Raw genomic sequence first — 72,089 nt, forward strand, 5'->3', positions numbered from 1 at the left:
ACGCCACCCCCTCTACGGTTTACACGATCATTGTTGAAGAATCTGTAGCCATCTATGTTGTATTCGGAACTTAAATCAATATTAGTGGTGTCGATAAATGTTTCGGTTATAGCAATTACGTCAAAGTTTTCTGTCAGAGCAAGACATCGCAGTTCATCAAATTTGTTTCTTAGGCTACGCGCATTGAAACTAAGGACTCTTAGGTTATCTTGAAGCTTGGTAATAGAGGTACTGGAGGGTTCAATGTTACGAGTCTGTTGCGGTGTGAGGTGTCTATTTACACGGGCGGGATGGAAGGACGTGGCTGAGAGTCGTTTTTTGTTGTTCGGGCGTTACGTACGGCGTTGTTGAGGAGCCTTCCGAATCTGGCTGCCCCGATGGGGGACAGGTGTATGCCGTCCCTTTGGAAAAGTTTACTCTGGCCGTAGAAATGGTTCCAGGCGTTAAAGAACTCGACGTCAAGCTCTCCGCAGAGAGTCTGTAGGCGGTTGTTGAGGCTGAAGGCCTTACTGTAGAGTCAGAGCTTTTTCGTTGCTTTCCTTATTGGTGGTTATGTTCATCTATAAATGTAGGTTGGGTTGTTTAAAGCACATGAGACAGAGCACAAAAAGGCATTTTCCAATGAGTTCTTGTCTGTTTTTATTTTTTATTCAAAATTTTCACCCAAACTTTGGTCCAACCATTTCAAATAGTCTGTTTGGACGGCGGATTTCTTGGGTCCTTTCCTCCCCTCTGCTCTGCCGCTCACTCCCAACACCTGTTTTTCCCTCTCATGTGTTAGCTACAGGTAACATAGGAGAGGGAAAAACAGGTGTTGGGGCTGTGTGGCAGAGCAGAGGGGAGGAGAAGACCCAGGAATCTACCGCCCAAACGGACCATTTGAAATGGTTGGACATTTTTCAGCCTCTTAATATCACTAGAGCCAGGGCCCCACTGTAGACCCTGAGTCCCCTCCATGGAGTATGAACACTAGGAGACAGTAAAGTAAGGGGAGGGCAGGGACAGAACAATGCCTGATGAGCTAACAAGAGGTGTGTGTTGCTTCTTGCCTTCAACTCACCAATGTCAGCAGGAGAAACAGTCTACACTACAAGTACCCTCAGCCCCTACCATCACGGCTGACATGCCCAATAAGCCCCACAGCCTCCCTCACCCTCCAGGCCAACATCAGCATCAGCTCCAATTTCTAACACTTGCTGGGTAGCCGTTGTTGGCGAGAAGCTGGGAAACTCTCTTCAGCTCGGTGTTCGCGGCTGCCCATGTTGAGGTGTGTGTGAGGGCCCTCTTGACAAAGGCGCTGATTATGCTGTGCCTATATCTTTCGGGGCATTCGCTAGCACCGTTGAGACAGAACCCGAGGTTAGTGGCTTTCACGTACACTTCTGTTGAAAAAGATGTGTCCTCACGGTGCACCATGGTGTCCAGAAATGGGAGCTTCTTATTTTGTTCTATTTCATGCGTGAAGTTTAAGCAGGAGTCGTTCTTGAATTCGGTGATTAACTCGTTGATGTGGCTCATGGTGTCAACGCTGATGAAGATGTCATCGACGTACCTCGCGTAGATTTGTGGTTTGAGTTGAGGGTGGCGTGCAAATAGCCTTTCTTCGATGGACCCCATGTAGAAGTTGGCGAAGAGGACGCCGAGGGGTGATCCCATGGCCACACTGTCTCACTGCATGTACACCTTGCCGTCGGGTCCGTAAAATGGTACTTCTTTAATACATGCTTGTAGAAGGAGGTGTAGCGAGGCTTCGGGAATGTTGAGTGGCCCTTCGTCTTCTAAGTGGTAGATGCGTTGACAGATGAGATCTATGGATACGTCGACCGGTACATTGGTGAAGAGTGATTCAACGTCCATGGATGCCATGATGTTAGAGGGACGGGTAGTCTTCAGGAGATCGAGGAACTCTGTTGTGGACTTCAAACTGAAGGAGGCTGGTGTGATGAGTTTGTTGAGGCGCTTGGCGAGTTTGTAAGTAACTGATGGTGTCTGGCTGATGATGGGACGTAGGGGGTGGTCTTCCTTGTGGGTCTTGACGTTGCCATAAGCGTAACCCAGTTTGTGGTCTGTTGTTGTTGTTAGTCTGGCGGATGATACGGTTCAACTTCGTCTTGATATCGTTCGTTGGGTTTCTTGTGATTCTGCTGAATTTTGTGGTGTCGGTCAGGATGGTTGCCATCTTATTCAAGTAGACATCTTTGTCAAGAATGACAAAGATAGATGACTTATCGGCCCTGCGGATGACAATGCGATCGTTGCTCTTCAGTTCTTGGGCAACAGTTCGAAATTCAGGTGTGAGGAGGGAGCTGCGCTGGTGTCCTCTTGTTATCTTTGCTTCTCGGATGATTTCGGCTTGTAGGTCAGGTGATGTTGTTACCCTCTTGTCGTTCTCGAGCTTTTGAATGTCTTCGAGCAGCATTTCCAGTTCTATGCGCTTGGTGAGCGTTTTTCCTGAGGAGGAAACACATGGAGGACAACACCATAATATTGACAAGAGAAAACAACAACAAGAGACTCAAAATGATCGAGGCAGTGCTAATTTACACCCATAAACCTACAATAAACATACAGCATCAACCCGACACGTCACTCCCGACAAAGAGGCAGCAAGCGCCAAGCTAAGCTATGATTGGCTGAGTGCCGCGCACACTAACGTGCAGGCTCAGCGAGGCAATATATAGCCCCGCCTACCAAAATCCCTCGAAGAAGAAGAAGCAGCTCACTCACTCCTTCTCCTACACCTGCAAAGAGAACATCTGAAGATGGCCGAATAGGCCGAAAGACGTCTTGAGACATATATCTCCATTACCTACAACCAAAAGACCGCGCCACAGTGCGTGAAATAGAAAAAACAACTTTTAAAGAGAATAATGCAAAATCTGCTGTTGATTTTGATAAAGCATATATATATATATATATATATATATATATATATAGATATATATATATATATATATATATATATATATATATATATATATATATATATATATATATATATATATATATATATATATATATATATATATATATATATATATATATATATATATATATATATATATATATATATATATATATATATATATATATATATATATATATATATATATATATATATATATATATATATATATATATATATATATATATATATATATATATATATATATATATATATATATATATATATATATATATATATATATATATATAGATATATATATATTTATATATATTTATATTTAGATATAGAGAGAGAGAGAGAGAGAGAGAGAGAGAGAGAGAGAGAGAGAGAGAGAGAGAGAGAGAGAGAGAGAGAGAGAGAGCTGGTAGGCATCTTCCCGGTGGGGCCTGATGGTCGGCCCAAGGCATCTTCCAGGTGGGGCCTGATGGTCGGCCCAGCCCGTTCTGGCGCAGGCGAGTGTTTATAGTGGCGCCATCCTGCATTGGCTCATGCTGCCCCCCCGGAACTCGTTCTTGATTCGCTTGGACGGCTTTCTCTATAGTCCGGGTTGATGGGTGGTCTTCAGGACAGCATGTGGGTAGTTTTAAGCCACTCGGCGGTGACTGAAAAATCCGAGTGGTAGCGTGGGGATTCGAACCCGCGTCGTCCATCACGCGGTGAATGTGGGCCCAGTACGCTACCAGTTCGGCCACCGCCTATATCTATCTATCTATCTATCTATCTATCTATCTATCTATCTATCTATCTATCTATCTATCTATCTATCTATCTATATATATATATATATATATATATATATATATATATATTGAGAGAGAGAGAGAGAGAGAGAGAGAGAGAGAGAGAGAGAGAGAGAGAGAGAGAGAGATGTATATATGTAGATAGATAGATAGATAGATAAATAAATAGATAAGAAGATAGATAGATAGATAGATAGACAGATATAGATAGATATAGATAGAGATAGGTAGATAGATCTATAGATATTCAATACATTTACATCTCACAACTTCCCTGAATATATAAAAATCCTATAAACAATGAATGGCAGTGGACCCAACACGGATCCCCGCGGAGCGTCATTCATTAGGCTGTCCCGGTCCGATTGCCTTCCGCTGACTGACTGATGACATTATGATATCATTAGCTCTCTGTAATTATAAGGTAACATGCTCTTTCGGCCACCTCTTCCGATTCTTTACAGGAGCAGCGAGTAGCGGGCTTTTTTATTGTTTCCTGTTGTTGTGGCCTTGTGCTGTCTCCTTTGCTGTAAAAGAAAAATAATAAAATAAATCACTAACCAGCTGTCATACAACCCTAAATAAATACACGGGCAAGTAATTATTATACACGAAATACACTTCCCAACCAGTGAATGACGGAGAAGCCAACCAAGACAAGACCTTCGACTCTCTCCTCCACCACCACCCATCAATCCCCACCACCAGCACCACCACCCATCAACCCCCCACCATCACACCACTGCCCACCACCATTCCGACCCCCCCCCCCCCCCCGCACCACCACCCCTCTCAGAAGCATCACCTCACCGCAGAACAATCCAGGGCGTGGCATTCGCTGATGAAACGAAAATATCACAACCTTTAATGGCAATGGTGCTGCTGCGTGTGTGTGTGTGTGTGTGTGTGTGTGTGTGTGTGTGTGTGTTCCCTAACCTAACCTAACCCCTGATGCCCCCTAACGAAATCCAGGAACTGGCGTGTTCGTGGATGGTTTATAAGAATCTAGCAAGGGTTTACTAGGCACGTCGATCTGAAGCTTGAGAATCAATTGTTACCTTTTCATTAGAACAGTCTTGCACTTGTTTGATCTTCCCGTGAGTTTGATAATATAGATACACACTTCTTAACTTATTATTAGAACAGTCTTATTCTTGTTTACTCTTCCCTGGGGTTTAAAAATAGAGAACCACTTGTTAACTAATCTTTATGACTTTCTTACTCTTGTTTACTCTTCCCGTGGCTTTGAAACTAGAGAACCACTTGTTAAACCTAATGTGGTGTGTGTGTGTGTGTGTGTGTGTGTGTGTGTGTGTGTGTGTGTGTGTGTGTGTGTGTAAATATTTCACGACGCGCACTTTGAAAACAGGATCAGCTTTTAACGAATAATCTGCCTAGCAAGAGCTTACGCATTTTTACGTAATTCACTCCCTCCATTATCACATCACCTGTTGTTGCTGTTTTTTGTGTCCTGCTTTTTCTCGTCTCTACAAGTAAGAGGGTGTTGCCTCGGTACAGAATTCGTGCAAGTTTCTCAACGTTATTTACTTTTTTATTTTACTTTTTAAATCTAAGAAAATAAAAGTATCGGTGATGAGTCCGTAGATTTATAATGGACACAAGGCCTTGAGGATGTCAGCTGGTGTGCATTTTCGTGGTGAGCGAGACAAAAGATGAGAAGTTAATTTGAAGTGATTTATATATTTACACGTAGTAGCGGTATTGGAAAAAAATAATCTTCAGCTCATATTAATTATGGAAAACGAAGGGAGTTAACATATAATACGGAGTTTTCGATTACTGTTTTATTTTATTTTATTTTATTTATGTTTTTGCTTTAGTTGTTGTTAGGTATTATTTTTCTTCTTACTCTCCTCGTTGATTTTGTTGTCATTATTATTATTTTCCTCATACTTCTTCTTCTTTGTCTTTTCTTCTTTGTCTTTTCTTCTTCTTCTTCTTCTTCCAGGACGCTAGCGTTCTTCAGGATGAGCTAGACAGACTATATGATTGGGCGGGGAAGTGGCAGATGGAATCCAATGTCGGGAAGTGCAGTATTCTGAGTGTAGGTAGGAATAACCTCACACAATTATATACTCCTTAAATGACACTCCGCTGAGTAGGTCTGGGTGTGAGAGGGATTTAGGAGTCTTAGTGAGCACTGACCTCCGTCCTGGAGCTCAGTGCATTCAAGCTAAGAATCGTGCAAATAGGGTACTGGGTTTCATCTCGAGGAGCGTAAGCAATAGGAGCGCTGAAGTCATCCTCAAACTCTACATAGCATTAATTAGACGTCATTTCGATTATGCGGCTCAGTTCTGGTCATCTTACTGTAGAGTGGATATCAAGTAGTTAGAATCTGTACAGAGGTTGATGACAAAAATGATTGAAGGGGTGAGAAACTTGCCTTATGAAAATAAACTGAAGCATTTAAGTTTATACGCTCTTCGAAGGCGAAGGTTACGAGGTGACTTGATCGAGGTTTATAAATGGGTGAAGGACTTTAATAAAGGGGATGTAAATAGGGTTTTGGTTGTAAAAGAGCAAGGTAGAACACGTAGCAACGGTTTTAAGCTAGTTAAATTCAGATTCAACAAAGACATAGGCAAGAATTGGTTTGCCAGTAAAGTGGTGGATGAGTGGAGCAGGCTTGGGAGTCATGTTGTGGGTGCCAATACCATAGATGCATTGAAGAAGAGTTTGGATAAATTCATGGATAGTGAGGTTAGGTGCGGTTAGACTTACAGGAACTGCCTTGTATAGGCCAACCGGCCTCTTGCAGACTCCTTACGTTCTTATGTTCTTTTGTTGTTGTTGTTGTTGTTGTTTCTGTTCTTGTTCTTGTTCTTCTTCTTTTTCTTCGTCTTTTTCATAATTTCTTCTTATAATTAATGATCGCTTTGTCCTTCCATTTAGTTATCGATATGTTTCTCTGTCTCTATCTTGCACTTCCTTTAGACAATTAGTCTCCTTTCCTTCCTCTTACCTCCTCACTCTCTCTTTATGCCTCCTTTTATTTTTTTCCCATTCCGTTCTTTCTATCAATGGTCTAATGTCGGCTGCAATTAGTTTAACGTCGGTGGCAGTAAAAACATTCGAGTCTATTATAGATGAAAATATCCGTGACCACCTAGACTCCTAGAGAAACAGCCTGATCAATGGTCCCCACCTTGGGTTCATTGATCAAGGCTAGATCTTGTCTGACTTTATTGTTTTTTCTTTTTACAAAAAGTGTCAAATACGTAAGGACGACAGTTATGATATTGCATATCTTAATTTTAGTAAAGCATTCGACAAAGAACCTCACCAATAACTTTGACAACAATTAAAGCCCACGGGTTTGAAGGTAGATGGATCATGGTGTGGTTCAGTGACAGGAAGCAGAGTTCTGGGTTGAGGTAGTACATGGGGATAATGGGATTGGGTTCGAGGTACTAAGTCTGATGCAAATATCACGATACTTTGGGTGGAGCAGGTGCAGAATTCCCTACCCGGCAGCATTGTCGCTTCAACCACAACAAGGCATACCATTTTATATGTGGGTTGTTTAGTGTTTGACATAGTCTTTAAATTTTTGTATATGGTAAAACAAGTCTATATTATGTTGTGAATGTATCGAATTTTAGGATAGTAACGATGATTTATGTATGGAAATGAATTCAACCGTGTGCTACCCAGCGACGTTGTCATGTCTATGGTCAAGGTCGGGTGACCCTGTGGACCTGGGGTTGCCCCGGGCCATTATTCCCTGGTAGAGAGGAAGCGGGTGAGAGAGGGGGAGGGAAGGTAGCGGTAGCCAAGGTCCAGCCCATGAGACAGATGCAAGGATTTCTTGACAACATTTTATCAGTGTCTTTTTACCGATACCCTCGCTACACTTGACCCGATAAAAACAGTTCTATTTTGTGAGCTTTGTTCTCCGTTCATTTTGCAATTGGCAAGGAAGCTATAATATGGCCCCTCGGGCCAAATTTGTGGCTTTACCGTGTAGCAGCGACGGGCCAAATTTGTGCCCTGATATAAACCCCCAAAAATAGATGATGCATAAACCGATCACAAAACGCTTTGATATATATTATGAAATGATTTGTGTGAGTGATGATTTTTTTTCTCATTTTTCTCGCTTAGAAGGACCATTAAGAAACATGATCCCTGCGGCTACAGGGTTAATAGTCCCTCATATCCTTGTGTATCCGTGTTATTTCCTTCACCTCGTTCTCCACTGCTCTACCTCTCTCTGTCCCGTTCCCGGTCTCCTCAATCCTCTCTCTCACCTCCCAACCTCCCTCCCTCCCAGCCACTCACTCCCTTAATCCCATAATCGTCACTCCCTTAATCCCCATAATCCTGTGATCGCGATATTATTGACAATGAGTCCCGTTCTAATGCGTTTACAAACCCAACTCATTAATCGATTCCTACTTTACTCTCTCTCTCTCTCTCTCTCTCTCTCTCTCTCTCTCTCTCTCTCTCTCTCTCTCTCTCTCTCTCTCTCTCTCTCTCTCTCTCTCTCTCAAGATTAAGTAATATGTATAGTGTTTTGATGTGTTTCTGTTAATATTTTTGAAACTATGAGGTTTGTGGAGAAACGAGAGAGAGGAGGAGGTGGAAGTGGAGGTGGAGAAGGAGGAGGAGGTGGAAGTGGAGGTGGAGAAGGAGAAGGAGGAGGAGGTGAAGGTGGAAGTGGAGGTGGAGAAGGAGAAGGAGGAGGAGGTGAAGGTGGAGGAGGAGGTAACTTTATTCTCTCACAGTCCTCATATAAGGCAACCACGAGGTCTGTTTTTTTTTTCTTTTTAAAGGAGGAGGAGCAGGAACAAAGAAACACAAAGTGAGAACAAACAACAGCAGGCCTGCTGGTCATTACGAGGCTGTTTGTGATAAGCTACACTAACTATCTAATCAAAGGTGGAAGATGAAGGACAGCAAAGGCGAAGGCCGTGGTGAGCAAATCAGGGAAGTAAAGTAACGGAACAGGCCGAGGCAGCAACACTATAATATAGTCGCCAAGTCCGTCAGTTCGGGGCCTCGCCATTCGCGCCAATCCCGGGCAGAATCTTGGCGGTTCAGTCTCCTTCCTTCGCCCTGTCAACTTCCCACTTTCGTCACATCACTTTCCTTCCTTTCCTCGTTCCTTCCTTCCTTCCTTCCTTCCCTCGTTGTTGCTTTCCTTCCTTCCTTCCCTCGTTGTTGCTTTCCTTCCTTCCTTCCCTCGTTGTTGCTTTCCTTCCTTCCTTCCCTCGTTGTTGCTTTCCTTCCTTCCTTCCCTCGTTTCTTCCTTCGTCCTGTCATTTTCTCCATCCTCCCTTCCTCCTGTCATCTTCCCCCCTTTATTCCTCCCTTCCTCTGTCACCTTCCTTTGGCCTTCGTCCTGCCATCCTTGATCCAACAAAAACGGTCTCCGGCGCTTCACTGTATTTTCGATTGATTTGAATTAATCCCGTCTGGAATTTTAAGAGGCTCATCTTGCTATCCACCCTCCTCGCCTCGCGGGGCTGGGGAGCGTCAGGGGGCCCAAGGCCTTCCTGGCGAGCGTCGCAGGGCTCAGGGCTCCGGCAGGGCGCCTCGGCTCCCCGGAGCGTCCACGGAGGTGTCGGAGATCCCGAGGTCCGGGGTTGGGGGCGTGAAGTGGCAGCAAGACATGCAGTTACTGACCTCTTATTAGCCAGACGACGCGTTAATGACACGTTCCAATGGAAGGTTCGACGCATGGGGAGGTACAATTCCCCTAAGCAAGGCAAGTGTCATGCCAACTACGATAAAAAACGAAAAATACACAAAAAAAATACAAAAACAAAAAATCCAAAAAAAATTGTCTTGTTTTGCTTTGTTTAAAGCGTCTTGTATGTTGGTATGGCGGGTCTTCTCTGGGGAGAAGGAGACTAACGCGTTTCAACATACAAAACCAGGAAAAGACGACATGGAAACACCGAGAGAAGGAGGGGAAAGAAGGGAACACCAGAAGAAGGAAAATGAAGAGAAGTAACACTAGAAGAAGGCATATGAAGTAACACAAGAAGAAGGAAGTTGAAAAGAGTTACACAGAAGAAGGAATTTGAAAAGAGTTACACAGAAGAAGGTATTGAAAAGAGTTACACAGAAGAAGGTATTGAAAAGAGTAACACAGAAGAAGGTATTGAAAAGAGTTACACAGAAGAAGGTATTGAAAAGAGTAACACAGAAGAAGGTATTGAAAGAGTAACACAGAAGAAGGTATTGAAAAGAGTAACACAGAAGAAGGTATTGAAAAGAGTTACACAGAAGAAGGTATTGAAAGAGTAACACAGAAGAAGGTATTGAAAAGAGTTACACAGAAGAAGGTATTGAAAAGAGTAACACAGAAGAAGGTATTGAAAGAGTAACACAGAAGAAGGTATTGAAAAGAGTTACACAGAAGAAGGTATTGAAAAGAGTTACACAGAAGAAGGTATTGAAAAGAGTAACACAGAAGAAGGTATTGAAAAGAGTTACACAGAAGAAGGTATTGAAAAGAGTAACACAGAAGAAGGTATTGAAAAGAGTAACACAGAAGAAGGTATTGAAAAGAGTAACACAGAAGAAGGTATTGAAAAGAGTAACACAGAAGAAGGTATTGAAAAGAGTAACACAGAAGAAGGTATTGAAAAGAGTAACACAGAAGAAGGTATTGAAAAGAGTAACACAGAAGAAGGTATTGAAAAGAGTAACACAGAAGAAGGTATTGAAAAGAGTTACACAGAAGAAGGTATTGAAAAGAGTTACACAGAAGAAGGTATTGAAAAGAGTAACACAGAAGAAGGTATTGAAAAGAGTTACACAGAAGAAGGTATTGAAAAGAGTTACACAGAAGAAGGTATTGAAAAGAGTTACACAGAAGAAGGTATTGAAAAGAGTTACACAGAAGAAGGTATTGAAAAGAGTAACACAGAAGAAGGTATTGAAAAGAGTTACACAGAAGAAGGTATTGAAAAGAGTTACACAGAAGAAGGTATTGAAAAGAGTTACACAGAAGAAGGTATTGAAAAGAGTTAGACAGAAGAAGGTATTGAAAAGAGTAACACAGAAGAAGGTATTGAAAAGAGTAACACAAGAAGAAGGTATTGAAGTACACCACCAGAAGGAAATGCAGAGAAGTAACACTAGAAAAATGAAAATGGAAATGAAAAGAATCATCCACCTTTCGGCCCAAACCAACATCACAAAATTATGGGCGAGTCTCTTCTGGGAGGAAAGCGGCTCGTTCAGACCCAGGAACACCAGAAAGGATGAAAGAAACATCAAGAAAAGGAAAACAGAAAAGTCATCCACCTTTTGGCCCCTGGGGCTGCAGGGTGGTGACGTACGGGTGAATCTCCTCTGGGAGAAGGAGGCTAACCCACACAGTCAAGATAGAGGCTAGAGAAAGGAAATTAAATCATCGAGAAAGAAAATGAAATTACAATATCAAGAAAATAACTAAAAAGTCATCGAGCTTTCGGCCCTGGGGCCTGGGGCGAGTGACAGGTGAGTCTTCTGGGGAGGAGGAGGCTCATCCACAGCCAGCAACACCAACAGAAAGAAAAGAAAAGAAAACATCAAGAGAAAAGAAAAGAAAACATCAAGAGAAAAGGAAAAGAAAAGAGAAAAACAAAGTAAACAAAGCAAAACAAGACAAAACAAAAACAAAACAAAATAAAACAAATTAAAACAACATAATAAATAAATAAATAAACAACCCAATAACAAACAATATAATTTAGCTACTGGGACTGCTCAAACGATCGAGATCAGCTTGGAAGTGTTCTTTATCCGTTGTCGTAGTGACTCTGCTGGCTATGTTTGTGTCGTCGGCAAATTTCGATATTTTACACGATAGCCCCTCGTCAATGTCATTTACGTACACTAAAAACAGAACAGGTCCCAACATCGACCCCTGTGGAACACCGCTTTTGACATCTCGCCAGTCAGATAACATAAGAACGTTGGAATCTGCAAGAGGCCGGTAGGCCTATACAAGGCAGTTCCTTTGACCCTAAACTCCCGTGTATCTAACCCCACCTAGTATCGCTGTCCATGAATTTATCTAATCTATTTTTGAATGTGACAATTGTATTGGCACTCACCACATGACTGCTAAGCCTATTCCACTCATCCACAACCCTGTTGGTAAACCAATTTTTGCCTATGTCCCTGTTAAATCCGAATTTATCCAGTTTAAACCCATTACTTCGTGTCCTACCCTGTTCTCTTACCAACAAAACCTTATGAATGTCTCCCTTATTAAAGCCCTTCATCCATATATAAACCTCGATCATGTCTCCACGCACCCTTCGCCTTTCTAGAGAATGCAAGTTTAACTGTTTGAGTCTTCCCTCGTATGGCAAGTTTCTCAACCCCTGAATCATCTTAGTCATCCTCCTCTGCACTGATTCTAACATTTTGATATCCATTCTATAGTAAGGTGACCAAAACTGAACCGCATAGTCAAGATGAGGTCTAACTAATGCTAAATATAGTTTGAGGAAGACTTCGGCGCTTCTGTTGCTTGTTTTTGAAGCCTTACTGGGTGTCGGAGATTGCATGATTGTCTTCTAGAAACTTAACAAGTTTGTCTCTAATGATCTTTTCGAGTATTTCTCCTGCCACTGATGTCAAACTTATGGGCCTGTAGTTTAATGCAACACTTTTGTCTCCTTTTTTGAAAATCTGTGTTACGTTCGCCATCTTCCAGTCTTCCGGGACCTTATTCAGTTGAGCTGACCGGTTGAACATATTAGTGAGTGATTGAATTATTTGTTGTTTAAGCTCTTTTAATGACCGCGGGGACAAACTGTCAGGCCCCGCTGACTTGTTCGTGTCGAGTTTGTCCAAATACTTTTTCACTTCTCCGGGCCAGGGCCCTCAGCAATGGTTTCGATGTCCTCGACTGTGAATACGGATGCTAAGTTAGTGTTGAGGATTGTGGCCATTTGTTTACTGTTCCGAGTTACTGATCCAGTCTCGTCTGTCAGGGGACCAGTATTGGATATATGTTTTCGATCTGATGTATGTGAATAATTTTTTGAGTTGGTCTTGATGTTGCGCGCTATTTGTTCATCATAGTTGCGTTTATTACCTTCTAATAAGGGTGCGACAAGCTTTTAGGCTGGTGTGGTACTGTGTGCGGGCTTCGGCAGTGTCATTCTCTTTCATTAGATTATAAAAAAAAATTCAGTTTACCGCCCTTTTGAATTCTCTGGACATTCACGGTGGATCTACGGCACCATTTACTCGCCTGGGTTTCGTAGGCACTGTAGCCTTCTCTACTCCCAAAAGCTTATCTTTGAAGTCGTTCCACACGTTGTTGATTGTATTGTCGGTGAGGTTAAGTTGGTCCCAGGTCGCAGGAGGAAGCAGCTCACGGGCTAGGTTGAAATTTGATTTTTTGTAGTCTGGTATCACTGACAGATTGTCTACGAGTTTGTGACATATGTTGACATTAAAACGGATTTAGTGGTGATCGCAACCATGAATTTTCTCACCATTTTCACAGTCGCGAATGAGGTCGGGTCCGCTTACTAATACCAAATCCGGCAGATTGTTTTCTCTTGTCGGTTGAGTTACAACTTGAGTGAGGAACGAATCCTTAACCATTTCTATAAGTCTGTTATTACTTATCAAGGAGGAGGAGAAAGAGGAGGAGGAGGAAGAAGAAGAAGAAGAAGAAGAAGAAGAAGAAGAAGAAGAAGAAGAAGAAGAAGAAGAAGAAGAAGAAAAAGAGGAACAAGAAGAAGCAGAAAATTCATAAAAAGAGCTCTACCGCCGCCTCCTCCTTATGCTTGTTTCCATGTTTCCATGTTTCCTGCTTGATTAGGGAGTGTTCATGAACTTGTGTAATGAATAAGCTCAACACCAGGGAGAGGAGGAAGAGGAGGAGAAATTGAAAGAAGAAACAAGAGAGAGAGAGAGAGAGAGAGAGAGAGAGAGAGAGAGAGAGAGAGAGAGAGAGAGAGAGAGAGAGAGAGAGAGAGGAATGACCTCTGTACCTGGAAGACTGTCTGTAATTGGAAGACTCATCATTAAAAACTCTGCTTTCTAATGAGGATAATCGAGCTAATGAAGATACACGTACGGTACATATGTTCGATTACTGTTGCTTCTTTTCTTTAGCGTTCTGTCCTCCTTTCATTGTTTATATTGCCTGCAGACGATTCATTCCTCATGTTTACAAGCTACGAAGACGGAAAATAAGGAAACGGAAGGGAAATAAAAATAAAAGGATGAATAGCGAGATGAAAAAGCCAAAACAAGAAGATGAGGAAGAACTTAACAGAAAAAAACGAAAAAAAACAATGAAAAAAGGAAAATATGCTTTGGAAGATAAGGAGGAGGAGAAGGAGGAAAACGAGGAGACAAAGAAGAAAATTGAGGAAGAACAAGAAAATAAGAAAAAAAGCAGTGTTGTGGAGAGTATTGCTCCGCGGCACAGCACACAGCCTTGCCCTCTCCACAGCCGCAGCACAGACACGCCGCCCCTTTGCCCAGGCCGCTGACACTCCCGACGCAGCAGCGGCTAAATACCAAGCGACACCCTCCTTGCATTGAAATGGCCAGCGCTCTCCCCCACCTCCTCCTCCTCCTTCTCCTTTTACTTGCCCTCCTTCTCTTCCTCCACCATCTCCTCTTCCTCCTTGCCCTGCTTGCCACCCTCCTCCTCCTCCTCTTCCTCCTCCTCTTCAACCCTGCCCTTTGAACTCACTCTACCTCCTCTTCATTGCTCTCTTTGCACGCTCCCTTCTCACGCTACCATTTTCCATCTCGTTTCTTTCTTTCTTCTCCCATTTCTCCATCTCCTACTATTCCTCCTCCATATCCTCCTCCTCCTCCTCCTTCTCTTTCTCCTCCTCCAGCCCTCTAGTGATCTCTGACCCTCTCTCTCTTCCCCTCGCTTCCGCACACTCCACCACAGATTATAACTATTAGTCTCTTCATCTTGACAAGGCATTATCTCCTTTTTCACCTGCATTTCCTTCGCTTCCTCTTCTTCTCAATGTCTGTGTGTGTGTGTGTGTGTGTGTGTGTGTGTGTGTGTGTGTGTGTGTGTGTGTGTGTGTGTGTGGTGTGCGTGCAGGCGGGCGAGGGCAGGCCGGGGGGCACATGGCATTGTTGGGCATTCAGTTGCGTTCTCGGCGTGTCGTGGCGAGACCCTCCTCCCGTTACTCATCCCTGCCTGTTGTTGGCCTGTTTCACTTTTCCTTGGGGGACATTATGAGTTCATTGTTTCTCATCGTGTGTCTAACGGGGCTTCTTTCTCCTTTTTTATAACATTTTTATATAAGTTGTTTCTGTCTTGGATAGTTAGGTTACGTGGGGTTAGGTTTACAGGAGTCGCCTTGTTTAAGCCTACTGGGCTCTTGCAGACTCTTAATTTATGTACTTATAATTTTTTGGCGCATGACGTAACTTACTCATGCATAATATATCCTATCGTTAGTGTCTAGTATCTTGTGGTCAACTCAACTCCGTCATGATACTCCTACCGGCCTTTATTTTCTCCATAATGCTTTTTTTTTCTATTCGTCCTCCACTATTGTGTACCATCATATAAGACCGCCAGAACACTAATTAAAGAACATTTCTTTGGGCGTATCTTTCTCTGTCACATAGAAGTATTCCTTTGTTATTCACTTAATCATGTTTACACTTACATGTGAATTTGTTACTTTTTTTTGCCCTTGAGTTGTTTCCTCTAGTGTTAAAAAAAATGCAATAAACTCGTTTTTCATCGGCAATTCGATTCTTCTGTCTTAGCACATGGTTATTAAAGTTTCAAAATTGGACGTCTTTACATCTTACTGTACATCGCAGTGGTGCTGAAGCTATATTTTTGCATATTAGTGATGAGTTTTTCTTGGGTAAATAGTTTTCATTCCGTGTATGACATAAAATTCCGCATGTTGTCTCCAGTGCTGTACTATTACTGGCGCTGCCTCTCATAAGTCTGGCGGCCAGAGTTTGTGAGATACCCTTCAGTAGGCGGAACAAAGGGCGGTTGTCAGGTAAGCAAACACGCATCAGCCGGGCCATGCTCCGGAGTTTAGGCATGACAGAGGTAAATATACTAAGAATATCGTGACATTGACAGTGCAGCTTACAGCTCCATTAACTCCAGCTTATGTAAAAATCCCAAATTAGAACTGAAAGCTACATTAGAGTGTAAAGTTATGCCATAAATAATGCCAATGAGTGTAATTGTCGACGTGGGTGCGTGTTTTTCCGGTAATTTTATATGCTACGACGTTGATGAATGCATCCCAGTGTGTTACGGAATGGCCAGTGTGTGTTCTCTGCCGCATTCAGGTCAGGCCGGACATACTTGAGCACCAGGCATTCCACCGACGTGCCTGAGGCGTGTGTTGACAAGGAGCGGCGGCGGCCACGGGTCAGGGCGGCGGGATACAGGGCGGCCGTCGCCGTGTGGCCGTCTCAATGATGTAATTTTAGGGCAGGGTGGCTATGGAGATGCCTTGGCGTTTCTCTTGCCAGTCCGTCTGGAAAACAATTTCAGCTTAGGCATTTATGTAGAATTTGATTGTTCCAAAAACAGTTGCTGTGAAGAGAGCTAGAACGTTTTAGTTTTATGCCAAAACATTGTTATTCTTAAGCATTGTTATACACCACTCGATTAAAAGTACTATATTTGTGTGTGTGTGTGTGTGTGTGTGTGTGTGTGTGTGTGTGTGTGTGTGTGTGTGAACGTGTGAGGGTGTGTGTGTGTATGTGTGTGTGTAATAATAATAATAATAATAATAATAAACGGTTTATTAAATGATAGCAGTTGTAAAGCTGAAAATATACACGTTACAAATACACTTTTGAAATATAAAAAAAAAAGGGAAAATGTACAATATGAAAGGGATATGGGGGGTTGGGGTGGTGGGGGGGAGGTGAGGTGGTGGAATGCAGTGCGCTGGTGCGGTAGGAGGAGGAGGAGGAGGTGTGTGTGTGTGTGTGTGTGTGTGTGTGTGTGTGTGTGTGTGTGTGTGTGTGTTTAACTTACTCACGGTCTGATCACGTGATGGACTCTTGAAGACCAATCGATACCCTCCCAGAGAGCTTTGATCTCATTTAACTGACCTTTGAGTATACGTGGGACCTCGCCTACCAGTCCCTTCATCTCCCTTCCTCCGGAGGGGACAGCAGCCAATCCTTGTCAGCAGAAGCAGCTTTCGACCTGAGAAAGGCTCGAACCTCGATATACTGTGATGGCAGACTGAGAATTTAACCACAACACCAAGGGAGCGTTTTTTTTTTTTTTTTTTTTTTTTTGTGTGTGTGTGTGTGTGTGTGCGGGCTTATGCGTGCGTGCGTGCGTGTGGGTGCTATCATCATATCACAAGAGGTACGCGAGAGACCACTTAGCAGGTAACGCCTCTCGTCATAATTGCTTCGTTACCGTTATCAGCAGCAATTATGAGCTAATTACTCGTCGTCCAGCCCCGGCGTAGAGAGACCACCGCCTGTGCCCATGACCGACTGCGCCCCCGACAGGCCTACTGGAAACAATTTGTCCAGGTATTTGGTGGTCACAGCGGGGCGCCTCAGCGGTGAGATATTATGGGCCTCGCCGCCCCTCCCTGGCACCCCAGCACATGTATGGGGCAGGTGACGCGCCGCCCCTGCCGCAGGAGTCCAGAATCTTCCTGACCAATTTGAAAGCCTCCCGACAATGCCAGGAGCTGTGTGCTTCCCGCCATTTGGTGTTTAGTTGTCTGTACGTAGAAGTGACGATCTGATGCGTATAGTCTGTCGCTACGCAGTGCTGGGGCGTCTTGTGCGTTCAGTGGAGTCTTGCAGTGGGATATGTTTACCAATTTGTACGCACCAGACCAATTAGCTCTCATAAGAAAAGACACCACTGGAAAGTTGAAAATTTTAATTAAGTATAATTATGAAATAATATTAAAAGGAAATATGTAAACTTCATTAGGACTATATCAATGTTCCTATGCATTGGTTAAAATCACAACAGTAACATCGGTTTCTGATATGACCTACGTGGAAGGAGGCGGACGATAATAAAGCGTATAGGTGGAAAACTGCCTCCACACCAAGGCTCCGTGGTTTGCTAGGCCCTTTTTTTCTGCCCAGGCGAAGCGATGATGGCTTGAAATAATGAACCGACGAGGTACTTCTGAGGATGGCTGTTCAGACAGCCCAGCAGACCAGCCAATTAATGTTCAAACGATGTGCAAGACGCTGACGCAGTAACTGAATAAATGTTTTATTCATCAGTTGTTGAACTTCATTTAGTAGAAAAAAATATTGAAAAAGGAGAAGTTTGATTAATGGAAGTTGTAGCTTGAGGCAGCGGAGGGCGTCCGTACCCCTGGCTTCCTAGACGTGTGCCTACCTGGAAATGTACGGAAAACATTTTACCTGAGCATGCCTTTCCTGAAGCCCTAGCGTGGCATAACAAGGACTAGATTTCTTGGATAACAGTGGTTTCATTTTTTTTTTTTTTTTTTTACGCGATCGCTACAGCTTCTCGACCACCATTCTCACTTCACCACCTTCCACCGATCCATCCATCCCTCCACCAACAACCTCCACCCTACGTTTATTTACATCTTCCACTATCAGTCTCTCCCTTCCTCCATCCCTTCACCAACGTCTATCCGTCCACCACATCCACTTCCTCCCACTAATAACTTCCACCCATCGTCCACCCAAAGCTCCACCCTCCCTCCGACACCAACTCTCGCCCTGCCCCGCCGACCCCTCCCAGCCCCCCCCCCCCCCGAACCGCCCCGCCCCCTACGCCAGGCCATCCCTGGACGGAGAACAAACAAACGAGGCGCCCTGTGACTAGGATTGCCCAAAATAGGAGAAAAGAAATTCATTACAAATTCATGGAGGATCACGAGGAATGGGTTTTGTGGTAGTACATGATGATAGGATGCTCTCTCTCTCTCTCTCTCTCTCTCTCTCTCTCTCTCTCTCTCTCTCTCTCTCTCTCTCTCGACAGTAAGTTACTAAGTTAAAGATACACTGATACTTTTATTCATTTAGTCTTAAGATGCACTGACGAGCTGACAATCTCCTATCCCTGCGATGCGCGGCTCACGTCACACCCGGGAGGCTGAAGACAACACCCAGCAAGAGTATTTACACTTCTCGTACATATCATTATGCTCTGAAGTTGATTTTCACCGCCGCGAGAGCACGTATTCCGGGATTAATTCACACATCTCGGTACAGATCAGGCATAAATGGCTACATAGAAGTACGGTATATTTGGGGACATCCGGTGTAGCTGAGCGTGGCCTCGGTATACATATCCGTCGCATTGGTCCTTGAGCCTGTAGTGGTTACGAACCCATCACCGCGGGACACGAGCCAGCGTGACATCCGAGGTATCTCAGTTTGGCTTCCCCAGGTTTCCCCAGGTGCCCATTTATCAACCATCCCGAAAGGTGGAATGAACAGCTGGGTGAGTTGCACGCCGACCGGCCACGGCAGGATTCGAAACTTGATAATTCCTGTATCCCTTTTTCCTGCATCTTAATCTTACCTGGAACTGCAAGTTATTTTGTTACTTTTTTGCAGTCGTTGGGCTTTAAAGTCAAGATTCTGGCTATGCCGCAGGTTTAAATTCACCTTACTTTTCTTCGTAAACTCGATAGCAAATCACTTAAAAATAGTCATTTTAATAGGAAAACACTTTACAACACTGCCAAAAGTATGTCATTACTGGTGTCAAAAATATCAAGTGGCATAAACTACTGTTAAAGAAACGCGGAATGTAGATATCAGTTTCAAGGTTGGACAGGAAGTGTTTACAATCACTGGCGGTGAGCTGCCCTGCACGGCGACGAGTGACATCACGCGTACGAATTGGCTCGCTGAAAATATCAAGGCTAGTTAGGAGGGACGCTGTTCAGTGAGCTAACAAGTGTGTCACACGAGGCACGTTCTGTGAGTATTCGGCTGGAATTACTTAAAACTACGTGAGAAATGAACTAGAAGGATTGTAAAGAGTGAGGGCTGACGCAGCGCATCCAAGGCGTCGCCCTACCACTCTGCTATACTTGATGGCGGCCATTTATTTATGGAAATAGTAATTGAGGTAATACAGTGTTTTCAGAAGCATTGTGATGACATTAATGTTAGGGAACAAAAGTATTGTAGGAACTCGGCCCCAGAAAGCAATACAAAACACGAGTACACCGCCGCTAGCAGACAGCTGAGGTGGCGCGTTTACACTTGACCGACTCCTCTGTTATGCTAATCGTGGCGGAGATTCCCTCCTCCCTCGGCGATACACGCAGGGATGGCGCAACACCCCCGGCAATCAAAGAACTTCACGGCCGCTAAGTATAGGCCAAACTTCCCTGGTCATTAAGTCCAACCCTCCACTCGCCGGCAGCCTCGGGGCGGTCATCTGTCCGGCATCCTAATACCCATGATTGGGCACCGCAGCCTCTCCATGCGACCCCAGTGAGCCTGGGCCACCCCGGGCCCTGGAGAGGAAAGACTGGCACACGTAGCTTTGTAGATCTTTAAAGCTGAAATATTTTTTTAAAGAAAACAATAGTGTTTACTATTTTTCTCGAGAAGCAGCACAAATAGTATGCAGTGTAGTCCATCCCTTACTTTTGAACAGGCTAAAGAATGAAACCGACTTAGTTATGCAACGTGCGTGTATGATGTATCCCTCAATCTTCGCCATAATGGTGAGTTGCTACGTGCTCGACGTCGATATTCCGAAACAGGCAATGTGGAGGTTGGGATGATGGTAGCAATGCGCCAGACGATGACGAGTAATGTCAGTGTCTGCGTACTCGTTTTTGTCATGGGTGTATCGGGACGCAAGGCTGGTCTGGGGAAGTACATGGTAGCCCACACATGGTTTGAAAAGGTTCGGACAATGACATAGTGCGTAGAGTCGTGTGGCGTAAGTTCGTGTGTGGTGGCGCTTCACATCATGATGCATTGCAGGTCGTCCCTACACTAACGTATACTTAATCTGCCTCCCCCTCACCCCATCTTTCCTTTCCCCCAGGACGGTGTCGTCAGCGGGGGTCCTTGGCGCCCACCTGCTGTGCTCGCGGGTGCCCGGCCTCACGCCCCGCCAGAGCCGCATCTGTACGCGGGCGCCTGACGCCATGGTGGCCATCAGTGAAGGTGCGAGGGCGGGCCTGCGAGAGTGCCAGCGGCAGTTCCAGCATCATCGGTGGAACTGTTCCCTGGCGTCTACCAGCAGCAGCGCGTTCGGCCACATCGTTCTTGTGGGTCAGTTAATAATGGCTGGCGAGGTTTCATCCATGCTTTTCTAAACTTCACATTTCAGACATTGATTGATATTATGCAGCTTGTATGGCACTTACTAACACAAAGATGGAAGCGAGCACCGTGACAGTAACACCCTCGTTCTCACTCGTCAGGATGTTACTTGTACTTCTGTCGCTCAGGATCATATGTAATAATCATAATATAAGAGTAAGGCGATATAGTCATTCATGTTTCTGGGCTTCTAAAACTCCAGATGAACCTCTTAAAGTAGCCCGAGCTGCACGTACTGCATTGCATCCCTGACCATTAGGCTGTCGTGGAGGGGAAGGTATATGTAGCCTTTCTCCGCACTTGAGCATGGGATTAACCCTTGCGACATACCAGCAAGCCATCCCCGCTCCCAGAGGCTCTCAGCGACCGTGTCCCCATTATTCTCCCGCCGCCGGGCAAGGTGAGCACACAGCGCCCACAAGGGTTGCTTCGTCCCCTCAACACGTGCGCACCGTTCCTTTTCACGTCTCTTTCACTGCTCCCTGCCTGAGCCCCTGTTCCCCCTACTTATCTCCTTCTTTGCCCTCAGCTCTATTTGTTTACGTAATAGCATGTAATCCTCGTTTTGTACCGATTGTCATTTTTGTTCTCTAAAACCCAATTCAAAGGTCCATTGGCCTGTTAAGATCCCCCCAGGACATGGTCAGCTTGCCATATTTCTTCACCGAACAACACTCTTCTCGTAAACCTTCCTACAAGATGAGCAGGTTTGTTATGAGTGTTTACCAACTACGTGTCCGTGTTCATATAACTTTCAACTTGCTCAAAACTCCTCTCGAAGATGATCTGCAGACCGATTTACTGCGTGACATGTTCACTATTCAGGGACTGGCCTGCACCCCCTCGTTGTGAAAGCGTTGTGGACAGTCAATGAAGAAAGTCTTTTGTGCCTCCAGTCTTAACAATCAGTTACGGTACATTCTCCTGGATGATCCTTTTCTAACGGAGGGAATCTGGCACAAAAGCCACCAATGAGGCTCGCTGCCCGCGGACATTATCTTACCACACCCAACGGGAGTGAGTTGAGCAGGGCAGGATGGGGCCCCGGACTGAACCAGATCATTTGTCGCATCACGAAGCCTGTATGGCCGGGGACAAGAAAACACCCGCCCTGCCATCCGCCCGGTGGCGTAGTTTGTGCTGGGGGCGCAGCTCCTCTTTCAGTGGCAGATGCACATTAACTGAACACATTAATTATGAACGCTAAAGTTCATGTATGTTTTCACATTATCAGACAACTTTTACAGCATTCGTAAGATGCAAAATATATAAATACTGGCTCTTTCTGAGTTCACTCTCGACTTCCGCCAGCGCTGGCCACACCCATCTCTGAGGGGAGGGGAGGGAGCCAGTGTGTGGTCAGCGTGGCCATCATTGCACCGAAAGTAAAATTTATTAGTAATAAATGTCATGCCTTGAAGGAGCTAGTTGGGTGAGCATCAAAAGTGGCCGCCCGTCAATCATGCTGTAGGCCGCCTCCTCCCCCTCCCCAGCAAGCCCAGTCACCCCCTTAATGGCCGGCCTCAGCCCCACCAGCCACGCGTCCCCTGCAATTTTGTATCTAAATCACTCGTAGCGCTGGTGCCAGAACCAGTTGGGTTTCTTTATCTGTGTGCCCGTTTTCTGGCGTTGTAACGACCCATCAGCAAGTATCCGCATGAAATCTGTGACAAGAATACCTCACATGACTTCTGTGATTCTGCGACGCCATACATGCCTGACATAAAGTGCAGGCAGCAAACTGTGGGTCATTTTCGGCATATAATCTCGTGGAGGCAAGACGTTAAACATAACGCCACAGAACTCTTCAGTGCTGCTGCTCCCGCCATCAGCCCTCGGGACATCACCATCGAGGGGCCGCCCGGTGATTATGACGAAAAAGGCAAACACACGCAGACAGGCCGCCCTTGAATGTGGCATTGCTGGGTTATTGCCGCACCGGTGGCCTGGGGCAGCAGTCCTTCACCTGCTTCTTCCGAACGCCGCATTACACGCAAAGAATGTCTTGGAATCAAATAATTGTCTCGATGTTAATTAGTTTTTTCAGGAATTCATAAATAAGTAACAGCGAACATGATCTGATTTGTCGTAACTCAGTTGTGTTGGTCTACGGAAAAGAATATACAATGACTTCTTGGTGTGGTTACCTGGATGGCTGAAGGCTTCCTTGACATTTTTTTTCTCAACAAAGGAAAGTTCCTAGTGTATTAATCTCTTGTGAATTATGACAGCTATGCCTCTAAAAAACAAAAATATTAATGGATGTCAGGTTAGTTATTGACAAATAGGAACAGTTCAGTGTGGTGAGCGATGGTGCACCTCTGAAGGCCCTCACCTGTTCTCCCTCACCAATCCTCTCACTGGTATCCACAGGGAGCCGCGAGGCCGCCTACACGTACTCGGTGACCAGCGCGGGAGTCACCCACAGCGTCACGACCGCCTGCTCCCGTGGCAACATCTCCACCTTTGGCTGTGACGACCGCAGGCGAGGGCGGTACAGTTCTTCCGGGTGGAAATGGGGCTGCAGCGCCTACTTTAGGTGAGAGGTGCATGTTAAGAATGTCCTGTTTGAACTCTTCATTCTCCTGGACATATATATCACAGACTTACTGTCAATGCATGCCCCAGTACAACATATATGAAAGATGATAAACGCGGGGCATTCAGAATGAAGCAAGCTTACGTGTGCATGTACACCAAACAGCGTACTTTCATACACCAACACTCGCAATAATGAGACAGATTCAACAAGTTACGCACGCAGCCCCATACTCATCGGCCCCTTGTTCCTTCCTCCTCCCGGCCGCTTGCAGGTTCGGGGTCAGGTTCGCGAGGAAGTTCCTGGACGCCCGCGAGGTGGAGGGGGACGGCCGCGCCCTCATGAACCTGCACAACAACCGGGCGGGACGCAGGGTTAGTGTCCGGGGCGCCGCCTCCACAAGGCAGCGGCGGCTCCGTGCATGCTCACCAGAAACTGTTCTTGCTTAGAAAATTTGCATATTGTTGTCCTACTTGTCCCTGCTCCCACTGATCCCCAATTTTTTCCTTTGCACATGCGGCTGTTAGAAGTGTAATAATTGTTACTAAAGGTACTTTAGTTATCTCTCTTCTAGCACTATTTTCTTAATACTTTTCCTTTTGAGCATATTAATATTGCTGCTAAGAATAATATGCGCATCCGTGGAGCAGTGGTCAGCGCGCCTGGCTACGAATCCACGGGCCTGGATTCGAATCCTGGCCCGGGCAGTCGGCGTGCAGCTCACCCAGCTGTTCATCCTCCCTTCCGGGCTGGTCGATAAATTGGTACCTGGGGAAACCTGGGGAAGGTAAGCTGTGGCAATCCCGGATATCACATTGGCCCGTGTCCCGGGGTATTGGGTTCTTACTTAACACAGACTCAAAAGGCCAAAGGTACAGAGATGAGCACCGCAGCACGCGCAGCTATAGCGTATGCACCCGCTTATGAATAGAACGATTGTATAGCTACCTTTCATCCTGACGGCTGCTCCATCAGTATAACAAGAGTAGCAGAAGCAAGGACAGCAGCGACAGCAGAACCATCACCGCCATCACCACCACCACCAATAACAACACCTGTTAATAAAGATAATGATAATAATAATAACAGTAATAATAATAATAATAATAATAATAATAATATTATTATTATTATTATTATTATTGCTATCATTTTTTTTTCATTACTACAATCATCGCGAAATGGATAACACTTCCTTTTCTATGGGGCGGTGGTGGAAGGGGGGAGTGCAGCTCCAGGGGTGCCAAGGGGGTGCCGTGTCCCCATGTTGGCGTGAAGCACTAACCCTGTCTTGCCCCAGGCGGTGCGGAGTGGGATGAGGACGGAGTGCAAGTGCCACGGCGTGTCGGGCTCCTGCACCGTCAAGACCTGCTGGAAGACCCTCCGTCCTTCACCTTCATCGGGAAGCACCTCTTCCACAAGTACAGGAAGGCCAAGTCCGTCTCAGTGCATAAGGTATTCTCCACCCCTTCCCTTCCATTCACCTCCTCCTCTTCATCTTCTTCATCCTCTTCTTCTTATCATTATCCTCCTCCTCCTCCTCCTCCTCCTCCAGAAGTGCTTTAATCCATCCCATAAACCACTCCTATGGCTGATGAATTGATTAAATCAATGAAAGCAGGCAGTCCCGCAATGAGTCATAGGCTTTCTGCCTGCTCGTCCATGTTTCCATGTTTCTCTTCCTCCTCCTCCTCCTCAACTTCACAACTACTACTACTACTACTACTACTACTACTACTACTACTAATAATAATAATAATAATAATAATAATAATAATAATAATAATAATAATAATAATAATAATAATAATAATAATAATAATAATAATAATAATAATAATAATAATAATAATAATAATAATAATAATAATAATAATAATAATAATAATAATAATAATAATAATAATAATAATAATAATAATAATAATAATAATAGTAATAATAATAATAATAATAATAATAATAATAATAATAATAATAATAATAATAATAATAATAATAATAATAATAATAATAATAATAATAATAATAATAATAATAATAATAATAATAATAATAATAATAATAATAATAATAATAATAATAATAATAATAATAATAATAATAATAATAATAATAATAATAATAATAATAATAATAATAATAATAATAATAATAATAATAATAATAATAATAATAATAATAATAATAATAATAATAATAATAATAATAATAATAATAATAATAATAATAATAATAATAATAATAATAATAATAATAATAATAATAATAATAATAATACTAATAATAATAATAATAATAATAATAATAATAATAATAATAATAATAATAATAATAATAATAATAATAATAATAATAATAATAATAATAATAATAATAATAATAATAATAATAATAATAGTAATAATAATAATAATAATAATAATAATAATAATAATAATAATAATAATAGTAATAATAATAATAGTAATAATAATAGTAATAATAATAATAATAATTATAATACTCTCCCATCTACATACATTGATATTGATAGTATTACAGGAAGCCACATATGTCGCCAGTGGTGAGGTGGAACAGCAACGAATTTTTCATTGCAAAAGTGATTCTCATTATTTGCTCAGGGCCGGAGAAGATCCACGCCTCACCTGCGTCTGGAGAGGGTCAGGAGAAGAGCTCGACGGCCCCGCAAGTTTCATCTCGTGCACTTGGAAAGGAGTCCCAACTACTGCCAATGAATCCCGCGGTGGGTTCGCTGGGCACCATGGGTCGCAAATGCAACAGAACTTCGTCAGGTAATATACTGCGACCTCAAAATTTACTTGCATTTTACAGTGTTTGTTTCTCCACACCTTTAAGCGTAATCATCAATGTTGTTGCTAGTTTCCTGCCGAACTCCTAGGGGCTGTATGCAATAAAATTCGACATAATGCGACTCAATAATTGTGACCCAGCAGAGCTTTTTTTATAAATTCCCAGCACAGTGCACCGTTACAAAGTGATGGTTACAGAGTTAGAGTTACAGAGTATCGGTCAGACTTTCACTGCTCCTCTTCATCATCAGGGCCAGGTGGCTGTGACCTGCTGTGCTGCGGCCGCGGGTACAACACTCACCAGTACACGCACATGGCACTGCAACTGCAAGTTTCACTGGTGTTGTTACGTGCAGTGCCACACCTGCATGGAGGACACCGAGGAGAACAACTGCAAGTGACCGTCCGTAGCGGGAGGCGGCGAGGCTGTGCTCTCCCGGCAGAGATTCTTCATTGGAGGGCGCGAGGGACATAGTTTCGTTCAGCATCGACAAGGTTCTTCAGTGACTGCGAGACATCTCTGAGCGGTGACGTCGTACAAACACTCCGTAATGGATGGCATTGCCTGAAACGCTGTGCTAGGTGGCCCGCGTGTTTACAACATGGACGCCACCACCAATGCTCTCTTCTCCCCTGATGCGCAGACACGAACAAAGGTGATAGGCTTTCTGCACCATCAGTGGGTGTTCAGCTAAGGATCCACACCAGCCAACCCTCAACAAGAACGACTGCCTTGTACCTCCCCATGTGATCTGCACGGGTCTGTGTTTTTGTCAGACGACATTAGGTGCTGGTGTCTCCTCTGACCCGGCAGCGAAGCATAAACCAACACACGCCCTCCATGTAGCGGCGGCCAACACAACGCTTACTCCTGAGGCAGCTGTTGACGGAACACCAGTTGCGAGTAGTCTGACTAACACTTTTACGAGCTATATAAACAATTTGGATATTCGTAATCAGTGATCTGTCTTGAGATTTATCAAGTGCTGTGAGAATATTTGCATATCAACGCTTTGCCATGACGGAGCCTAAACAGTCTCTGCACAAACTGCAAGGCAGAAAGAAGAGCTTTTACATATGTTTTTTACAATATTTACATGAAAATGGTATATCTAGATCTTTTATTAATACTCTTGTGATATCCCTTTGTGACTCCCTTAGATAACGTCTTTTGCTGTCACCACGAGTGACCGCCGGTGGAGCGACATTTCTGACAGACCGACTAATATATTCTAAACACATCCCGACTTTAGAAACACATCTACTGCCCTGTGTGTGTGTGTGTGTGTGTGTGTGTGTGTGTGTGTGTCCGCCCGTCCGACTGCAGCAATATTTCCATGGTCCTCGTCATTTCAGGGATGAAGTGAGATCTTTGCTATATTTAGAATTTTATTATATGACAAATACATACGTTCATTGTTTCGATGTCATACAAAAGGCTGATATTCGGCAAACAACTGTATTTACACTTAGATGTGGCCTCATAATTGCGTCACAAACCACAGGTTGCAGCTTCACGGGCATGACGGACGGGGCAACCAGTTTTCTACGACTGTTATTTTTCCTCTGGCGAGCTGAGATAACTTGGAAACTACAAACCTTGCTGTGATGCCCATAACACCCACGAGCGTGCTACATGTAAGCTGTCCTCATTGAAGTTTATATATATATATATATATATATATATATATATATATATATATATATATATATATATATATATATATATATATATATATATATATATATATATATATATATATATATATATATATATATATATATATATATATATATATATATATATATATATATATATATATATATATATATATATATATATATATATATATATATATATACATGTGTGTATATATACATGAAATACATCTTATGCAGTAATGCACTTGTAATAAAGCTGTGATCGGTGCCTTCGTGGTGAATTGGTTAAAATGCTTGACTACTAATCTGAGGGCCTGGGTTCGAATCCCGGCCTAAGTAATCGACGCCCAGCCCAGCCTGCTGTTTGCCCTCCTTTTCTGGCTGGTCGATAAATGAGTACTTACCTGGAGAAACCTGGAGAAGGTAAACTGTGGTTTATATATATACCACAAGCCCAGAAGCCAATGAGGAGATGAGCACCGCGGCCAGGCTCAGCTGTAGCGTATACTCCCTTGAACCTCCTAGTGTCTACCTATCTAACAAACTTCTAGTAATTAACCATCTAACGATCTAACAAACTAACTATTGAACTATCTATTAAACTAACCATTTAACTATAATTATAAGTAACTATACTCGCCGCACAATTAAGAAGCGGAATGGGGGCCCCCTCACCCTTCCCTCAGGGCGCATGGATATGACTGTGTGTGTGTGTGTGTGTGTGTGTGTGTGTGTGTGTGTGTGTGTGCTTGGAGGCGCCCTGAGATAATGTTATTGTGCCAATTACGGATAATTCTCTCTCTCTCTCTCTTATACTCATAGCTATCAGGTGCTCCTTGCCGCTTACTCAATAATTCTGGGAACGTCTGAACACACAGGAGGGCATTTTTATGTACGAGTATGTGTATGGGAGGGGAGGACCTAAGATGGGCATTAAAGTTAAAAATAGAAACAGCTTGCTAATTTTTTTTATGGGTTCAACTGACACTTTCGAATCGGTGCTCGACCCAGGCCTGGAGCACCGCTTCACGAGGAAGTAAATCTTCATTCCCGACGAGACGAGCGGCGAGGCGGCACCGCGGCTCCAGGCGGGGCGGCGGCTCCTCCGACACCCGCGTCATGCCCTTCAGCTTCCAGCAGGTGAGTCCCGAGCAGGTTTTTTCATTATGAAGCATCCTGTGCAGTCACCGTGACAGTCACGCAGCACTTGATCTTTGTTGATAAAATATTCAATGCTAATCGAATTCAGGTGGACGCTAACATGTTTGAATAATTATATTTGTATTTAGATGTTTTTGATAAGATTTGACAATGTTAGCACTGATTGAAAAAGTACGCATGACTAAGATTCAAGTGTCCGAATTTTTAACGTTTTCTACACGTGTCATTCTCAATCAGGCTTGTTTGGCGTGCGTGGCGCACACACACACACACACACACACACACACACACACACACAGTCTATATATGACGTTATGTTGTCATGGCAACTGTTCCAACCAAATACCTAACAAGCCAACAGTAATGAATGTTGACTATTCAATCAGTAAATCAGCGGAACGAGGCACGCCGGATGGTGTTATTAACCGTTAAACAATATGAATGAATCCAGTAGTTTACTTAATAGGTAGTCTATATGTCAGAGCTGGGCGCGCTACTGGATTTGGGGTAGTCCGCTATCGTTCCTCCGCACCTCGGACGCAGGTAGTCCGCACCTGTACTTCCGCGCCTAAAGTTTTTTCTCTCGGTCCGCTACCGGTCCTCCGCACCTCCGCTACTGTACCCAAAACTATTGAAGCGCGCCTGAAAAAAACTAGTCCACACCTCAAAAATAAAACAAAATAGTACAAGGCAATAACACATCAGAGCTTCATATATATATATATATATATATATATATATATATATATATATATATATATATATATATATATATATATATATATATATATATATATATATATATATATATATATATATATATATATATATATATATATATATAAATATATATATATATATATATATATATATAATATAGAAATCTCAAGCGCGAGTCTGGAATGTTCTATGCGGTAACGTCTCTCTGGCGGCACTTATATCTACTTATAATACTTAAAACTACTTATTCCTCCCTAATTTACATCTTCCCATTCTTAATTAAATTCTGGCATTACACTGGAAGGGGTCCAGCTCCACCTCAGACAAGGAAATGTCTGACGTCGCCAGCGGCGTAGGGGTTCTGGAGGCTGACGGTGCAGGCGTGCTGGTTCTGTAGCTCACGTTATTGACGCTACTATCCCCAGACACCCTCCTGCTCCTTTCGCTATCACCTCTTTTCACGTGTCTCTCCATGTTTATTTGTAAACTCTAAACATTAAACAATCGCAGTGAATCACTAAAAGTCAAAAGACTCTGAAAAGAAAAAGAAAATTGACACAGTGATCAGCTGGTAGCACATAGCCCGCCAAAACGCGCGAAAGTAATGCCGCGGACTGTTTGTCGTCTTCGCTTTTTTATCTATGAAAATCTCAGGTGCGGAAGTCTGGACCCAAAATTTCGCCTGTCCGCACCTGTTACTTCCGCACCTTTGAAAACTTTCCGCACTTCCGGGCTTCCGCACCTCGTTTGGCGGTCCGCAGGTGCGGAGGAGCGGAGGTCCGGACCGAGGTGCGGAAGTGCCCAGGTATGCTATATGTTAATAAGAAAACATCACGCTTCACGCTGACAAGCCTTATTCTCGAAAATATCTTCTCCGTTCACTGTAGCTCGACTTTAATATTTGAACTTTGTATATTAGGAAATTTGTCAATCTCTTTCTTGGTACAATGTTAATAGATTAACATTCTAATGATCGTCAGACGGGAACATCCTCCATTCAGTCCTTACCCCCCCCTACACACACACCGGTACAAGGGCGATAAGGAAGGAACCTCGCAGAGGCCTAATTTCCATATTCAAGCAGCCTTTGTTTCCTCTTCTGAACACACACTGAGAGATCCAGTACGATCATTTGCTGTGTTGTGGCACCTCTCCAGGCGACTGAGAGCCTAATAACAACACCCAGACAAGTCACTACGCGAGATGCCTTGCGGCGAACGGGAAACTGAACCAGTGGTTGAAACTTCGGTTCGTGGGTAGTTGCTAGATGTCTGGTAATCAAGAATTCTAGAAGGCTCTACATCCAAGCATGGGGACTATGTAGTATCCTTGCAGTTAACAGACCACAGTCTTGCAGATGCACTGGCGAGGTAATGTGCCTGGCCTTGCGTTAAACTGTAGTCCTCCCTCCCGGCCCATCATAATTTGCTGACCGCATGGGTGAGTGGCACCTCTTCCATCATTTTGCTGCCGATATGTGCTCAAAAATAAAGCAAAAAACACCACAACGCGACTTAATTAATTAGGGATGCAGACATATGGGTGAGTTTAAGACATTCCCAGAACACTAACAGACCGTCGTGTCCCGTACATCGATGTGTGTGTGTGTGTGTGTGTGTGTGTGTGTGTGTGAGACTGGTGACTGTAGCTCAGCGGTGCGTCAGTGAACGGTTTATATCAAGGGTAGGCAAGCCTCCTTGGCTCAGATGTCGGGGTGCAGCGGGCGAGGCCCCAGTGAGTCGATTTGTTGCCACGCTGTTACCCTTTCCTTGTCAGTATATTTTATTTCCTGAATATGCTTTTCATTTATAAATGGTGTGTGAAAAACACCATAAAATAAAACCTTTCTAGAATAAATGTTTTTTATACAATAACACAGCCTGGAAGGATTGTCTAGCATATAGGCTATTCCTTTTCTCCACATAGGTATATCACACAGGTATATACTTTTTTATATACCCCCAGCAGACGAGCGGCTGAACAGACACTCCCCGGGATGACTGAACGACAGCCAGGCTGGACTGAATGATCCAGCAGTTGCAGGTTAGTGATTGTCACTGCTTAACACACACACACACACACACACACACACAAACGTATGGAAGTGGATTTTCTATAGGTAGGTAGACTGATAAAGAGGTAGACCTAACCAGGTGAAAATATTAATATATAAATCTAATTACACAAAGAATTTTACCCTAGTATATATTTTGCTTATTGTTCATTATCTTCATTTGCATGAGATGCTGAGCAGCCATTATGAAGGTGTATCGAGGGAGGGAGATAGTTAACTAGTCATTGCCCTGGGTTATCAGTGATCCTGATCATGGGCTGCATTTCGTTCGTATGAATAGGCCAGCTGGGTCGTGTGTCTAGGCAGGGACATTTTGGAACAGTGGAATCTTTACTGCGACACGGACCAAAGTTAGCATCGCGATTGCTGTTTACCTGTTTGGGTCTTGTCATATGACACATAGACATGCACTGCTGGCCTTCTATCCCGTACAATGCATGTTTATTCCCAGAGGATAGTAACGAGATGGTTAGGTACTTGTTGCCAGGGACCGACACTTGAGTGGCAATCCGGGGGTCAGGACTCAGGAGTGGGCTGGACAGGTCAAATTTGGCACAGTTGCACCATAAGTTAATTGGCTCGAATTTTGAACACGACAATGTTATCAAATTTATTAGTGTGGTGACGCAACCTTAATAATTGTTCCCAACACCATAGATGTGCCTAGCCTGGGCCATCCCGTCTGATCATTTATAATTATATGGGCCATTAAGTATTAGACGGACCAGTCAGAGGGCAATAACTAATAATATTTGACTCCTTAACCTTTGCAAATGGTAACTTAAAAACAATAAGTTGTAGTTTGTCATAGTTCCCAAACAAGGGCCTTTTGAGTGTATTTTTGTTAGTGAAACTATTAGAAATACAAGTATTACTGCATGTCACTCCTGGTGACTGTATTCCTAGTAATACTGACGGCATACAGGCTTTGAAGGAGGGTCATTAGTTTTCTTCATATTTATCTTCAGACCTGAATACTTTCAAACTGTGTAATCTCCTTGATATTTTTTTCTTCAAAATAATTCAGTAAGACTATAGCAACAGTAGTTGTGGAGGAACAACACAGAACCTGATGATTGGTTAGAGAATGAATATGATGAAAACCAGAGTTTACCTTCCCCAGGTTTCCATTTATCAAGCATCCTGAAAGGGAGGATGAACAGCTAGGTGGGCTGAGTTTTAACACAGGCACACACATTCAGGAGACCGTGGGAAGTAGACTTTGGGTAACCCGCACGGTACACAGCCTTTATGTGAATGTGTTCCTGCCCACCAACATTTATTCAGGCTTTGGGAATTCTGATTCTGAAAGCATTTTGTATATACTTGAGCTACTTTATTAAACTCAAGTATAGGAATTTCTGAACTAATTATAAGGTCTTTTCAAAGGCTTCTCATCATGATTTACTCCCACACATTTCGTTTTCTTTATTTACTTATCTACAGTTACACTGGGACTTTCCAAATACAGCAAAACATACTCGCCACCTTCCTCTTGGCCACCCTGATTGTTGTACAATTCCATGTAGGTAAACTCTTTACGTACGTAACAACCTCTTCCATACTATTTGTGACATTCACAAGAGCAAACAACTGGCATCTGCCAATGCCCAGTCTACTGGTTGTGTTCATGTTTCTGCTGTTCTTCCAGCTTGTCCATGCTAGATTTAGATCAGATGTCAGACAATTTTAAGCTCAGTTATCCCAGCTCTGTCATCTACGTAGTTTTCTTCCTAATCTTTGTACTCCATCAGGTTTTCTGTTTCATTTGTTTACTGCCACTGATCATGGGTATATTTCCAGGAACATTAGTCAGTTTGCCATTTGCTTTTCTTATATTTCCTCCAGTCACATTAATTAGAAATTCTGATTATACAAATTGATTTACTAAGTCATTTCCCTGAGCATAGGGATAGTGGAGTGTTGCTACTTATGTGACAAAAATTGGTAAGGAATATATGAATAGGTCTAAGATTAACAAAAAAAAAGGTCAGTGGCTCTGGAGAAGAACTGGAACAATTATAAAATAAAACAAGATTAATTACCCCATCAGTATATTAATGAATAACAAATGCATTAGTAAAACCTTTGTAGCAATCAAATTAAAGTTTTTAATGACATTGCAGCATGTTGAGGGTGGAGGGCTATTCTAATATTGGTGTTACTTTCTTTCAGGTGTGGCCAGGTGTTGCAACCCTCCAATAAGCACCTGTACCAATCTGGATAGAGATGTGTAGTTCACAGTGTAAGGACAATCCAGTTGTCTGTCAAACATCTGGCACTGTTGCCCAAAAGAGCTGACAAACTCCGAGCCAAGTTTTTTTTTCTTTACACTCTGGCCTATAGCGTTGGTAGGCTTTCTTCTGGGCCCTGGTGGTCGACCCAAACCCGTCATGGCGCAGGCAAGTGTTTATAGCAGCACCATTTCTTCTTGGCTCATGCTGCCCGCCGGAGCTCATTCTTGATTCACTTGGACAGTTCCTCTAGAGTTGGGGTTGATAGGTGATCTTCAGGACAGCACGTGGGTAGCCTTATGTCACTTGGCAATGACTGAAAAATCCCAGGTGGTAGCAGAGAATTTGAACCCACATTGTCCAGAACTTGGTGAACGCAGGACCTGCACACTAACCATTCAGCCACTGCCTCTCTGTTCCAACATGAGTGAAAAATGAGAGGCCAGAAGAGAGTGGTTGATTTCAAATGGAGAAGTGTCTCGATAGGCTGGAGGAAATAGATGAAGGAGGGCTGCCCTGGAGTTAACCTGCATAAGGAATTTGGATAGTATAGAGACGAGTAGAACGTTATGTAAAAAGGGACCACAGTAGAGGTGGAGGCATGTAGTTAGCAAGCTTAGAAGGGCAATCATCATGAAAATGTCTGTAGAAGACAGAGGGGCAACATTGCAGCAGAGTTTGCTATAGAAGAAGAGAGTTTAGGTTTGACTCCATCGAGTCCAAAACAGCTATGTGAGTGAAGCCCCTCCTATATGAAATGCGCTCTCCATACGAGGACAGACAAGGCCCCTGGATATCATTTGTGAGGGGTAAAAAACTGAAAGACTAATACAGAACACACAACTTCAAAGAAGCTGATTTAGGAAGAGGTGAGATGAAATTATGAGTTGAGGATAGACCAAATATGTTTATTGTTTAAATGGACAGCTGAGTGTTGTCATAGAATAGGGAACAGATGTTCGGAATTCTATCCCTCTGTTTTTATATCGTGTTTCCTTTCAAGCTGGTCTATCTATGCTGTGGTAATCCTGCCACTGTCTTCCCCTAAACCTCTCAGCACCTGTATTCTGTACGACTATTTTATTTCCCTCTCTGAGGAAAAAGTCAATTTCTCTGCCTATCAACTGAACAAATTCCATCGTCTATTCCCTAGTCTTCGACCACACTCAGCGGTCCCCTTCCTCTACACTAAATATTCTGTCTATCCTTAACTCAAAACATTAACTGAAAACTTATTTCCTCTCTTGCTAAATCAGATTCTTCGAGGTTATGCATTTGTATCGTTTTCACCAGTTCTATTCCCCCTCACACATGCTGTCCACATACAAGGGTCTTTTCTGTCCTCATATGGAGTATGACAGAAGTCTTAGACAAATGGTGGAAAATTCTGTAGGATCAAGGTCATGGGCACTAGAGGAAGTGACATCTTGGCATACATAGATGCAGCATCCAGCTTGGATTGAAAGCTGGGATGAAGATAGCAAGAGACATCCATCACGGCAGCCACTAATGGACTGGAGTTGTCCAAGAAACCCCCCAAGAAAGCCTACCATCACTATTGACGATTACTGTCAGTAGCCCCAGAGACCCGTGTTTCAGTTAAGAAGAAGAGGTAAAGGAAGAGGAGGTAAAAGAGGAGAGATGATGTTCTACAGGATGGAAGCTGATAGTCCGAGAGCTAGCTACGGGTGATTTTACCCCAACGAGCCCAGAAGATATAATGCTCTAACTTGGTTAAGTTTATCACCGACAATTGAAAAAGGTTTGTCAGCTGCTTCAACTCGGGTGGGTGTTGCCCCCAGGGGGTGCCAAAATACCCCTTTTTGAGGTTGATTTTACTTTTCAAACTATACACTTCAAACTTTGTATATAAAACTATGTATTTATTCTTAATAATATGGCGATATAACTCACAGAATATTTAAGGGGGATGAAGGGGTCAGCTGCCCTTAAAAAGACCCTAAAAGTGTTGGATTTTACCCCAAAAGCTACACGAATCATATTCACTCAGTATAATGATAAAATGCAGTAGATATGAATCTACTAATAACTGACACTATTTCTCGGTGGTAAAAGGGGGTCAGCTGCCCTCCAAATTTAGTCTGATTTTGGCCCTTGGGGTAAAAATGTCTTACCCCAAGAGCTACACGTACCAAAATGCAGTAGCACAGAGTTAATCTGTCCAAATTGATAATGAGACTAAAACTGACAACATTATCAGGTGGTAAGATGTGGTCAGCTGACCTCCAAATTTTGCCCATTTTGACCCCGTGAGGTAAAAAAAGACAACTATGAGTTACAGTTTTTATATTTATTATATAGTTACTTTAAGTAACAAAAGTAATGTTGGAGTAAAAACTGACTTATTTTTCTGGTGGTAAGATGGAGTCAGCTGACCCCCAAAATGTGTCCCATTTAGTTCCTAGGGGTAAAATAAAATAAATTGTTCGTACAACATTCAGATTTCTACCATAGGTAGAATAAGTAGCTTAACTAATATTGACATATTAACTGACATGATTAAAGGGTGGTAAGTTAGTGTCAGCTGACCCCCAAAATTTACATCTCTTTGTTCCTAAGGATAACAACAAAAACTGTTCGTACAACATTCAGATTTTTACCATAGGTAGAGAAAATAGTTTAACTAATATTGACATATAAACTGACATGATTAAAGGGTGGTAAGTTAATGTCAGCTGACCCCCAAAAACTTACATCTCTTTGTTCCTAAGGATAACAACAACAACAAAAAAACCTGTTCCTACAACTTTCAGATTTCTACCATAGGTAGAATAAATAGTTAAACTGATGCTGACATTTAAACTGGCTTGATTTAAGGATTTAAGGGGGGTGAATTAGGGTGAGCTGACCCCCCAAATTTGCATATCTTTGTTCCTAAGGATAACAACAAAAAAAAACCTGTTCCTAGAGGTTTCAGATTTCTACTATAGGTAGAAGGAGCATAACTAAGGCAGACATAAAAACTAGCATTCGTTGGAAATACCTGATGCATATAGTATAGCATAGAGTATGGAAGACATTTTACATATATTTTTTCAAGAGTATATTGTTTCTCAATATGTTAACGTGTATTCATTGGTCTTTACAGTCACTCGCTGTTTTCAGTTTCATCGTCAGTAGTATCATCTGCATCAGTGTCACTTTCCATTGCCAAGTCATCTGGAAGAAAATTTTATTTTAACTGAAATCAACCGAGGATGCTACTTTTGCTAATATGTGAAGTAACTTTAACGAGTTATTTGTAATTCTGGATTGTTTTATAGTTTCTTATACGTTCAATCCTGAAAAATGGGTTTATCAATGGCCTTCAATTATCTGCCATAATTAACACAGCAGTAATAATGAAATAGATTAATATTGCGATTATTCATTAAAAGTAAGTACATACCTGTGCAGTCATTAATATCTTCATCATCGGAGCCATCCTTGTCATTCTGCAGCACGTCGATTGTCTTGGGGTACAAGTCACCTTCTGTCCAAAGAATCTGGTAACTACCATATCCCAAAGTCCATCCAGACTCTGTTGGCGAGATAGGACTCTGAGTAGCAAGGTCAACAGAATTCCACCTGTTAGCTATGAGGTGTACTCTCTTTATTTTCTGCTTCAGGACATTGTGACACGGTGGGAGGGTGCTTCCGTCCATTTTTTTCAAACAGCTGATGCGCGCTTCATCCAATTTACCAGAAGGTTTGTACCGTTCTAGGAATAATTCCAATCGTATATCATTGATGAATTGACTTTTCCTTTTACCGTACATTTCAGCTGTGAACTTCTCAATTGATGAAAAAGTTTCATCTGATATTGTTTGTTCCTTCCCTAAGGCTGTGAAAGAGTTCTGGAAATTGGCGTTCTTCTCCAAGATCTTTAGTGGCCGAACTTTTCCTTTTCGGGAAAATGCTGCAGTGTAGTCGCAGCCAGTGAATGCATGGTATGCGGGCATCGCTGAACACAATGACTCGCCTAGGTTTGCTGCAAGCTTGGTCATGTCGATGTACCTTCGTGTATTGTTTGAGACTAGTCCTGCATATATCCAAACCTTGTGATTACAGAAGTTTGACTGAGATCCAAGACCAATAACTAAGCAGTCAGTGTCATTCATTCTTATCACTATGTTTTTCTGTCCAGTTATCTTGTGCACATGGAAGAACATTCTTGCGTCTGCTTCTTCGTGGTCATTGCTGTATCTTGATTCTTCTGATTTCATGACCGAATTCCCTTCCACCACATATTTGTAGCAGGTGTCGCCATCATTTGCATACAAGGTTTTGGTTCCCAAGTGTTTCACATTGCAATCATCTGACCAACTAGCAACCAAGTACTTGACCAGAGATTCTTTAAATCCTGCGTTGCGTAAAGCACTCATCCAATTGGCTGGTCTTTTCTGATTGCCACCTGTTATTTTGAATGAATCAACAGATCCATCCCTTGCAGCTCTTTCACAGTCTTTGATTGATGGACTTAGCCATTTATCAGACACGAAGTGAATTTCATCGCCTTCTGATGCCATGATTTTCCGTAAAATGTGTGATGATATCCCACCAAATTTCGTGGGAAGGGCTGCACCTGGCAATAGATGGAAGTAAAATGATGCATCGATTATGGTGACATCGATGTGTTCCGGAGAGTTTGATTTCACCTTGTTCTCAAGATATTGCATCAGAGCCGATTTTGGTGTTTTCAACATTGTACCATCCACATGACAGAGTGATAATGGTACAGGTGTCAGAGGATATTGTAGCACTTCTGCTAAGTCGATGCGTTTCTCTACTGAAGCATACAGAATGCTACCAAACAAGTCACGGACCATACATGCTGCCACTCTTTTTACATCTGTTTTCTTTGATTTTGTTCCTGCAGTTGCAAACGTTGACACCTCTTGCCGAGTAATCTTTGCTAGAAACCTTCCAGGCTCTTGGCGGCACTCATTCATGAACTTCTTTCTCTGGACTTCACCTGCTTCCCTGACATTGAGGAGAAAGCTTTCTACTTCCTCTGGAGCAGTTTTTCCAGTCCCAATATTGTACAGATGTTTGGAGTCTATGTCTTCAGTGAATGGATTCATTGTTTCTTTTATCATGTAGATTATGTCCTTGACTGTTTTGTTGTCCTTCCTAATTGCATGCTTCTTCAGCCCATGTGTTACATCTTCTTTTTTATGCATGCCAGCTACTTGAAATACATGTGACAGAATGGATGTCCGAATGAAATGAGATTCGGCCCATCTTTGCCTTGCAGATATGGAGTTTGTCATTGCGGCAATTCCAATCCGCTGGCTGGCAGCATCCTTGTTTATAGTTTGCTCCAATGTCAGATCAATTGGACTTCCAGAGAATGGCTTCTTGTAGTCCAGTAAAAATGGGGTCGAACCCGGTTTTGTGGTATGGAGAAGGTTTTATTGTTGATTCTGGTGCTCTGACATGTCCTCAACAGGAATCAGCCGGGTGCCACTCCAGCACCCTTGGGGAAAAATTATTACGGGCCAAAAACAAAATGGCCACGACGCGGCATGTCGCCCACGCTAATGCCACATATCTTTTACAATACTGCCGACAGAAAGGCGATTTTGGTGTCCATACCTATGTTTTAGAGGTCAAGGAAGTCATTCCTGCTCACTAATTAAGAGTATCTACCTAAGAAAGTATGTATATTCATCCAAAAGGGGGATAATTTGTGAAAAAAAAATTAAATTTATTGTAGTATGTACACTATTTACATTTAGTAGCAATCCAGATTACATACTACTTAGTAATCACTAGTTTCATATAAAATTCATAAATAATAATTTCAGCATACCCTTGAATTATGGTACATTACAATGAAGCCATGCAATAATGCTTATTAATATATCTGTGGTGATCAAATTAGGTAATAACTCCTTTTAAGTATCTCATAAAACCATAACATAAATATATTGTGCAACAGAGTCTTTGAGTCATAAACAGTAATCTCTCTTTCATTATCACGTATTTGTTTCTAGGACTTTTGTCCCTGCACTATATTTACACAGGTCACATGTAATATTAACTATTGCTTAAAAGTAACATAAATCCAGAACACTGTGAATGGTCAGTCCTTCAAATGTTATGTAAATCACAATCACTCAAAAGTTCATTCTCTTCCTCATGTGATAATGTGCTCCGAGTATTATTAACATTATTACAGTCTGCTCCAGCGTGACAAGCACAGAACATTGAACATGACATTTGAACACCCGCACAACTGCATCTGCTGGAAGAACATGCACGCATCGAGGAGCAAGCACACTTGATCATTTGGATACTTTCTGTTGCGGGTGATTTATTCTCTGGTAACATGACCGGGAAGAGCTTATCATTTCTCTTGGTCCATCCATACTTCAGTGGATCAGGAGCTTCAGGTTCACTGACGAGTGACGACTTCCACACAAGTGTCTGGTAATGGGCTCTGTAGACATGTTGCATGAAAGCCTCTGAAGTTGGTGGCAGAGACTTCAGTTTTGGAGCAACTGACAGCTTCTGGTTTGCCATTTTTGAGATCCATACATCATGGCGGGTCTCTGACATGTTTTGGCAACACTTGGAACCATAACATGTTGCCATGAACACTGTTGCTTCAGTGACAACATCTTCCATACCAGCATCTTGCTTACCCAACAACTTCAGTGTTTTACCGCCATTAAGCACTTTCAAAGCTGTTGCTTTTCCTATGCCATAGAGGAAAGAGGTAGTATCGCAACCACTTAAAGCATGCACTCCAGGAAGAAATTCTGCAATATTACTGTGCTTGGTCGCTGTAGCTTTTATATCTAGAATTCTTCGGCCAGCAATGCAACTCTGCATAAACACCTCACAGGTGAGTTTTTCTTTGCAGTAGAAGTAAAGGAGAAGAACAAAGACGTCCGTATCATCAGAAACCACAGATATGCTTGATGCACCCTTGGTTGCCAAGTACACCAACTGATTCACAATGATAACATCAGCCTCCTCGTGAGTGTTACGAAGATTAGTTTGTGTTCTTGCTTGTCCGTTTGTGATGGATATGGGGACTGGATGTTCAGCAGTGATGATAAGTTCATTAGTGTTGTCTTCTACATGATCAACGAGATATTTGGTGATCAGGGTGATAAGTTGGGCTTTGTTGTAGGTGACAGTTAGCACTACATTCTGGGCTGGCAGAGGTGTATGGAGTGTCAGCGAATGTTTGCGACTGGCATTTGTACCAGCACGATTTGATCTACTGGCACCCTTGGTACTATTTGGTATATATCTGTCAAAGATCAGATGTACGCGACACATTTGTAAATAGTATCGGAGGCTTCCCAAGAAGTTTTTCACATAGTCTTCAACGGTACCATTTGATGGCCAACGAACAGTCCAAAGCAAGGCACACCCGTCGATGATATACTGTGCATCTGCTGCATGCAAATCTGTAACCGCACCACTTAATCTAACTCGAACTTCATTGGCCAGATCATCATTACGTTCATCACAGTTGAGCAATATCTTCTGCTTGTAGCCCCCTGTTGTCCGACACTGGTATACTTTTCTCCATCTGTCTGGATGGCGAGGATCCAATGGTAGGCACTTCTCACCGCAGAATACACAGTGTTCTTTGAAGCTGAATTTCGTTGTACCCAATCTGCGTGATCTTTTGGGCGGTACTACTGCTTCTGTTGCAGAGTTGTCATTACTCTTCTTTGTGATATATCTTTTGAGATGATGCTTAGAAGTGTAAGTAGATACACAGCTTTTATGACATCTTATAGAATCTAGACCATGCAGTTTATCAATTAGCCCATCACCACGCCTTATACTACAGTCTCTGATAGTTTCTACTCTAGCAGAGCCACAGTTAATGAGGTTAGGGGAAGTGTTGGAGCAAGCAAAGAAGCATTCAACATCCATGCTTGACCATGCTGTCTTAGCTGACCTGTAACGAAAGAATGTTCAAAATAATTACCGCCACCAATGAGCATGCATATTATCATATAATTATTGGTAATTTAAAGTATATATATTTCTAGATACCTTGAAATACGAAACTACTAACATCAATGACTTCCTTGACCCCTAAAACATAGGTATAGACACCAAGATAATTTTTCTGTCGGCAGTATTGAAAAAGATATGTGACATTAGCGTGGGTGACATGCCGCGTCGCGGCCATTTTGTTTTTGGCCAGTAATAATTTTTCCCCAAGGGTGCTGGAGTGGCACCCGGCTGATTCCTGTTGAGGACATGTCAGAGCACCAGAATCAACAATAAAACCTTCTCCATACCACAAAACCGGGTTCGGCCCCAAAACACCGTTTGGCAACCGGACTATTGGTTCTCTTAACAGAAAACAGTCCGTCTTTGAATTCTTCATAGATTTCTGGATGTGTTTCTTTAAGCTTCAGTAGATTATCGTGATACTTTACTGTCCAGCGGGCATAGTTGTGATGGTTCAAGGCGAAGAAATAGTTTGCCATTTGCAGCAATGTGTTTGTGTACCCCTCCAAGTCTCCGGTTCTGACACTGCGGCTGTATCTGTGGTACAGGTGCATCAGGCTGATGTAGCTACACCAAAACTGTGCAGTTTTTCCATTGTCCCCGGCCAGTGTTTTTTCATAGAAGTCTCTGTATCTTTCCAATATGTCGTTTCCTTCCTTTGAATGTTGGTATTTGTTGATATCTGGAGAATCACTGATGCATTTTAGCTCATTCTGAAGCACTGGTACTATGTCAGGGTTGTTTTGGCTTTTTTGAAACCATTCAAAAAAGAGTATTTCCAGAGAAACCGCTAGCAGTTCGTGTATTCTCTTGCAGCGGTTGTAATGCTTTCCTTTGATAAATCCGTTTATAGAGCCCACTGCTAGTGCACCGCACTCATTCAATATGTGCGGGGCACCAGATTCAGCGATCAGCTTCCCAATGACACAAAAATATGCTTTCTCCACATGGAATGACCCAAGTGAAATGAAGAGATTGTCAAATACCGGCTTTTCCTGGGCTTGTATTTGCAAAGCTATTTTTGCTATGGCTAGGTCGTAGGTGACAACCATGCAAGACTTGTTGGACTCCTCTGCTAATTTCTGTGACCTTTTCATTGTTTCAACAACGACAGCATTTGATGTGGGTGATTGGTTTATTTGTGGCAAATACCAAACTTTCATCTGTTTTCTACAGTCATAAACTCTCTCTGCATTCCATCCTGCCCACATTGGTGTATTTGGATTTTGCCACATCCAACATCCAGAGAACATCTTTCTTCCATGACCCTAAGTCAACATTTTCCTCACTTGTCAGAAGTCTGATATCATCGGCAGCCAGTAACCCGGCGTTTTCTAGGCGTGGTTTTTTATGATAAGGCTGAATTTCAGAGCTTTCAGTTTCATAGGAACGCCGCCTTTTCTTGCTTAGGCCGACTCCAATTGTTGGCAGGGATGCTTTTGTTTTTGTTTCAGTAATATTCTCATGGTGAATTCTATCTGACTCTGGCTTTTGGGCTGAGGCTTTAGCTTCAACGAGCTGGTACGCTATGGCAACTGTATCATGAAGTGTGTCCTTGCCGCTCATAGTTTCAACAAATCGATCAAAGTTGTCCCAGGCTACTCCAGTTCCATATTCATTTCCTGAGTGCATACCAAACGGCATTTCGTTGTCATTATTTTTGACCGAAAATGTTAGTTCAGTTTCTATTTCTTCAGCCGTATGGTAACTGGCACAATGACCCATTCTGTTCAGCACTTCTATTACTTTTCTACACCCAGTCATGCTCTTCATAGCCAGAGCTGTAATCAGATGCTTTCCTGGTTTTTTCTTACCAGATGTTGCAGAAAATACTGCATCCTGACTAATAGCCCTGATTCGCCGCTGTTTTCCTGGTTGTTTCCATATTCTTGAGTCTGGACCACCAACTAAGTATTTGAAGAAGTCTTGGACTAACTCCGGGACATCAACTTCCCCACCAATTATATCTTGCGTGGTCGGACTTGAAGGTATTTGCTTTTGTGGGGCTTTCATGATGGCTTCACGAAGTACCAATGCTGCATCTCTGATTTTCATTTTAATATCCATGAGTTTATCAAATTTGAAAGCAAGTGCTTCTTCTTTTGACATCTCAGACGAATGGACAATACTTCCACGTTTTGTCTTTCCCTTTTGAACCACGATCCTCTCACCAAAATGTTTGGTTAATTTTTCATCCAGCTTTTGTGCTGTTGGGGTTGCATGTTGAAAGTCCTCACCACCTATTTCATGAACAGTGGCTGTATAATAGGTGTTCAGGTCAGTTAACAAATGCACCTCGCGCTTCTCAATTACATTCTGTTCAATGTAAGATATCAATGAGTCAAAAGCCTCTCTATGAACTTCTTTCTCTCTGCTTATGTACCCTGTCCTTGGTTGATTTCCATTTTTGGACATTGCCCTTGCTTGACTCTGGTACAGTGAGCGACAGTTGGCGTGGTACCTCAATCCTTTTGCAACAAAATCCTGGTCTCTTATCTGTGTTAACAATTTTTCATCCCCTTTCATTTCAGCATATTCTTGAATGTTTGCAGCAAACTGGGCTGTCTCAGCTGAAACTAATTTTTGCTCCACGTTTTTAATTTTTTTTCTAGCCGATCCACAAAACGAGCACATCGGCTGGAAATCACATGTGCCCTCTTTCGATGTTGCTGCCGATTCGTTCAAGCTTAGTGATTGTTTTTCTTGGCTCATGTGACATGAAGGATTTTCTTGGCTCATGTGACACGAAGGTTTGGTTGCAGATCTGTGAGCCTTTGGTAATGCTGTAAATTTCCTATAGCACTCGTGGTGATAACCATGGATACTGTCTACTACAGTTGGCAGGGATATGTCAGCATATTTCAAGTTTTTTTGTTTTCGTAGCATTAATATTTCCTTGCATTTTGCCAACTTGTCATCTTTGAAGCAAATGACTCTACCAAAATCTTGATACTTATCACTGCTCTTGATGTGTAAGGAACACAGCATTTCATCTGAAAAGTCACAACAGTACCCTTATCAGGCCACAGTCACTCTGTTTTCAATTATATTTGTTATCAACTGTCACAATTTCTAATTATATTGTAATATAACTGGTGCTTGGTTTTCATAATAATAAAGTGCTTTAAAGTTTGAAAAACTCACTGTACCCCGTTATTCACCCCGCCCGTGCATCCCTTACACCAAAAAAACATGTTTCATGCAGGGAACCCCAACAACAATAGTTTTACATGTATAGTGTATCACAATATAAAGCATTTTGCAAGAAAAGTGTGCAGCGAGTTAAATGACTTACCAGGCGCAGATTTAGTGTTTTGATTGTCTGATAATTCATTGCTTTCCTGACCTGACGACAGTGACTGGATTGCTGGATGGTCTTGACTATTTGATGCAATCTTGTCTGTGCTGAGATCACCAGACAAATCATCACCTAAAAGTTATGATAAAGAACCTTTTAACATCGGCATTTCAAACTAGTAACAGTAATAAAAAAAAGTATAAAAAATACTCAGAATTTGATTCTTCTAAATTAGCAAAATGAAACCACTAACCTCCTGATATTACATCGCCCTCATCCATCGTCATAAACCGTGTTTTTAGATTTCCAAAGAAATCATACACATGTTCTCTGAAAAGTTCATCGAATGGTGTTAGGGTAGTACGTACATAGAAAGTTGTGGATATACCTTGATTTGAAGTGCTCCACGTATGTGTCAATAATGTTGCCGTCAAACAATAACTAACAAGCAAAAACAAAGTAAGTAGATGATAATATATTAAGCAAAACAAAATGGGAACTACCACTTACGCTTTGCATAACTACTCCGGCTTATGCGTTTGACACATGTCAGTTGACTACACCACACCATGCAGTTAACCACGACGTTGCTTGCACGACCCCTATGAGCAGAGCCTCATAGCGAGCCTTCCCTCTCGTTTGGTGCAAACCCAGGTACTGTTATCCTGGCCGTCACAGCACCAAGCAGCTACACAGTGCAGCCACAAAAAAAACAGTTTAATAATAAAAACACAGACAATTAACACTCTATAACTTAGATCACCAACTAGGAGCTCGTAGAACCCTGGGGGCTTCCGGCGACCATCACCAAGGGTTCTCCAAAAAATCGTAAAATAATCCTGTGCTATTACAGTATGACTTTTCACCAAGTCTATCATATTAGCTCATTTGATGCAATCTTGAATTCCAAACTCAGTATACATTGCTTAATAACTTTAAAAAAAACAGACGATCATATCTTGCATTAGAACACTATTAACAAGGGTGCCTTGGAAAATGAAAATTCATGGGAGGGGTTCCACCAAGGTTTGGAATCACTGCTCTTTAACGTATGATTTATATCACCGATACACCACCATATGTACATACCATGACACACACACCCTATAAATAATCACAACAAGTATACCTATATACGCATACAATGATAGTATATATAAAAAAAAGATAACATAATACAAACAATGAAAATACTTACACACGGGAAATCCGAGAGTTGGTTCGTTGTACCAAGGTAAAAGGAATACTATAAGGTAGTTTAGCGGGGGGGTGAGGGGGAGCCAGGGGCCGTATACACAAATATTCTAAGAATAATACTAAGCCTTGCACTTAACAACTTTTAGCTAAGCATAGGCCCTTAAGTATTACTTAGAATTCCCCTTAGCGGACTCTAAGCTAAGTATTTTTTGAGCAAAATACCGGTATGAAGTGCATCGCATAGCAAAACGATCACTTGCAAAAGCATTGTATATAGCTACCACAGGACATATTATGCAAAGATGAAATAGCTATAATGAATTCAACACGTTATCTATCTGTACACAAAAGCTTGTTTGGAAACAATAGACACAACAGTGGAGTAAATGGTCGACATAAACGAGCCTTCTTCTTCTTCCTCTTGTGGTCTTTATTGCCTATGATCGTTATATAGGTGCATCTTTTCATGTTTCCGGTGTACATCCACTATTCTTTTATGTGTTTTGGCAAAATATGTATATTACTGCCCTGGACGTCGTCTCCTCAGCCGCCGGTGACAACAAAGGCGTAGCGCGAAGCGTATCACACGGAATTACCAAATAATAAAAGTAAACAAGTCAAAAACAAACTAAATCTAACCAGACCTGACCAAACCTAACTATACCTAGCCTATGACCAACCTAACCTGACCCCTCTACCGCCAAAATGCAATGTGCTAAGATGCGTTAATTCACACTCCTCAATAGTTTGAAGTTTCTTCAATATTCAAGCTGTTTGTCACTGTACTGTATTCAGAGACCAACATACAACACATAATGCATTAGCCTCACGTGAGATGGCTACCATAATTTCAGACTCGTGTGTTCAGTGACTTTCTTGTTTATTTATTTTATATATCAACTTCCAGTCAGGTTACTCTGGTATATCTTTACCTCAGTGGGTCAAGGCACACAATCATTAGTACTATTATAAAATGTTCTAATGTTTCCCGAGCTTCTACACCTATCTGATGTACTATAGATAGGTGTAGGTACTTCTCCATTCACAGAGGCCACTATTCTCAACTATCTCTGACAGGTCTCCCATTCACATTGTTTCACTCTGCTCCAGTGTCATCATATGCTTTCCCTCTCTGTATATTTCCTTTCTCCAAAGGGGATTGTCTTGAATTTCCAGTGTTATATTAATTTGGCCCACCGGTGTTCACTCATTTCCTCTCTTTGAAACTAGGCTTCCCCTTTGTTAACCTTTCTCAGAAGCTTCACCCCATTTCCCCTGAGAGCACGTGAACACTATCATGCCAACTGGTCTTGAATGACTTCTAATCTCCCGACATCTTAAGTGTTAGTTTTGCTGACCCATACAAGATAGCTGTGGGGTTACTACCTTCCCCATCCAAAGGCAACTTCCATATTCATACTGGCTAATTTCCCTTCTCTACCACTGATGTTAACACCCGTCATTTTCCTTACCTTGGCTTCATTCAGTTTTCTTTGTGCTTTCTCCTATGGCCTCCTTGCTTATCTCAAATGCTAAATAACCATGTGTTTCTATTACCTCTAAGATATTGTTTCCCAGCACCCGCTGTCCTACTGCTGGTGTGAATTTCCATTATTATGTTTAAAGATAAGTTTCCATTCCATACCAAAGTCATTTAGGATCAGGCAAAATCCTTCCACTAATACTACATCATCTGCATAACCCAGGCAAAGCAATACAACTTCTGATGTGTGGGGCTTTATTACTTTTGCCTATATCCACATAATTATACACATGGAGGAGGGGGAATGATTATGAGCAGAAAGGATTGATTGATTATGTGGCAGTAGATGGAAGACTGAGAAAGGATATCTGTGACGCGAAGGTAGTAAGCGGGATGTTCGATGGCTCTGACCATCTTGCAAAAGTGGGTGTTTGAAAAGAAAGGTGAAGTAAAAAAGGAAATACTGAAGATAGAAAAGTTACAGGAAAAAAGAAATAAAGATGAGTATAACGTAAAATGGCAGATGCCTTAAGTGAAAAATGGGAAGGTGTGAAAGATAGTACAGATACTGAAAAAGTTTTTAGAACATTTAAAGAAGTAGTGTTAACTACAACAAAAAAGTGGTAGGGATGAAAGTGGTGAGAGATGGAAAAAGAAAAGGAAATTCATGGTGGACAGAAGAGATAAGGAGGATAGTAAGAGAGAAAAGGGAACTTTTTTAAGAAAACTTAAGAAAGAAATGTGGCTGAGCAAGTAAAAAGGGAAAGGAAAAAGAAATATAGAGAATGCAAAATGAAATTAAAACAAGCAATAAAAGAAAGTAAGAAGAGAGTTGGTGAAGACTTTGGAAAAGACTAAGTGAAAAATATAAAGGGAACAGGAAATCATATTGGAAAGAAGTAAAAAACGAAAGAAAAGCATCACCCCAATAATATCTCCCCAAGGAAAATTAATGAAGTTATGGGTGAGAATGGAAAGATGTTCAAAGACGGGGAAGCTGTGAAAGAGACATGGAGAGAATATTTCAAAAACTTAATGAATTTTGATGATGGACGTCCAGCAGCTGTTACAGCAACAGTTTTGAGCGGAGGTAGAGGAGGAGTATATAAAGAAAGAAGTATAACATATGAAGAAGTAAATCAGGCATTAAAAAGATGAAAAAATGGAAAAGCAGCAGGAACTGATGGAATCAATCAGATATTTTCCTTCAGGATGGAAGTAGAAAAAATAATAGCAAAAGGAAAGAAACTATACGCTGCCTTCATGGACTTTGAAAAAGCTTATGACAGATTCGATTGGATTGCATTGTGGGATGTTTTAAAGATTTATGGTGTAGGAGGAAAACTGCTTAGTGCAATAAAGTTTTTCTATGAGGATGCATCTGCATGTGTCAAAATTGGTGGAGAAACAAGTGAACATTTTGAGATAAAGGTGGGATTAAGGCAGGGGCGTGTCATGTCATCATGGTTGTTCAATATTTATATGGATGGTGTCATGAGAGAAATAAAGGGCAAAGTTGGAGTAAAAATGTACGCTGAGGGAAGGCAGTGGGTGCTGAATTCAATCCTGTTTACTGATGACACAGTGCTCATTGCAGAAAATGAAAGTGACTTACAAAACTTGGTCAGTGATTTTCATAGCGTCTGTAAAAGGAGAAAGCTGAAAGTAAATGTCAACAAAAGTAAAGTGATGGTTTGTGAGGGGAGTAGAAGTGAAGTTGTAGATTTTGTATGCCCATATAGAGTGGGAACTGAATGTGAAAAGAATGCAAAATAATTTTGAATGGTGAAGAAATAGAGGAGGTCAATGAGTTTAAGTACCTTGGATCAGTTATCAGTTGAAAATACAATAATAGTACCAACCCTCACATATGCAAGTGAAACATGGGCCTTGAATGAAAGTCAGAGGTCTAGAGTGCAGGCAGTGGAAATGAGTTATTTGAGGAGTGCTTGTGGTGTGAGTAGAATGGATGGAATAAGTAATGAAAGTGTGTATGAGCGTTTTGGAATGTGTCACGGGGGTGAAGGGAATAAGTGACTTTAAAGTGGTTTGGCCACATGGAGTGAATGGAGGAGAGTAAGATGACCAGAAGGGTGTATGTGAGATTGAGGGAGGGAATGTTAGAGGACGACCTCCAGTGAAATGGAGAGATAGGGTGCAGGAGTACGTTAGGGAGAAGGATGAGAGATCCTTGAGAAACTTTGAGCAGGCAAGGAGGGAGTGTCCGGATAGAGAAAGATGGAAACTTCTGCCGTGGCCATCCCCTGGTGGGAGCTCCTAAGGGCAGGCGTCGATGAGATGATGATGATAAATGAATTGAGAGGAATCACAGCAGAAATGTTGAAGTGTGGAGATGAAGTTACTATATGAATGGTCAAGATATGTGAAGTGGCCTGGGAAGGGGGAGCCCCCAGCAGACTTGACAAATGCCATCATGGTCCCAGTTTACAAGGGGAAGGGCAGGAGAGGGGAGGTGGGAGTTGTAGGGGTATAAGTCTGCTGAGTGTAGGCTACCTGGAAAGGTATATGGAAAAGTCCTAATTGAGACTGCGCAAAGACTTACAGAAGAGAAAATCAGTGAAGAACAAGGGGACTTCAGGAAGGGAAGAGGATGTGTGGATCAGATATTTTCCTTCAGGATGGTGTTTTATTAGAAAAAATATTAGCAAAAGGAAAAAATACTATGCTGCCTTCATGGATCTAGTTATTCTAAAGAAAGTTTATGACAGAGTCGATTGGCTGGCATTGTGGGACGTCTTAAAGATATATGGTGTGGGAGGAAAACTGCTTTATGCAATAAAGTCTTTCTATGAGGATGCATCTGCATGTGTCAAAATTACTGGAGAAACAAGTGAACATTTTAAGATGAAAGTGGGCTAAGGCAGGGGTGTGTCATGTCACCATGGTTGTTCAATATTTATATGGATGGTGTTATGAGAAATGAAGGGCAAAGTTGGGGAAATTGAAGTAAAAATGTATGCTGAGGGAGGGAGGGAAGTGGGTGATGAATTCAATCTTATTTGCTGATGACACGGTGCTCAATGCAGAAAATGAAAGTGACTTACAAAATTTGGTCAGTGTTTTTGATAGTGTATGTAAAAGGAGAAAGTTGAAAGTAAATGTCAACAAAAGTAAAGTGATGGTTTGTGAGCGGAGTAGAAGGGAGGTTGTAGAGTTTGTATGCCCATATAGAGTGGGCATTGAATGTGAAAAAGAATGCCAAATAATTTTGAATGGTGAAGAAATGGAGGAGGTTAACGAGTTTAAGTACCTTGGATCAGTTATGTGTAAGCATGGTGGTACAGAAGAAGAGAAAAGAGAAAGGGCATTGCAAGGATTGACTGATTGGAGGAGAAGCTGCGGATCCATCTCTGGCATGCCATCTCATTGTTGGGGGCTGAATTTCTCCATGGCATGGACTGGACCTCTGCCGGACAGCTGGAGAAAGCTGCCATGGCACAAACCCGACTGATGGAGACAACTGATTTCTTCTTCCACATCATGTTTGGCCCTGAAATATGAGTACAAGTTCAAATAAACAACATAATATATATATATATATATATATATATATATATATATATATATATATAGATATATATATATATATATATATATATATATATATATATATATATTAATTGGGATGATTTTCTTGATTAGTGTACTATACTCAAAGAGGTTAACCTGGTAGCTGCAGGGATCATGTTTCTTAAAGGCCCCTCCGAGCGAGAAGAATGAGAAAAAATCATCACTCACGCAAACCGTTTCATAATATATATCAACACATTTGTGATCAGTTTATGCATCATCTATTTTTGGGGGTTTATATCATGACAAAAATGTGGCCCATCGCTGGTACACGGTAAAGCCACAAATTTGGCCTGTTGCTGCTACCAGGTTAAGTTGGACTATGAATGGACAGATGTTGTTTTAAGAGCATCTGAAATAAACTTATGGGACTGATATATGATAATTAAATCTGTGATATTTATTAAGATGTGTCCAGTGATTTAATTGGCAAAGAATTGCAAAACACAAGCTAAGAAAATAAAAGTACTGAACTGATTGACGTATCGACACGGGAAATGGCCGTCGGAGAAATAAGAATGGATTAGTAATTAATATACCCGAAGCAAGAACTAAAAGACATTGCATCAACATAAGTATGTGATAGAATAACAGGCATTATCTACATGAGTTATTTACTGCACAGTGCACACTATATGGGCCGGCAACATTGTCTTATTTTCTAGCAATTGAAGTTGCTTATATTGTGCATTATATTCTTGCATGGGAATGACTGCTTGATGCTGGATGATAAAAACTAAATGATTAAACAATAATGTTATGTGGCGAATACCAGCTTGAGGTCACTCTAGGTCTAGGAGGACTTGCTCGTTGTTGTCAATGTCATCACGATCACTGCAAATAGATACATTACAATTAGAAATGCTTTGGTACCTGCCCTATATCTATATCTATACTTGTCCAGAAGTCAAAACTCTTGACTCATGGACCAATTTGCAATTTTTTTTGTTCAAAAAGATTTTAGCATTGTTGATTGACTTTAATAGCTATTTGGGAGTAAGACTAAGAATAATCATAAAATTCACTTTTAGATCTTCATAAGAAAGGAAGCTGCAAATAACAAAAGCCATAATATACTGTGAACTAATTAATTTTAAATGTGAAAAAAAAAATGACCAAAACAAATCAAACAATACTACAATGCTAGCTAGCATGGGTATTAGTATCATTTTGCAACACCCAGGGATTCCTGGGAGGTATTTTACAGGAAGGATAGCTACCGTTCGTTAAGTAGGATCAATGAGGTTAGGTGACGTTTATAATTTTTTGTTAAGTTAAAATAAGGCAACATTCTGAATGATAGTTAGTTTGGTAAAAAATTTACGTCCAAAATCAAAATGTTTGTTTAAAAAATAGTCAGTAACACAAATCGGAAATTTATCTGAGTTAGGAGAGGTGAACTTATATTAAGTTAGGTATGTCAGAGCAAGGTTTCTAAACAAGTTGATTTAGGATTAAAGGAAAAAAGTCATAAGTGATGCAAGCTTGAGTACTAGAGCAAGTTCGGTTTAAGAGCTACCGGTACGTCAAATTGATTTGGTTTGGTTACTAAAAATAAGCAAAGGAAGGTAGTTTTGTTAGGACACTTCTGACATTTAAGTTAGGTTAAAAATATCAACTTTTCTAAATAATTGCTGATTTGGTTAAAACTGGCTATCTTAAATAACAGATTAAGTTGAAATAACTATATGTCAATGATAAATTTACCCAGGTTAGGTTTGGTTTATCGTTGCTGGGAGGTTAGTCAAGTAAAAATTAAATAACAGACACTAGTGACCCAAATAGGTATTGTTTAGGGTTTGGTAAGTTTGGTGGGAAACGTTTGTTGAAGTCAGTCACAAGATTAACAGGTGTGTTAGGTTTAAAGAGTTGAATATTGTAAAGGATAAGTCTGGCGAGGTAAAATATTGGCTCACCTGTGTTCGTTCCTTGGGCAGGAGTCTGTGGCTGCCGGTGTTGATCACAGGTAAGATACACGTGCACCAGTGATGACTGGACCTTCACAGACTACCTAAGGTGAGTGATAACAGACACTGGATGCCCTCCAGGCGATGGCTGGGGGCTGTATAACGCCAGCCACACACTGCGGCCCGCGGGGCTTCCAGCAAGGTTACTCCCGGGGCTCCTTGTGTGACAGCCTGTGGATGGTGGCAGGCGGTCACCAGCCATCGCTTGGAGGGTCTCCAGTGTCTGTCATCACTCAATCTCTGTCAGTCTGTGAAGGTTGCACCTGCATTTTACCTGTCAGCGAACACCACTTCAGTCGTGATGGCCATGTAGGTGTTTCCAAGGTCCGCCTCGCCGAACCACTCATCTCAGCACGGTCAGCACAGTCCACAGATATTTCAGGATGAGTTTCAAATCATTACACGCCTCCAATTCGTCTAGACGAGGCAGATATATTAGGAGGTGATGCCTTCCCTCCCGCTGTAATCCACCATGTTGCAATACTTATGCATTTTTAACGGTGCTAAGGGAGCCCCTTCCCCGCCTTAAATTTTCCGCCCGCTAAGTGCTCCAGCTTCAGCGCTAAGCGGCCCAGCGCCATTTTAAGTAGAAAACTTAACGATTCTTTGCCGTTAAGTGCACTTAGCGATGCTAAGAACTTTTGTGTATACCGCCCCAGAAAACCTCTCCACCGCGCAAGTAGATGATGACGTCACCGAAAATATCGAGAGCAGGGTTCTGCGGGTCGAGAACTGTCAGTCACTCAAACACCAGTGTGTAGAGCGAAGCTCCGTTTTCTGATTAAAGGGGTAGCTAAGGCAGACAAATAACATAAAGATGCCAACAGTTTGTATAGTGCAGAAGTGCAATGCCGCAAGACTGAAAGGTGATAAAAATATTCATTTCTTTTCACTACCCAAAGAAAAAGATCTTAGAAAGAAATGGATTGAATTATGTGGCACACACAATAATCGGTCATCTGGATACGTATGCAGCCGTCATTTTGAAAGTAATGCATTTGAAAGAAACTTGAAATATGAGTTGTTTTGTTTGCCAGTGCCCCCAAGTCAAATTAAGTTCAAGAAAGGAGCAGTGCCTACACTTGGACTACCCACATTAACAAGTAAGTTGGTTCCTTTACTGTGTAACAAGTAAACTAGCATGAAGGTGGGGTGCTGTTTTGTAGGGTTCAGGCGTAATTGGTGCTATTTTTGTTAATGTGTAGAATGCCATCATAAACTGATTTAATTAAAGAGTTAGTTATAAAGGTAACGAGGTAGTCCGTTGTTTATATAATACATATGTTCGGGCTCTATATTTAGATTATTGTATACATGCTTGGTCACCACATTATAGTCAGGATGTAAATATGTTAGAAGCAATTCAGAGGAGAGCAACTAGGATGATCCAAGCATTGAGACATCCAGAGTAGGATAGGTTAAAAGAGTTAAATAGATTTTCATTTGAGAGATGTCAAAGAGGTGATATGATAGTTATATATATATATATATATATATATATATATATATATATATATATATATATATATATATATATATATATATATATATATATATATATAGATATATATATATATAGATAGATAGATAGATAGATAGATAGATAGATAGATAGATAGATAGATAGATAGATAGATAGATAGATAGATAGATAGATAGATAGGATATAGATATATACAAAACGTGTTTAAATAGTGACTATTTACATGTAAGTAGCTTCTTTACACTAGAACAGGAAAACAGGACTAGGAACCATGTAGCAACGTTAGGAAATAAGTAAAGTTAGGTCATGTCAACTTGAATTAGATTAGGTTAGATTAGGTTCCATACATAACACATTAGAAAGAAAAATCCATTTCACAAATTCACTATGCCTTTCATAAAGTTAACAAATACACACATTCCCTGTAACTTACACAAATGCACACCCACACAACTGACACATATACACATCCACACACATATATTATTTATTGATTAAATATATGCAGAAATATTTTCCCATTATTTAATAATATAAATATTTGCAAGCATGTGATATCAAACGCACATGTGTGTTTTTCTATATATATATATATATATATATATATATATATATATATATATATATATATATATATATATATATATATATATATATATATATATATATATATATATATATATATATATATATGTGTGTGTGTGTTTATAAAAAATAATAAAGTTGGCTAATGTATCCTATATATTACAGCTTGTGAGCCACACCCTCCACAGGAAGAACCAGAGCATCACATCCAAGATGCTTTGACTGCACACACTGCTGGAGCTTCAAGTCAACTTATGAGTAAGTAGTAAGCCCTCTATAATATGGCCTTGATTTCTGGCTTCCCTTCCTATATGGAGGGAGATAGCCTTGGTGTGTGTGTGTTTGTGTATGTGTGTGTGTGTGTGTGTGTGTGTGTGTGTGTGTGTGTGTGTATCTTCATTTATATGTTTCTGTGTTTAATAATATATTTATTTAATTCTGGCTAAATTATTTTTCATAATTCAATAATGTGATATCAAATGTTCATATCTGTCTTTCTAAAAGATAATACACATGGCTAATGTATCCCATATATCACAGCATGTGAGACAGTCATTGAGGTTCACCCTCAGCCACACCCTCCACAGGAAGAACTCCTACTAGAGCATCACATCCAAGATGCTTTGACTGCACACACCGCTGGACCTTCAAGTCAACCTAAGAGTAAGTAGTAAGCCCTTACATTGCTTGTGTGAAGAAATCTTCCTCAAGTTAAATAATAATGTAATAATACACTGGAAGACATGAGTGTTTGAGTGGGTGTGAGATGTTATGGTGGAGGATGTGTGTGGGAAACAGAGTAGCATGTGTGAAAAAAAGAAATGGTGAGCAATAGTTGATTCTGTGCATGTATTAAAAAAAAAAAGTCAAAACATGTAATAGTAAATACAGAAGTCTACTTTTTTATATAAAATATAAATTAAGTATGAATATAGATTTTAACTATTTGCAATGAATCAATACTTAGATTCAAAACATTTGAAATATTTCTTATTATTCTTATAAAATTAATTTGCATTATTTGGTAATGTGATCAGTATTATTATTATTTTCTTTGCAGTTGTACATTTTACTCTATAGTATCGGGAAAATAGACATGCTCTGATTACTCTTATTATACATGAATAATAATTATTTAAATGCAGTTATGACTCATTCCCTATATATATATATATATATATATATATATATATATATATAGATAGAGAGATCGAGAGAGAGAGAGATAGAGAGAGAGAGAGAGAGAGAGAGAGAGAGAGAGAGAGAGAGAGAGAGAGAGAGAGAGAGAGAGAGAGAGAGAGAGAGAGAGAGAGAGAGAGAGAGAGAGAGAGAGAGAGAGAGAGAGAGAGAGAGAGAGAGAGAGAGAGAGAGAGAGAGAGAGAGAGAGAGAGAGAGAGAGAGAGAGAGAGAGAGAGAGAGAGAGAGAGAGAGAGAGAGAGAGAGAGAGAGAGAGAGAGAGATTGAAATCTTAGTAAAATGTTTTTATATTTCTTAATCAAAATATTTGTGAAACTACTTATGTAGGTATCACATCATATATGCATGCATTTTACCAGTAAATATAATACAATCAACTATTGTATCTTGAACATTACAGCTCCACCTGAAGAAGTTGGTGAAGTGTATCCAAGGCCACTCCTCCCACAGGAAGAACACCACTATCAAGAAACATGTACATCACCTGAACCCAAAAATAAGAAGATGCTGCAGTTCATTAAACGCATGTCATTCTACAACAAAGATCTTCACAAAAGACTGACAAAAGTTACCAAAGAGAGAAATTATTATCGTGAAGAAATCAAGAAGTATCAGGAAATTATTAATAAATTACGGAATGAATTGGATAATGTCAGAGTTGAATGCCAGGAAAATGTTTCAAAAGCATTATCTAAAACATTTACAAAAAATCAAACAAAGTATTTTGTATCAAATAAGCACATACTCAAGTGGGAGGAGGAAGACATTAGCAAAGCACTTACTTTACGATCCTTAAGCCCTAAGGCATACCGTTTCCTTAGGAAACACTGGAACTTTCCACTGCCATCTCCTGCCACTATCAGTAAATGGGTATCATAAGTTGTTGTGGAACCCGGAATTTTGTGTAATGTCATCCAACTTTTAGCTCACTATGCTCCAACAATGTGTGAATATGAGCGAATATGTGTTTTATCTTTTGATGAGTCTGCAGTTGCTCAAGCTTGGTCATATGACTCTAAAAATGACAATATATATGAACCAAAACGGAGTGTGCAGTGTGCAATGCTTAGAGGGTTATTGAAGCCTTGGAAACAGCTGGTGTTTTACGATTTTGATTGTGATATGACAAAGAACATTTTAGATAACATTATTCATGAAGTTGAAACTGCAGGATTCATCGTTGCAGCAATTGTCAGTGACCTGGGGCCAAAGAATTTAGCTTTGTGGAAGCAGTTGAACATTAATGTAAATAACAGTTCTTTCCCAAACCCATTTGAATGTAAACGCCCAGTGTTCGTATTTGCTGACGTTCCCCACCTTATCAAACTTATCAGAAATAATCTATTAGACCATGGATTCACTCTGGATGGACAGTTAGAGCCAACGGTGACAAATAGCAGTATTAGAGAGTTAATAATAAGAAGTACACATGACCTAAAAACAATTCATCGTTTGTCATACAAACATATTGATGTACAGGGACCTAAAAGAATGAACGTTCGTTTAGCTGCCCAATTACTATCACAAAGTACAGCAAAATCTATTGAGTACTTTGGAAGGAAAGGTCTTCTAAAGAGCAAGGACTGGGAGGATACAAGTAATTTCATAAGTTTAGTTGATGCATGGTTTGATGTGTTTAATGCCAAAACACCTCATGGATATAAAGGGTCTAGGGCTAGTTTTGGCATGCATTTGGAAAGTCAAACACGTTCTAAACAAAATGTTACAAACTATCAGGAATATGAAAGTTGGTGGTAAAGACAGCATGTATCCATTTCAGAAAGGAGTAATTGTATCCTCTCAGTCTTTGTTGGGACTGTATGAATTCCTAAGGAATAAGTTTGGAGTCACCTATATTATAACATACAGATTAAATCAGGACTGCCTAGAACACATGTTTGGTTACTTGAGACAAATGGGAGCTTGTTATCAACACCCCTCTCCACTTCAGTTGACATACAGAATAAGATCGTTTCTTCTTGGCAGAAACTGTGAACTGGTAGAGCAACTACAATATCACAAAAGTAACTCAAGATAATTCTCTATCTGAGGGGCCACTTCCTGTGACAGAACATTGTGACTCTGATAGTGACACACCTGATATTGACACTCTTGAGTCAGAATTGATGCTTTCAGCAATGCTTTTCTCCTCTGACTCACAATATGCTATCGAAAGCAAGGATGAAAGTAATGAGTTACATAATTTAGAAAAAGAGGAATTAGAGGAAAGTATGGAAACAGAGGGTTTAAGGTACGTAGGGGGTTTTATTGCCCACAAATTTCCTAAATATTCATATCTTGGCACTAATGTAAACCCTGATGATAAGACATGGATTGGGAAAGTCTGTAGAAGAAAAGGAAAGTTGATGACACCATCAAATGATTTGTTTGAACAACTAAGATTAATGGAAAAATTATTTGAAATCTACCATGGCAAGAAATCACTAAAATCAGGGAGGAAAGCCATCAAAAAGTTAACTACACTAATATGCAAACGTGTAAATTTGCCTGAAGATGTTGTACACTACTTTGTTAGGTGCAGAGTTTATTTTAGAATAAGAATTCTTAACAGAGAAATTGAAAGATTTAAGAAAATGAAATATAAACTCTCAAAACACATCAGATAATGAAAGAGCGCTTAAATACATACATACATGTATATATATACATACATATATATATATATATATATATATATATAAATATATATATATATATATATATATATATATATATATATATATATATATATATATATATATATATATTTATTTATTTATTTATTTATTTCATGTGTTTGAGGTGAGGATAGTAATGAAGATATTTCATATGAATAATATTTAGAACGGTTAGGTGCCTCTTATTTTCCCCGTTGTTGATTATATGTCAATAAAATATACAGGTATAATATTTTGTGAGTGTGAGGGTGAAAGATTTTTAGCATACTTCACTATATTTGTATTAAGTGGCTTTAATACAAGTAATCATTTTGCCGTCCTCAATTTCTTATAATCCTCATTCTACATTTAAACCTAACAATGAAAAAATAGCTCTACAAATAATTCTCTCTCTCTCTCTCTCTCTCTCTCTCTCTCTCTCTCTCTCTCTCTCTCTCTCTCGTTATCTATTTAATAAGACCGGATCACTTAATCTAGGCAGTTATGCATCTTTATCTGTCTATCAGTCCATGGTCATAGTGAGCTGTATAAAGAATAACACTGATATAGGTTATGTAACTAGAACAACACTTAGATAGGACAGTATTCTGCCATAATATTTGGATTCACACATACTGTGATTTCCACCCAACATATATATTCTTACTTAAGTACACATCTCCCAATGAAAAAATAAATATATGATACTATATGGATCCATATAGAAATCTTGATCACCACAAAAATAACTTTATTAGCAACATTTCCTGAAATTTTCATTCAATTGCAAATAAACAAACTAAAGAATCCGGTTAAAACATAACTTAGCTTGGTGGATATAAAGGTCTACATATAAAATCCACTTTTGAGGATATATGGACACCCACGCAAATCCAAAATGTAATATAATAGAAACCATATAATGCTTTTATGTGTCATTACCAATGTGTTTATATTCAGCTAGTTGATGTCTATCAACAGTATAATTTTTCCTCATCTACCTGATCAACATAAAAATTGACATGTCATACCATCTAATAAGTCGTCACAATAATATAATCCACCTAATGTGAAAGCATGGAAAACATTTTTATAACTTTTCTGGCGGTCATGTCTCAGATACTGATAATTTGAGGATAAGACAGTGATACTGAGTAATTTCAGTATTATGTGAACATCATAATGTAATTTTAAAGTTTACCATACATACAGATGGTTTTCTTTAAAGTTTACGTTCTCTTCCACCGCGCGCACTCTCTCTCTCTCTCTCTCTCTCTCTCTCTCTCTCTCTCTCTCTCTCTCTCTCTCTCTCTCTCTCTCCACCTCTGGATTTCCTATGACGTCACGGTGGAGGTGCGCGGAGGGGGTGTGCCTAAACTACCTTATAGTATTCCTTTTACCTTGCGTTGTACATGGCTGGAGAGGGCGAGACTGAGGAGCCGTGTTCAGCACACTCCCCACAATACCTCCCAATGAATTATTATACTAGCAATGAGACAATGAATCTGTGAATGAAGCCTGGCTTCAGATTATTTTTTTCTCTCATTGTAACCTGCCGTCTCGGATCAGCGGAAACACAAGACACGAGTTTGGTAGATAGGAGAACATCAAACAACCGAGTACCATTTAAGGCCGGTCAGCCCTGACAAATATCTGATTTTAGAGTAAGTTCTTAGGTAGGCATTTGTTAACAGAAAATTGTAAGAACATCATTTATTTCATTACCCCTACGAACCAGAGGGGGAAATTTGGGGGTCAGCAGACCCTAACTTACCATCCTTAAATCAAGCGAGTTTAAATGTCAGCATCAGTTTAACTATTTATTCTACCTATGGTAGAAATCTGAAAGTTGTAGGAACAGTTTTTGTTGTTGTTGTTGTTATCCTTAGGAACAAAGAGATGTAAATTTTGGGGGTCAGCTGACACTAACTTACCACCCTTTAATCATGTCAGTTAATATGTCAATATTAGTTAAGCTACTTATTCTACCTATGGTAGAAATCTGAATGTTGTACGAACAATTTATTTTATTTTACCCCTAGGAACTAAATGGGACACATTTTGGGGGTCAGCTGACTCCATCTTACCACCAGAAAAATAAGTCAGTTTTTACTCCAACATTACTTTTGTTACTTAAAGTAACTATATAATAAATATAAAAACTGTAACTCATAGTTGTCTTTTTTTACCTCACGGGGTCAAAATGGGCAAAATTTGGAGGTCAGCTGACCACATCTTACCACCTGATAATGTTGTCAGTTTTAGTCTCATTATCAATTTGGACAGATTAACTCTGTGCTACTGCATTTTGGTACGTGTAGCTCTTGGGGTAAGACATTTTTACCCCAAGGGCCAAAATCAGACTAAATTTGGAGGGCAGCTGACCCCCTTTTACCACCGAGAAATAGTGTCAGTTATTAGTAGATTCATATCTACTGCATTTTATCATTATACTGAGTGAATATGATTCGTGTAGCTTTTGGGGTAAAATCCAACACTTTTAGGGTCTTTTTAAGGGCAGCTGACCCCTTCATCCCCCTTAAATATTCTGTGAGTTATATCGCCATATTATTAAGAATAAATACATAGTTTTATATACAAAGTTTGAAGTGTATAGTTTGAAAAGTAAAATCAACCTCAAAAAGGGGTATTTTGGCACCCCCTGGGGGCAACACCCACCCGAGTTGAAGCAGCTGACAAACCTTTTTCAATTGTCGGTGATAAACTTAACCAAGTTAGAGCATTATATCTTCTGGGCTCGTTGGGGTAAAATCACCCGTAGCTAGCTCTCGGACTATGAAGCAAAGATCGTGAATGTTGCAAAATTTGGAAAAAAAGGTGAGTTATCAGGACAGCTGTGTACTATAGGTTTGTTATGTCACTGCACAATACATTCAATAAGCTGTAACTTAAAATAATTCGTATCTTTTGAAACTAGATGCTTATAATATTTCTCCAGAGGCTGCCTGAGTTATTACTTAGTACAATTTTGAAGACCTATAAACATTTCCAGCTGTTCTTTACTGCATATTAATCATGATTTGTATTGTTAGATAACTATATCAAAATTCAAATCTAGAGACAGCTGCCATTAAATTGAGGTTTTGCATATTTTTGAGTTTCACTGTAGAAAGTACCATGAATCAATATATTTTGTAGACTTTGTTCACTTGTCATCTCTGTACCATCAAAATTCCAGACTGACTTTCACAATGTATACAAGAAGCTGAAAATTTTAGAATACCTTGGAAGAAGGAAGGCTGGGAGGATCGAGGCAGGCACGGGCAAAATACTGGCAGGAGTGAGGACAGCACAGCCTCTACCATGATTGAGTTCAGAAGAGCAGACTTCAGGGCAGGCTGATAGACGTGACCCTCTGCAAAATTTACATTGAGTCACATTTTTATGTAGTAGTACTATACCCATCTATCTCAATGCCATGTTCCCTCAAGGGAGCAGTCACACTTTTTTTTTTACGTTGTTGCCTATTGCGCCGGTAGCCGGTAGGCATCTTCCCGTTCTGGCGCAGGCGAGTGTTTATAGCGGTGCCATCTTGCATTGGCTCATGCTGAACCCCGGAACTCGTTCTTGATTCGCTTGGACGGCTTCCTCTAGAGTCCGGGTTGATGGGTGGTCTTCAGGACAGCATGTGGATAGTTTTAAGCCACTCGGTGGTGACTGAAAAATCCGAGTGGTAGCGTGGGTACTCGAACCCGCGTCGTCCATCACGCGGTGAATGTGGGCCCAGTATGCTACCAGTTCGGCCACCGCCTACCCAATGGAGTATGCATCCCACGTGTGGGGGGCTCCACTCACACAGCTCTTCTGGACAGAGTGGAGTCTAAGGCTCTTCATCTCATCAGCTCTCCTTCTCCTACTGATAGCCTTCTACCTCTTAAACTCCGCCGCGATGTTGCCTCTCTTTCTATCTTCTATCGATATTTCCACGCTGACTGCTCTTCTGAACTTGCTAACTGCATCCCTCCCGCGGCCCCGCTGTACACGACTTTCTACTCATGCTCATCCCTACATTGTCCAAACCCCTTATGCAAGAGTTAACCAGCATCTTCACTCTTTCATCCCTCACGCTGGTAAACTCTGGAACAATCTTCCTTCATCTGTATTTCCTCCTGCCTACGACTTGAACTCTTTCTAGAGGAGGGTATCAGGACACCTCTCCTCTCGAAATTGATCTTTCTTTCGGCCACCTCTTTTAATTATTTTTTGGGAGCAGCGAGTACCTAGTGTTTTTTTTTATTTTATTTTTTGTGTGCCCTTGAGCTGCCTCCTTTGTTGTAAAAAAAACCACCATGTCTCCCTGTTCAGTCACTTCCTCTCAGTACACACATTCTCTCATCTACCAACTATTTGTTTCCATTAATCATCTGCTCTATTGATCCATTTCACAAGTGGTCTCCCCCTCTCCTCAGTCCTGCTCTGTAAAGTGTCTTCACAAACTCATACTTATTCGTCATGTGGCCAACCATCTCAAAGCACCATGCTTCACAACTCACTGCTTTTGGTGTCACACCTTTACCAAACCTTTCATTCATGCTCTAATGCCTACTCCATCCCACCTCAACACACAAAATGCATCTCGCATTGCTCATTTCTACTAGTACACACATTAGTGATCGGCACGCTACACCACTCATCCACACCTCTGATGCATGAGACAGTTGGGGGGTTAACAATTTCCTTTATTACCCTTTTCACAACCATTAGGGTTTATGCACATAGGGCTACCCACACCAGTCCTACCAGTCATCCACACTATCATCAATCCATTCCATCCATTTTCATCTATACTCTTGAGGAGACCAATAATGCGCCCCCTTCCTTTCCTATTCCCTTTTCATCTGCTGCCATACCAGTCCTTTTCTCTCCGCATGCCTACAAACTATTTTTGTCATTATTTGAACAAGTCTGTGCACCACACCATTTCTGGGTTTCACTAATACCTAGAAATACCTTTCCTCTCCTGAATGCTTCTATAACTTATTCTCCTTTTTCGTTCTTCAGCCAGTTCATTTAAATTCACACATGCAACAATAAGGACCTTGCCCTCCTCCCCTTCCTGGGGAGAATGGAGACCCAGCTCTGCTTGGCATTTTCTATCACCCCCACCAGGGGCCACGGGCAGCTAGCAGGACTAGTGCAGTGTTAATTCCTAAAGGAAAATGAGTCATCAGATCACTGAGAAACTATAGGCACCATTTTCAAAGTCAGTACACTAATATAAATGTGATATGTAAAATAAAATAAAAACTGGAATACTCATTAAACAAAGCACTTACAGTACCTGACCTCTGCAAAGAAAAAAAAAGTTATTAAAGATAAATTACATAAATTAGAAGTAAATAAAAAATACTGATGAGATCACTTCATGAAGGCAAAGTAGGATTTTACTACTACATATAAGCAAATCATATGATAGCCCCAGAGGCGCAGTTAGTTCTCAACAATATAAACTTGCTACAAACTGTGCCACAACCCTTATATGTACACACAAAAATCTCAGCCTCGTTGGTTATGATAACAGGAAAGAGCCCTGGCAATTATGGCATAGAAGCAGAATTACCGAAATATAATTATGCCGTGGAATGGATGCCGTAGATATGAAATCTGGCATAGGAGCATGGTGAGGTCAGAAGACTGAAGAAAGGCTATCATATTGAGCTACTGAACAGAAGAAAAGGAAGTAAGGATGATTAAGCTATAGAGGAGTCTGTGAAGAAAGGTGTATGTGTTTGAGAAGATAATGATGCAAAACAACTGATGACAGTGCAGATGAACAAGGGGGGTTGAAAATGGGAGGGATGTGAAACAAATTTTATGACTGAAAAGGACTCCAGAAGTAACTGAGAAGGATAGGAAGTTGTTTGCTGCTTTAATGGAACTGGAGAAGGCCTCTGACATGGTTGACAGTTAGGGATGTCCTGAGGGTAGGTATATGGTGTAGTAGGATATATACTTGGAGAAGGTATGTTTACATGAATGCAAGTGCCTTTGTGCATGTGAATAGGTACCTAAGTGAGAAATTTGATGTTGGTGTCAGTGCAAGATATCATGGCTGTTAAATAATTATATGGATGATGGGAGATAGGCGGCATGTCTCTTTTGCAGATGATACAGTCACGGATGCAGAAAATGAGAAGACAATGCTGAGGATTGTTGATGAATTTGACTGTGGAGATGAAAGTAAATGTTAGCAAGAGAAAGGTTATGATATCTGAGAAGACAAGAAAGTTGAATAATGATTTAGCAAAGTCATACAGAGTTGAGACAGAGAGCACAACAGAGTCTAAGATGTGGTTTGGGGAAGAGAAAATAAAAGTAGTGATTGCAATATGGGAGAAGTTCTCATTTAGGCAGTGTTCACACCATCCACAGGTTCGTTGATTACTTTGACAAAAAAGTTACATAAATTAACATTCATGAGTGTCAAGACTCCTGTGATGTGACTACTGACCAACTAACTGAGAAGTGTTATGGTATTGCAGGAAAACAAATAGACTGGAGAAAGTACAAGAAATTGGCAGGACTTTCAAAGCTGCAAACATGTGATCCAAGTATTTAGAAGGCAAGGCTGCTATTACTTCTGAAATGCAGGTGAACAAAACATCAGTAGGCAACAAGCATAAAGACATACAAGGAGAAATTTCAAATATATTATAAGTCTATAGTGTAGGGCTTATCAAGACCTTCAAGGTGAACATAAAACATCCTTGCCAGAAGAGAAAGCAAAAAATCTGAATGTTATAGTGGCACAGTGGCATGGTAGATCATGAACCATAGGAGTGGAAGAAATGTCCAGCCACAGGCAAAAAAAAGTGCTAAATGTTTCAACACGGGCAATTTCTCAAAACAATGTAGGGGATTTGAACCAACACAAACTCACTCAACACCCTAGGAGAGGAGCCTCATATCTATTAGGCCTTCACAGCTTAGCAGATGAATCAGCTCTAATAATATGTCAAAACCTACCAATTTATGTTCTACCCATTTCTCTTACGGCCAGAACCTTATTGCATCACCCTAAACTAGCTTCAAAGCTCCTTGCACCCTTTGCCTTTCAAGAGAATGCAGTTATATTAATGTTTAAGGCAACGTTTTTAATCAATGAATAATTTTATCCTCTTTTGTACGGATTCCAGCATGCTGATGCCTATTTCATAATAACTAGAACTATACTGCATAGTCAAATTGAAGTCAATCTAATGCTATATCAAGGCTGAGGATGACCAGAGCTTCTGTTGCTCATGCTGTTTACAATGACACCCAGCATTATATCTGAGCAATTTTTAGAATGATTGCAGTGGTTCGTTGGACAGTGATCAGAGCTCACAAAATTTATGTTTCTCTCACAAGTAGACTTGCCAAGGGTAGTGTCAGAGTATTTTTGTAGGGGGTTATTTCTTTCTACAGTCGCATACTCATCCTGACATTGAGCTTCATACTGCACTTCCTGGCATTGAGGTCCAGCTGCCACATCCCAGCCAAATCATACAACCCATCAAGCTTGCCATGCAACACACTAGCATACTGGTCTGTTCTTATTTCTAATCTGCTGACCAATGTTAAATTTCACCAACCTCTCCTCATGCACTATATAATCATTGTGCTAGACAAGGCATCAATCTGACCTCAGTATTTGAATCCTCTATTATTTTTATATACTTCTCTCTGTATGATGACCATACCACAGCGGCATATGTAGGCCTGGATTGCATCATGCACTTTTCTTTTGTTATAAATAAAAGCAGCTTATGTTTATGATAAATCTGAAAAATGTAAATAGCAACAGGTAACATGCTAGTTGACACACCTATACATCTAAGTTCTTTTGTGTTGATTAGTTCCTAGATAAATAATGATTAACCAAAGGTTCCAGTATACCTCTTATACCAAACAAACAAAATAAAACTTATCTCTCATGGAGCACTCAACCACAATTAATGTGCTGACAAAAAAAAAAAAAAACTACTGTGATGATAATGCAGTGGTTAATGCTCATGGTGATTATGATAAGTTAGACTGGTTTGATTTAGTTTAATACATACTGGAATATTTCTATCAGGCCCAGTGTACCTGTATTGTTATCTCCCACTTATCAGCCAAATGTTGCTGCTACTTATGACTTTTTGGGTTTATTTCTTCAGTCAAAAACTTACCCTATTTCTATCACAATATATTGATGTGGCAGATTTTTAAAAACAATGAATTGATAAAGAACACTATTAGGCTGTCTTATCCTCCTTTGTGGCGATCACATGGCATTCTTGTGAAGACAGCAGAGCATGATGTCACCTGAACTAATGTACTAGATGAAACATATAGCAAACCTTAACTTTGAGGAAATTCTACACCCCATCGTGCCATGATCAAATTAAGATGGGCAGGAGCATTGGCAGTGGGGAGAATGATTCACGAACTTGGACGTAAACAAAGTTTTGAAAGGAATGAGCAGAGCAGAGGTGAAGCATACATGAGCTACCTATAAGCCTAATCAAGGATGAAGACAATTCCATACTTAATAGACTAGCTTGCAGAGTAAGAGTTTCTCGAGTATGGAAAAAAATGTCGCCATTATATAAATTCACACAAAAAAATGTGACGACTTAGAACCGCCGACCAATTATTACTGTCCCTGTAACCTACAAAGTTTTCACCGAGATAAAGAAGATAACAAAACTGATTGATTGATAGTTTCTAGACCTTAACCAACCAAATTGCTGTGTGAACAGATTCCGATCCAGAGACCACCATTTTCGTGTAAAGTACTCTATGCGGCTTTATCCCCAAGAGACGAGAATGTCCTACACAGGCTTAGTCATTTTTTTTCTTTTTAAATATTTATCCACTATTATCACAAGGGGAAACGGGCCCTTGTCCTGAGACGGCCCGCTAAGAGTGCAAAAATGCTCCCTCCCTGCGCGGGGGAGCACGGGCTAAGGCTATTGGCGGCCCGTAGCAGGATGCCGACAGACCGACTCTATCGGCGATCGAAATCTAGCCGACCGAGTCGGTCTGTCGACGAGGACTGGCGTGCCTCTGCTTAAAGTCAATCTCTTGTACTAACTTTCAAACTGCTTCGGTATAACACTACTTCCTAACTAGTGCTTCGGTATAATAAACCCTCACATCCTCGGGGCGTCCTCGTGTTCTTCCTCTTCTCGACTTTACTTCTGTCAACCTCCAACCCCGGTGTATGCTCTTACTGACTGACTGTTATGCCACTGAATATTGTTAGACGGTAAGGGTCTTGAGGTGCTTAGTGGTCATAGTCTCCCCCTCCCCGCCGGTGGGGCCGCGAGAACCTTCAGTAAAGAAAACGGATGATGACAAGGGTCCCTAAGGTAGAGTGAGAAATAAATGAGTCCATCCATCCATCCATATTTTGAGAGGAGAGGAGAGGTCATGAGCCTTTCTCGGGTGACGGCCCATGAAGAGGAGCCGACAGACCGACGTAATCGGCAGACGTCAATCGACCGACTCAGTCAGACAGCAAAGGTAGGAGCTAAGGCCCCGTTCACACTGCCGACTCTGGGCCACGACAACCCAGCGACTTTTGCATTTGACAAATCGGCTCCCACGCTCCAAGAATGGGAGGATATTTTTTTGGCGTCTTGGTGTCGGCTAGCATGACTGCCGACTGTCTGGGACATTCGGCCAACTATAGTTGTCAACATGTCTGCGACATGCTGCAAGACGACGTCTCAAGACGAGTCTTAACGGTCATACGCAATAATCAGACAGATCAACTCCTTATGAGCTTTATAAAGGCGGACACACTATGCGATGCGGCTGTCCGGCGGCCGAAAGTGGGCGGAGCCTCGTCGGCCGGATGAAGCACACACACTATGAGGCGGCCTCACGGAATGCCGGGCGGCGGCCGTCACTCTGAGCCCAACCGCCGCAGCGACAACAACGCAATTTATGTTTTATGTCCACAAACATGGATGGCCCTTGTACAGATCAATAAAACAGATCCAAAAGTCTTCATTTATCCAGACATCAGACATCGTGGAGCGTAGATAATGTGTACACCACGGCTGTCAGCGTCTCTCCGAGATAATTCCCGCCTCAAGGCCGCGCCGCAAGGTCATACACACTGTGAGGCCGCGGGCCGCGTCGGACGGAATTTCAAACATAAGCAGAAGGCCTTCCGGCCATGATGTGAGGCCGCGCCGCACAAATTACACCCGTACACACTGCCTTCAGGCCTCCAGCCCCGCCCACTTTTCGGCCGCCGGACAGGCCGCATCGTATAGTGTGTGTCCGCCTTTACACAGGAGTACCAAAACATGAAATACAATAGCGTTATTAGACACGTCATTACCCCTAACCCCATACGTCTGTTACTGCATAATAAACTATTTTAATATATTCTTACCTTAACTCCCTTTCTGTGAACACTTCCATGAGGTGATGTTTTCCCGGTGCCTGGCCGAGTACACACCATCTGGACACATACTATTGTACCGCCGCTTTTCCTCTTGTCTCCACACCGCACCCTCTCAGCGTCGAATGGTAACTGATCCAACTTCTGAGCCCCGAGAGTCTTACAAGATTCGAAATCGTTCGAATATTAAGCTCAAATGTCTTCCAAGGTTCGTTACTAAGGTGAGCACCCGGCCACTGCCTTCCCATTATTCTAGGGAGGATACAAGTGTCTACGGTTGCTACATATACTATAGGGAGACTTATCAGTCTCCCTAAAAACTTGAAGGGTATATTGCAGGTCTGGCAAAACAATGTTATCAGTTATACCATACATGCTGAGAGCTGAATACTCTTTCCGCAAATCATGCTGAACTAGTTTCGGATGGAACTCTTACGTGAAGTAGCCTGATACACATTTCAAACCGTAGCGCTCCACGCTTTATGAAAGAGAACAAGGTTGTCCCATACTCAACACGGGCATTAACAACATAGGGCCTTAGCTCGTTCCCTACAGCAGAAGCTAAGTTCTTGACACGGGGATAAGGTCATGAAACTCCTTCGAAGATAATACAAGCCAAAATAAATCTAAGATAAAGAAGAACATTGCTATGGAATAAATCTACAAAAATCTTTTAAATCATGTATATTTGCATAATACCGAGGGGTTTAGGTGGTTCAGCGTGGTCGCCTGTTGAGGCGGGGAGGTGGTTGTGTTACAGCTACCTACTTTGGATTTCAGAGGCTGTGTTATATCGTTTTTCTGGAATATCTCGGTAACTTTCTGTTGGATCACTATGATGCTTTGCCACAGTATGTTTCACACCCTCCGCTAATATTTGGCAGCATAGTTCATTATCAGAGGGGTGTGAGTAAGGCACATACTCTTGACACTTGAAGGGAAATCGCGATATGACACGAAAGTAATCGGACAGGGCCACCGTGACGTCAATAGCACGTCATATCCCCAGGCCCCGCCCACCTCTCTCTCTCTCTCTCTCTCTCTCTCTCTCTCTCTCTCTCTCTCTCTCTCTCTCTCTCTCTCTCTCTCTCTCTCTCTCTCTCACATGGAAATACCTACTACTGGTGCATGCTGTATTCCTGAAGTAGTTACATAGATATGCGTTATATCGTACTGTATTTGTCATTTTATATTTGATAGTGATTTTACGTGGAAATAAAGGCGAGAGTAGGGTAAAGTGGAGGGTGATAACGAGCGTGAATGATGGCAGTCAGGTAGTTTGATGATGTCGAGCATTTGGAACAGACCCGAGATATCTTTTTTGTGACCCGGGCTTACAGTTACAGTCCAATAAACTCTGGCGTACACGACGGTGGCTCCAAGGCTGCACAATATGGCATACGTTATACGTCATTGTCCCCGTGGGTGCAGGAACGGATTTGTAATGAGGCTTTTCTCCCTGTATGCTATGGAGAAAGCAGACAACCGGCTGAGGGTCCGTTTGGATAGGTATGTATCGTTTATGGCAACATTACTGAACCCATTCATTGCCATCACTAGAGGTGTTATAATACTGACTTATCGCCAAACAGGGTGTATGACAGGGTCGCTGATGCAGTCGGGATGAGCGTAATGGCGGTACGGATGATGGTGCACCGGCAGCACAGCACGAAATGTCAGCCTGGGACACCACCACCAACGCCAACTGCGACACCTCCCACAACACCGCCAGTCTTCGACAGTTTCACTGTCGGTGCCATTCGTCGCAAAGTGTACGGAAAGTTCGCCGCTAAACAAGCTATAACAATAGCTTCCCTGACGGAGGACCTGAAGACGGCGTGCATCATCCCGGAGGGAACCTCGCTCACGTCGATGTGGCGACTCCTTCATAACATGGGATTCCGCTATAGGACATCACAGCGGAAGATGTATGTGAGGAAGGAGTCCCTGGATGTCGTGTGCCGACGGATTAGTGCTCTCCGGGCACTCAGACGGCACCGGGAGGATGGGAGGCAGGTGGTGTATCTGGATGAGACGTGGTTC

General features: G+C 41.4%; 4 protein-coding genes and 2 long non-coding RNA genes across 7 annotated transcripts; 3 read left to right on the forward strand and 3 right to left on the reverse strand.

The window, feature by feature from the left end:
- Window positions 1-20,555: 20,555 nt before the first annotated feature.
- LOC126990618 (protein Wnt-7b-like) lies at window positions 20,556-23,976 on the forward strand. The gene is made up of 3 exons (XM_050849301.1): window positions 20,556-20,937; window positions 23,362-23,527; window positions 23,802-23,976. The coding sequence occupies exons 1-3, from the start codon at window positions 20,811-20,813 to the stop codon at window positions 23,974-23,976; spliced, it is 468 nt and encodes a 155-aa protein (XP_050705258.1). The 5' UTR covers window positions 20,556-20,810.
- Window positions 23,977-27,823: 3,847 nt separating this feature from the next.
- Window positions 27,824-34,616, forward strand: LOC126990613 (uncharacterized). 2 transcript variants are annotated; one of them, XR_007744598.1, is made up of 4 exons: window positions 27,824-27,978; window positions 29,014-29,142; window positions 31,849-31,926; window positions 34,133-34,616. It is a non-coding gene; the product is annotated as an uncharacterized LOC126990613 (long non-coding RNA). The 2 variants fall into 2 exon arrangements; XR_007744599.1 differs by having other exon boundaries at window positions 31,852-31,926.
- A 2,183-nt stretch (window positions 34,617-36,799) lies between these two features.
- LOC126990612 (uncharacterized) lies at window positions 36,800-38,939 on the reverse strand. Its single transcript, XM_050849298.1, has 2 exons — window positions 37,601-38,939; window positions 36,800-37,371 (listed from the first exon to the last, which is right to left on the reverse strand). The coding sequence occupies exons 1-2, from the start codon at window positions 38,895-38,897 to the stop codon at window positions 37,301-37,303; spliced, it is 1,368 nt and encodes a 455-aa protein (XP_050705255.1). The 5' UTR covers window positions 38,898-38,939; the 3' UTR covers window positions 36,800-37,300.
- Window positions 38,940-39,636: 697 nt separating this feature from the next.
- Window positions 39,637-46,657, reverse strand: LOC126990619 (uncharacterized). Its single transcript, XM_050849302.1, has 5 exons — window positions 45,735-46,657; window positions 45,479-45,613; window positions 42,471-45,176; window positions 40,478-40,767; window positions 39,637-39,670 (listed from the first exon to the last, which is right to left on the reverse strand). The coding sequence occupies exons 3-5, from the start codon at window positions 43,434-43,436 to the stop codon at window positions 39,637-39,639; spliced, it is 1,290 nt and encodes a 429-aa protein (XP_050705259.1). The 5' UTR covers window positions 43,437-45,176; window positions 45,479-45,613; window positions 45,735-46,657.
- A 3,930-nt stretch (window positions 46,658-50,587) lies between these two features.
- LOC126990615 (uncharacterized) lies at window positions 50,588-54,378 on the reverse strand. Its single transcript, XR_007744600.1, has 3 exons — window positions 53,669-54,378; window positions 52,525-52,586; window positions 50,588-51,672 (listed from the first exon to the last, which is right to left on the reverse strand). It is a non-coding gene; the product is annotated as an uncharacterized LOC126990615 (long non-coding RNA).
- LOC126990614 (uncharacterized) lies at window positions 54,376-58,630 on the forward strand. The gene is made up of 4 exons (XM_050849299.1): window positions 54,376-54,822; window positions 55,953-56,045; window positions 56,328-56,450; window positions 57,385-58,630. Exons 1-4 carry the CDS (start codon window positions 54,537-54,539, stop codon window positions 57,861-57,863), a joined length of 981 nt encoding a protein of 326 aa, XP_050705256.1. The 5' UTR covers window positions 54,376-54,536; the 3' UTR covers window positions 57,864-58,630.
- Window positions 58,631-72,089: the final 13,459 nt, after the last annotated feature.

Source organism: Eriocheir sinensis, unplaced genomic scaffold (genome assembly GCF_024679095.1).
Source record: "Eriocheir sinensis breed Jianghai 21 unplaced genomic scaffold, ASM2467909v1 Scaffold181, whole genome shotgun sequence".
NCBI classification, from domain to species: domain Eukaryota; kingdom Metazoa; phylum Arthropoda; class Malacostraca; order Decapoda; family Varunidae; genus Eriocheir; species Eriocheir sinensis.

Coding starts and splice junctions, on each gene's coding strand:
- LOC126990618 (XM_050849301.1), top strand. CDS start 20,811: ATGGTGGCCATCAGTGAAGGTGCGAGGGCGGGCCTGCGAGAGTGCCAG. Junction 20,938..23,361: donor CGGCCACATCGTTCTTGTGG/GTCAGTTAATAA, acceptor TGGTATCCACAG/GGAGCCGCGAGGCCGCCTAC. Junction 23,528..23,801: donor GGCTGCAGCGCCTACTTTAG/GTGAGAGGTGCA, acceptor GGCCGCTTGCAG/GTTCGGGGTCAGGTTCGCGA.
- LOC126990612 (XM_050849298.1), bottom strand. CDS start 38,897: ATGTTGAAAACACCAAAATCGGCTCTGATGCAATATCTTGAGAACAAG. Junction 37,372..37,600: donor AGATATTAATGACTGCACAG/GTATGTACTTAC, acceptor ATTTTCTTCCAG/ATGACTTGGCAATGGAAAGT.
- LOC126990619 (XM_050849302.1), bottom strand. CDS start 43,436: ATGTTCTCTGGATGTTGGATGTGGCAAAATCCAAATACACCAATGTGG. Junction 40,768..42,470: donor GGGCCGAACCCGGTTTTGTG/GTATGGAGAAGG, acceptor TATGGTTCCAAG/TGTTGCCAAAACATGTCAGA. Junction 39,671..40,477: donor GAAAGTATCCAAATGATCAA/GTGTGCTTGCTC, acceptor TTTTTCCCCAAG/GGTGCTGGAGTGGCACCCGG.
- LOC126990614 (XM_050849299.1), top strand. CDS start 54,537: ATGCCAACAGTTTGTATAGTGCAGAAGTGCAATGCCGCAAGACTGAAA. Junction 56,046..56,327: donor AGCTTCAAGTCAACTTATGA/GTAAGTAGTAAG, acceptor CATATATCACAG/CATGTGAGACAGTCATTGAG. Junction 56,451..57,384: donor ACCTTCAAGTCAACCTAAGA/GTAAGTAGTAAG, acceptor TGAACATTACAG/CTCCACCTGAAGAAGTTGGT.